General features: G+C 31.4%; 7 protein-coding genes across 15 annotated transcripts; 3 read left to right on the top strand and 4 right to left on the bottom strand.

The window, feature by feature from the left end:
* Positions 1-15,949: 15,949 nt before the first annotated feature.
* On the bottom strand, positions 15,950-17,240 carry LOC101207946 (chitinase 2). Its single transcript, XM_031886594.1, has 2 exons — positions 16,932-17,240; positions 15,950-16,698 (listed from the first exon to the last, which is right to left on the bottom strand). The coding sequence occupies exons 1-2, from the start codon at positions 17,238-17,240 to the stop codon at positions 16,057-16,059; spliced, it is 951 nt and encodes a 316-aa protein (XP_031742454.1). The 3' UTR covers positions 15,950-16,056.
* Positions 17,241-22,672: 5,432 nt separating this feature from the next.
* On the bottom strand, positions 22,673-28,533 carry LOC101206486 (iron-sulfur assembly protein IscA-like 2, mitochondrial). Of its 4 annotated transcripts, none has more exons than XR_004214220.1 (6): positions 28,291-28,533; positions 26,602-26,813; positions 26,178-26,299; positions 25,956-26,064; positions 24,333-24,468; positions 22,673-23,170 (listed from the first exon to the last, which is right to left on the bottom strand). XR_004214220.1 is itself a non-coding variant. In XM_004152849.3 (5 exons), the coding sequence occupies exons 2-5, from the start codon at positions 26,776-26,778 to the stop codon at positions 24,403-24,405; spliced, it is 474 nt and encodes a 157-aa protein (XP_004152897.1). In that variant the 5' UTR covers positions 26,779-26,813; positions 28,291-28,533; the 3' UTR covers positions 24,123-24,402. The 4 variants fall into 4 exon arrangements, 1 of the variants encoding a protein (XP_004152897.1); XR_004214221.1 differs by having other exon boundaries at positions 22,673-23,163; XR_004214219.1 differs by lacking the exon at positions 22,673-23,170 and adding an exon at positions 23,790-24,078.
* Positions 28,534-39,542: 11,009 nt separating this feature from the next.
* Positions 39,543-46,067, top strand: LOC101206252 (kinesin-like protein KIN-5D). The gene is made up of 23 exons (XM_011659676.2): positions 39,543-39,878; positions 40,184-40,386; positions 40,479-40,608; positions 40,796-40,951; positions 41,043-41,519; positions 41,665-41,762; positions 41,870-42,026; positions 42,139-42,208; positions 42,331-42,407; positions 42,496-42,549; positions 42,642-42,722; positions 42,838-42,949; positions 43,164-43,250; positions 43,353-43,528; positions 43,605-43,766; positions 43,850-43,957; positions 44,041-44,199; positions 44,288-44,371; positions 44,495-44,700; positions 44,822-44,923; positions 45,022-45,131; positions 45,214-45,365; positions 45,462-46,067. Exons 2-23 carry the CDS (start codon positions 40,214-40,216, stop codon positions 45,684-45,686), a joined length of 3,156 nt encoding a protein of 1,051 aa, XP_011657978.2. The 5' UTR covers positions 39,543-39,878; positions 40,184-40,213; the 3' UTR covers positions 45,687-46,067.
* A 3,042-nt stretch (positions 46,068-49,109) lies between these two features.
* LOC101207699 (putative respiratory burst oxidase homolog protein H) lies at positions 49,110-57,384 on the top strand. Its single transcript, XM_011659671.2, has 14 exons — positions 49,110-49,621; positions 49,980-50,145; positions 50,257-50,305; positions 50,959-51,072; positions 51,367-52,179; positions 52,548-52,643; positions 52,756-52,871; positions 53,236-53,338; positions 54,965-55,056; positions 55,260-55,419; positions 55,787-55,924; positions 56,040-56,168; positions 56,394-56,472; positions 56,987-57,384. Exons 1-14 carry the CDS (start codon positions 49,276-49,278, stop codon positions 57,094-57,096), a joined length of 2,511 nt encoding a protein of 836 aa, XP_011657973.2. The 5' UTR covers positions 49,110-49,275; the 3' UTR covers positions 57,097-57,384.
* Positions 57,385-60,009: 2,625 nt separating this feature from the next.
* Positions 60,010-61,138, top strand: LOC101206005. 2 transcript variants are annotated; one of them, XM_004152847.3, is made up of 3 exons: positions 60,010-60,168; positions 60,291-60,407; positions 60,835-61,138. In XM_004152847.3, exons 1-3 carry the CDS (start codon positions 60,148-60,150, stop codon positions 60,949-60,951), a joined length of 255 nt encoding a protein of 84 aa, XP_004152895.1. In that variant the 5' UTR covers positions 60,010-60,147; the 3' UTR covers positions 60,952-61,138. The 2 variants fall into 2 exon arrangements, with proteins under 2 accessions (XP_004152895.1, XP_011657967.1); XM_011659665.2 differs by having other exon boundaries at positions 60,291-60,413.
* A 2,773-nt stretch (positions 61,139-63,911) lies between these two features.
* Positions 63,912-64,971, bottom strand: LOC105435923 (hypothetical protein). Its single transcript, XM_011659660.2, has one exon. The coding sequence runs from the start codon at positions 64,628-64,630 to the stop codon at positions 64,214-64,216; it is 417 nt and encodes a 138-aa protein (XP_011657962.2). The 5' UTR covers positions 64,631-64,971; the 3' UTR covers positions 63,912-64,213.
* Positions 64,972-67,293: 2,322 nt separating this feature from the next.
* Positions 67,294-70,502, bottom strand: LOC105435920. Of its 5 annotated transcripts, none has more exons than XM_031881223.1 (6): positions 70,335-70,502; positions 69,621-69,706; positions 69,099-69,265; positions 68,607-68,699; positions 68,176-68,444; positions 67,294-67,962 (listed from the first exon to the last, which is right to left on the bottom strand). In XM_031881223.1, the coding sequence occupies exons 1-6, from the start codon at positions 70,356-70,358 to the stop codon at positions 67,477-67,479; spliced, it is 1,125 nt and encodes a 374-aa protein (XP_031737083.1). In that variant the 5' UTR covers positions 70,359-70,502; the 3' UTR covers positions 67,294-67,476. The 5 variants fall into 5 exon arrangements, with proteins under 5 accessions (XP_031737083.1, XP_031737075.1, XP_031737080.1 ...); XM_031881215.1 differs by having other exon boundaries at positions 68,607-68,741; positions 70,335-70,498; XM_031881220.1 differs by having other exon boundaries at positions 68,607-68,741; positions 69,099-69,262; positions 70,335-70,497.
* Positions 70,503-70,775: the final 273 nt, after the last annotated feature.

Below are 70,775 nucleotides of genomic sequence, written 5' to 3'. Positions count from 1 at the left end.
TCAGTGGAACGTCTATGCTTAATTTGAGGAAGCGGAGTATGTGATGTTTTTGAAGTTGGAGTTTTAGAAGAAAGTTTGTATCTTAAAAGAAATTTCAATCTTTAGGATTGGTCGATCGATTTCAGAAGTTAGGGAATCTTCTAGTTCTTGGGAAAATTCTCTCTAGAACTTCTGGAGTAAAAATTTATGTCTCCCTCAAATGAAGAGAACTCCTCTCCATTTATAAAGTCATCAGGTGAGCATGAACTTGGGCTTTTTTTGGCCCATGAATCAAATCCATGGGCGACAGCTCAATACGACATGAATTTAGGTCATATTTAAGTTCATTCTTTTTTGTTCAATTGAACTTTAGTTAAATAGATAATATTTAATTTGACCAAAATAATTAACTTGATCCAACGGTCATGATGAAAACGTGTGACATCATTAGAAATTTGTCACATGTCAATTTTTAATTAGTTTCCAATTCAATTATTTATATTTTTGTTGTTAATTTAGTAAATGACGTGACAATTTATGATTGATTCAACTATAAAAACATGTGTTTATTTGTTTTTTTCTTCCTTTCTATCTCTTCTTTGGTTTGTTTTCATTTCTCTCTCAACAACTTTCGAACCTTTTGGATTCCATATGGTATTTGGAGCCACTATTTTTGTCCAACATCTTTTTGATTAATTTGGATTTTAATATGTGTATTTGCACATCTTTTAACGTTATTTGTTAACTAAAACTATATATATAATATATATATATATGCTTAATTGGGAGAATTTTATGCTTTTTTTATTTGGTTAAAGTGACTAATCAAATTAAAAAAAAAAAAAAATCAATATGTCAAGATTTTAAATTCTAATTTGGTTTGTCAAAGTCTCTAATCTATGTAAATTTGATTTTTTTTGTAGCACAATATATTTGTTTTTTTTTCTTTTATTTTTAGGCATATTTATTTTTTTATTCTTTTTATGGTCAACTTAATATATCCTTGAGAATAGGTTATTTGAATTTTTTTTATAATGGTTCATATTCATCCTTGTTAAAAATAAATTATCTAACTATAAAATATTTGGAAGTTCGATTTTTTAAAATGAGGAAATCAATTATTTAGATTCTAAAATTAAAGTTTAAGGATCCGTTTGATAACGTTCTTGTTTCCTGTTTTTTGTTTTTGTTTTCATTTTTTAAGAAACCGGAGTGTTTGGTAACATTTACTGTTTCTTGTTCTAAAAAAAATAGAAACGTTTCTCATTTTATACGAAATTATTATAAAAAAAAAGTAGTTTCTCCCGTTCCCGTTCCCGTTTCTCAATTATTTCTATTGATTTCTTTTTTCTTTTTCTCAATTGTTTCTACTGGTTTCTTTTTTCTTTTTCTCAAATGTTTCCATTAGCTTTCTTTTCTTTTTTCTCAATTCTTTTTATTGGTAATTTCTTTTTCCTTCTTTTCAATTCTTTTTCTATTTCATTTTTCTTTTCCATTTTTCTCTTGTTTTTTCCTTTTTCTTCCTCTTATTTCCATATTCTTCCCCAAATAACCACTCTCTACATGGTTTTCTTCATCTTTCTCCTATTTCCGTTGTCTTTTCCAAATATTCATGTCATCGTTTTTGTTGTCTTTCTCTGTGACTCTCATCGTCTTCCTCTACACGATGTCTTTCTCTTCGCTAAATCTGAGTTTTTCTCTTCCTCTTTGCGTGAATTGTGTTTTCGTTGTGGGTTTTTCGCCGTATATGTGGGTTTTTGTCAAATATATGTTTTAGCCGTGAGTTTTTGTCTTCCTCTTTGCCGTGGGTTTCAGTCCTCCTTTTTGTTGTGAGTTTTCTTCTTCCTCTCGTTGGTTCTGTTCTTCAGATCTCAATATTCATCTCGTTCTTCATAAGATTACGAGAAGATCTTCCTATCTAGATTTGATAATTTTATTTTTTTATGTATAATGGAGGACATATATTTTTGTTTGATGTTTAATTGATTTAAATGTGAATAAAATAAAAAATAAATTTCAAAGAAAATCAGGAAACAAGAAACAGTTATCAAACACATTTTCTGTTTTTGTTTTTTTTTTTTTTTCAGAAAGCAAGAAACAGAAATAGTTATCAAACACGTTCCTGTTTCTTGTTCTAAAAAAAGAAGGAACAGAAAACCGTGAACAGGAAACAAGAAACATTGAACGAGAACGTTACCAAACGGGCCCTAAGATGTTTCATTAAGTTTATATTAATAATATTCTTGTAAATAATATTGTTGGTCCATTTGTTGTTTTAAATATATTATAAAATTGTATATTTCTGCTACATAATTATACATATTAAATTGATGTTATGTTTGTAATAATTTTTTTCAGTTTATTTTTAATCCTTAAAATTGATTCCTTTCAAGTTTTGTTTTAAAAAAGAGTTTAATTATTTTCATTAAAATTTTATTTTCAAAAGTTTTTTTTCTCAAAATTTTATACCACGAAATCTCCAAATATTTGAAGCCTCATTCTCTAGATTGTTGAGATGAGAATTCATAATGTTTGGTAGTTCGAAATTTTGAACCCAAGATGAATTTTGTCCACACAAGAGGTTCTCGAATAAATATATTTCGTAAAGTTGAACTTATATTTATGTTGATTTGATGTGATGCAATTAGATCTGAACTCTTCTTGTTGTTAGGAGAATATTCTTTCTAAACTCTTTTGGTAAAATTTTATCAAATGAAAATAACTCTTTTATTATAGAGTTCTCTCTCGAGGCTTTGTGGACTTAGATTTAGTTGATCCATGAACCTAGCCTTTGAGCCCAACTATATAAGATTTGGATCTTATTTATTAGGGTCTTTAACTCATATAACCTAATTTACCATATGATTTACAACAAAAACACAAATTGATCAAATTTTACACAAATGTACTAAATGGGCCACAATATTACACAAAAATAAGCCCAATTTACATATATGCCCATTAGGTAGTTTTTTCACACAATATACATATTATATTAATATAGAAATGGGAGGAAATCGTGCAACATTAAAATAGGAAAGTTATTTGACAGTTTTCTCACTTTCCATATTCAACTAAATCATTGCCCTTTCGACAGTCAAGGAAGTGATTCAAGATTTTGGTTTTCGGCCGTGAAGTTGAAGCGTTTAAGCGATTTCGACGGTGAAGATTTTCTAAAACGGTCGACCAGTTCATCTGTTTTCCGACGGCCAAAAGATACAAGGTTAGGTTGTATATATTCTATACACAGTTTGCATTTGGTATCTTGCATAGATTAAAGATTTTAGTTTGAATAGGCAACAGAATCAAAAATGTGATTTTGCATGTGTTATATCCTAGGGTTTATTGAGGTATCAGATTGAAGAAGAAGTTTTTTAAGAACGTCGCATGAGGGTTTTTCATATGGATATTGGGTATATCTGAAATTTCCTTTGGGTATATGTTGAATGTTCTAGTTGTTGAACAAATGCAAAAAGGTAATTTTTTGTTAGACATACTCTCGTTATAGATTATAACTATAAAGTATAATTGTAAATAGTATATGATATATATCATATAAAACATCAACTAAAAGCATTATATCTCACGGGTATTATATAAAACTAATATAAATGTAAACAAGATGTGGTATATATATAATAAATCACATATACAAACTATATATAATGCGATAATATTATAAAACTAGTATAATCATAAATAATATGTGGTATATATTTATAAAATCTGATCAGAATAACATTAAAATGAGGGGTATATTGTTAATATATACGATATATACGCAGATGATATACTCAAAATGAACTAATAAGATAGTTTTGTTGTTTAATTATTTAATTTTAAATGGGTAAAAGAAGTAAAAGAACAAATGACTTACTGGACTTTATTGTAGCTTCAGATGATAGAACAAATGACTTACTGTGGACTTTACCGTAGCTTCAGATGATGGAGAATTGTATATGCAGACGACTTGTTAAGATTTTGCAGCTTACGGTTATGAGAAATTTGAATACAAATTGAGAAAACAATGTAATAAGAAGTTCGAATTTTATGATTGAATATCTAAAAGTTTCAAATGATGAAGAAAAATAGGTAAAAATAACCGCTGGCGATGAAGAAGAATAGGTATACAGTGGCTGCCGGAGAGGGAGAAGAATTAGGTAAAAATATAATTTTGGAATGAATATGTAAATAGTTTATTACAAATTAGAAAAAAATTACAAATATTATAATATATTTTGATTTATAATTAATTTAAAAAATACTTGAAATTTATTATTATATTAATTAATCAAATAAATTTAAGAAAGTGATGAAATTCATATTAAATTCAAATCATTTTAGATAAGATAATTTTTCAAATAAATCTTTCTATTTGTTATCTGGACTAAACTAAGTCTATTTTCTAAACTCTATTAGACTTTAGTGTAAATAATAATGGGCAGATAAGAAAATGACAAAATAAGAGATTCACTTTGCATAAGTGACAAATTTATTTTTAAATTAACTAAATAGCAAAACATAAAATATGAAAAATAAATTGTTCGAACAATGCCGTTAAAAAACTTGAATTATAAATACAATTATTCAATAAACTAAAATAAGATGTAATTAAATAAAATTTACCACACACAATTACAACCCAAAAAATAAAAAATATCACCAAAAGCTCCATGGTGAACAGTGGCAGCTTTGAATTGAGACGAAGAGGGAGACGGTGAACGAATAGTGGAGGCTTCAGATTGAGACGAAGACGAATTCAGACCAAACATATTCCTCCTATAACATCTCAAAATCATTAAAAATCTCAACTAGGTAATTAAGTTGGAAAATTGCAAAGAAAGCACAGAGCCAAAGGATACAACTTTTATCATGGAATGAAGGATGGAAGAAAATCTCCTCCATCATAAAACAACTATTTTAATACAACGAGACCCCTGAAGCCATGTTGTTCCAAAGTTAGATATCAAACCACACCAAATTGTACGTACTTCTCTCCTAGGGTAGCCTTAAACAAATTATAATTTTCTTGAATTAGATGAAAGCTGTTTTTTGGTTACCATTCTAAAACTAGCAAACATCCCCCTAAAGAAACCAGCAGAGGACAGAGAACTCAGGGTGAACAGTGATGGACGAAGACGAAGAGGCTGGATGAGAGGCTATGTGATGGAAGGAGATTGACGATAGCGGCGAGAAGAAGGTGTGCATAGTGGTCGGGCATCGACTGATGGAGGCAGCGCTACAAGGGTTTTCTTTTATTGCGAAGGAAGAAGATTGAGTGCACGCATAAGGAGGAGACTATTTAAAATAATAATATTTTTATTTTTATTTTTATCTTACTTTTCTTTTTCCTTTTTCTTTTCTAAAAATAAGTCAAATCTTCTCTCTTCATTTAATTTCTTAACAAATCTTTTTTTGATCTTCTCCAATATATATATATATATATATATATATATAAAACATATTTTCTTAATTTATTATATTATCTCCACAATATAATTATTATTACCCTTCCATGACTTAATTATATATACACATACGTATAATTATCCACAATTCTCTAAACTTCAACAATTTGATTAACCAATATCATTCAACTTAAATGAAAATGTTCACAACAGCAAACAATTTTAATAATTAATTAAATATTCTTCCAATTACATGTAATTCTCACGGTGTGAAATAGATCATCTTGTCATCAATAAGATGTATATATTTTTGTTAGGAATAAATTGGATTCATTTCTTATCATCAATGACTTGTAACTTTTAAGAACTGTGAATTAGATTTGTTTCTTATAATGATTGACTATTAGATTTTAAGAATTGTAGATTACAATTACATGATATTTGTAAATCTGAATGCGTGGAATAGGTTATGCCATCAATGATATGTCAACCAAAATAAGTTGATAATCGTAATTAGCACGGTTAAAAATATGGATTATGTCTTATTTAATAATTTTTTTATAAATATTTTGGAATATAAGTTGTTAAATTTTAAATTATTAAAATTTAAATTCTAAATTTTAAGTTCAAATTGTTATTAAGAATTTATCTTTGCCATTACTTTAAGGATATTATGTAAGATTTGAATTCAAATTGACGATTAGGGATGATAAAAAATCTAAGAGGAAATAGAATCATTTTATGGAAGTTTTAATTTCAATTTATTTTTATGTTAAATAAACAATGTTATGAAATGATCGTTAAATGAATAATTATAGGGGAATAACAGTATTAATATAACACAGTGCAACCACCATATTTACTACACTAGATTTTCTATTATCCCTAGATAGATTTTATGTGCAAAAACCCATCAAGATACGCTCATTCAACTCTCCTTTTTACTCCTCTCGTCTCAATATGGCTCACCTTCAACAACTCCCCCATTCATGGACCATAGAGAAGAAAGACTTTGTTATTTCTGTTGATAATCAGTCCAGAGAATTAAAGCTACTTATTACTGAAATGGGGCCCTACAAATCCTTCTCCATTGCCATCACTCTAGGATCTTTGGATTGGCTGAAGTTTACGTTCAACACTCTGCTTGATATGCCTAGAACGACTAGATTCTTCCTGGAAAAAAGGTATGAAGACTTTTGTCTATGGGTCCAAAAAACCCATAACAGGAAAGGATACCTAGCAGAAACATTTCGAGATGATAGAGGCGTAAATGTTGCATCTTAGCCCCTGAAGGTGCAGACAAATAAGGATGGGCCCAATTTACTGAAACGGTGTCTCTAAAAAAGGAAACATAACAAAAAAGAAGACTTCAAGCAACTCCAAACAACAGAGGCACCAAACTTCATCTCCAGTTCCTCAACTGACACATGGAAGCTCCTCCGATTCTGACTCTTCCAAATCCTACAAAGCATAATCAAAAGCTGAGCTAAAAGGAAAGCAAAATGAAGAAATAAAACTGGTTAAAGTTGAATCTTCTGACTGGAGCAAAACAGTGGTGATAACCAAGAGACTTTTCCATGATGACTGGAAGAAAATTATGGAAAAAGCTTAAAGAACAACTAGACTTGTCCTTCACTTATAAAACTTTCCATGCAGAACAAGCGGTAGCTTTCTTTAAAGAGAAAAACCTGGTTAATCTTCTTTGCAAGAATAGAGGCTGAACTACTATCAACAAGTTCTATGTCAAATTTGAGGCCTAGAACAAGTCTTTACACGTACACCAAAACTATTGTCGAGCTATTAGAGACTGGACAAAATTCAAAGGTATCCTCATTCATGCTTGGAATTATTCTTCTTTTTACCAAATAGGGGAGGCACGTGGGGGTTTCATCGAGGTTGTAAGGGATACTAGAGAAAAAATTGATATGATAGAAGCTGATATAAAAATAAAGTGTAACTATATGGGGTTTATTCCAACTATAATCAATACTGTGGATGAAGAGGGAAATCATTTTACGATACAGACAATAGCTCAAGCTGATGGAAGATGGATGAAAGAAAGAAATGCAAGAATCCATAAAACCTTCACTAGCGAAGCAACAAGAAATTTTGATGAATTTAAATCGAAAAGCGAACAATACTTTTTCTTTGGAAATGTGGTAGTGTCACCAAGCTGTACATCACCAAAAAATAACCAAGCTGAAGACAAGCATCCAAAGTCTCCCTAGAATAGTGCTACACTAAAAAAGAATAAAAAAAATGGGTGTAATGATAAAAATTTTGAATTATGACGGCAACAACGACAATATTGGAAAAAGAAGACAACTCTGATGAAAAGACAAAATATTATATGAAAAAGAAAAAAGAGAAGAAAAATTTCAAAGGGAAAAGCTCTCAACAACGGTCATCTCTAAACTCCAAAAGGAAAGTTTCTTTTATATCCCAAAATAAAATATATACTTTTTTTTTCCAAGAAGTACCCCACTAAAGTCCATCAGAATCAAAAGCCTAGAAGAGAACACACAAAAAGACAACCCGACTAGCCCAAAAGAATTGAAGAAAAAAGGGAAATTAGTCTACAGGGTCAAAAACCCCATGAAAAATATTGAAGTGAAGAAAGACTTTCCTAGCAAAGATAGTGGAAAGACTATACAATCGAAGATCGAAGTTTTGGACATGGATGGGATTAATCTCATAATGGACTTAGGATCACTTTCTCCTATCATTGATGGTATTATATCGAGTCTAGCAATTTTCTCCTCTATTCACTCTCCTCCTTCTCCAACACAATCCGACATAATCAAAGACAGTGTTGGTCCCATGTTGATTAGTGACAAATAGGAACAGGAGATGGAGATCACTGATCAATCCGAACAGGAAACAGAAGAAGAGATCTTCAAGAAGAAACTTGCGACATGGCTCAAAGATAACAATCTGAAACTTACTTCTAACACAAATGTTGATTGCGATAACAATGATAGAGATGTATATGATGTTATGAACATAGTTGATGTGGGTATGTATCAATCGGGGCATCATAGTTCCCCATGAAAGTTGTCTTCTGGAACACTAGAGGGTTAAACTCTCCCTTCAAAAGAACCCAAATAAAAAGTTTTTTTTTTTCTGTTATATGCCTGATTTTGTGATTCTTGTTGAAACCAAATTGCAAAATGTTACAAAAAAAAAAATTCATAATATCTCTTTAGAGCTCCATCAATATAAAATGGCGTAGTATAGAGGCAGTTGCCAACTCGAGGGATATTAATCATGTGGGATGATCTTAGATACACGGTCATCGATCATGTTGAGAAATTATACTATGTCTCTATTAAACTATCCTTCCCTCATGCTAATAACAATTGGTGGTTAACTATGATTTATGGGTTGACCAGTAGAAGAAATAAAAATGATTTTGGGTCGAACTTGATGAGATAAAAGCTATTTGTTATCCTAATTGGCTCATGGAAAGTGATTTTAATATTGTTAGATGGGCCTCCCCCCTCCCCCCTCCCCTCAACCATGCAAAATATACTTGGTCAAATCTTAGAACTCAACCCATCCTATCAAGATTTGACAGATTCTTATATACTTCGGAATGAGAAACTCTCTTTGCCCCTCTTTTCTGAAGAACTCTCTCTAGAATCACATATGACCATTTTTCTATTGTTCTTGAAACCCATAGCTTAAAATGGGGCCCTTCACCCTTCAGATTCACTAACTCCTTCATCAAGGGGGGCTCTATCAAATTGAATATAGAAAATTGGTGGAATGACACCTACCAAGAAGGTCACTGGGATACTCTTTCATGAGGAGACTTAAACAACTCTCTGCCACCATCAAGAGGTGGAATAAGGAACACAAAAAGACAGGTGAAGAAGAACACAAGGCTTGGATTACAGAGATTGACTCCATTGACAAATTGGAGGAAGAAAATAATATCACTAATCTTCATGTCTTGAGAAGAATTGCAATCAGATCCGACCTAAATCAGAAGGCTCTTAGGGAAGCCCAAAATTGGGCTCAAAAGTGTAAAGGGATGTGCAATATGGAAGGGGATGAAAATACTACATTTTTTCATAAATATATGTTCAACTATACAAAGAAGAAGCTTTATAACTAGCATCACAAAAGCCTGTGGGGCTATTTGCACAACTGATAAGGAGATTAGAAAACAGTTTTATTGAACATTATAAAAGCATTTATATTGATAATGGTAGAGATTTATGGCTTATTGAAAATTTAAATTAGAATCCAATCTCCAAAAAGTCACAAGAAGACGTATGCTCACCATTAACTTAAGAGGAGATATACACAACCCTTAAGTCTTTCTTCAACAATAAAGCCCCGAGCTCTGATGGATTCACCATAGAATTCATGAAAGCCACTTGGAAATTTACTAAAGGCAATATCATGAAGATTTTTAATGACTTTCACTCCAGTGACATTGCTAATAAAGCTATGAACAATACATACATTGCTCTCATTGTAGAGAAGGGGAAATGCTCTTTAGCATCTGATTATAAACCAATCAGTCTAACCACAGCCTATACAAGATTATTGCTAAAGTTTTAGCGGAAAGACTCAAAATAACCTTACCAAACACCATGTCAGAAAATCAAATGGCCTTTGTTAAAGAAAGACAAATTACATATGCTATTATAATAGCTAATGAAGCTGTTGATTTCTGAAAAATAAAGAAATCAAAAGGTTTTGTTATTAAGCTTGACATTGAGAAAGCCTTTGACAAGATCAATTGGACTTTCATTGACTTTATCCTACAGAAAAAAGGTTCCTCACACAAATGGAGAAAATTGATCAAATCTTGCATTTCAAGCATACATTACTCTATCATGATTAATAGCAAATCTAGGAAGAAAATTCAGCCAACAAGAGGGATTCGACAGGGGAACCCCATCTCCCCCTTTCATCTTTGTTATTGTCATGGATTACCTTAGTTGTCTCCTTAATTTTTTGGATGCTCAGGAAAAAATTAAGCGTGTTAGATTTGATGAGAAACAAAATCTTACCCATTTGCTGTTGGCAGACGACATACTCCTCTTTATTGAAGATAATGATGAATCGATTGAGAATATGAAAAATGTTGTCCATCTTTTTGAATTAGCTTCAGGTCTTAATGTCAACCTTAGAAAATTTTTCATTTTCCCTATTAATGTAGATGCCCAAAGAACAAACTTTGTGGCGAATAAATTGGGCATAACTACTCAGTACCTACCTATCCAATACTTGTGTGTTAGGGGGGAAAGCCACTCTCAAGAAATTTCTGGGCTGATGTTACTGAAAAATGCACAAGAAAGTAAATAAACTGGAAGTACTTCTACCGCTCTAAAGGAGGCAAATTGACTCTCATCAACTCTACTCTAGCCAGCATCCCAAACTACCATCCATTGGTCTTTAAAGCATCTATATCGATTTGTAAAGATATGAAGAAAATATGGAGAAATTTTTATGGAGGAACTCTAAAGAGAAAAATAAGATTCACCTCATCAGATGGAAGATAATCACATTACATAAAGATAAGGGAAGCCTCGGCATCAACAATGTCAAAGACACAAATTATGCGTTCTTCTGTAAATGGCTTTGGAGATTCCTATATGAAACTAATCCACTTTGGAAACGCATAATTCTAGCTAAATATGACCAATCATTCATTGGAGATGTTCCCACCAATGAAAAATTTAGCAGCCTAAAAGCCCCATGGAGATCTATCATCAAATGTATTGACTGGTTCATTCCTTATATTAAATGAAAGATCAAGAACAAGGGATTCACTTTTTCATTTTGGCATGGGAATTGACATGAACACAGTCCAATATCCCTTCAAAGTCCCAGACTATATGCACTAGCAACCAAAAAATAGAATGCTATAAAAGATTTGTGGAATGAAGACACAATGAATTGGGATTTATACCCAAGAAGGCCTCTGAGAAGTGTGGAAATTCAAACATGGGAAGAGTTTAAAAGCTCTCTAAATCCTTACATTCCTACTCAAGGCAAAGATTATCCTATATGGAACCTAAATACAAATAGAAGCTTCTCCATTGTCTCAGTTCAGACAGTCATATCCGACAGGGTTCAAGTGGGATCAACAAACATTGACACTAAGATATACCAGGATCTTTGGAAATCTACAGTTCCAGAAAAATGCAAATTCTTCGTATGCTCCCTTCTCCATGAATGTATCAACACGATTGAAAATCTGCAAAGAAGACTTTCGATGTATAATTTGAACCCTTCTTGGTGTGTGCTATGCAAATCTGATAAAGAAGACATGAATCACATCTTCAATACTTGTTCTTATACTTTGATAATACTGTTTCTTTATGCAAATATATATGCAGAACTAGACCCAAAATAAAGAAACAAGTTATTTTTTTAAATATTGTTGTTATTTTCCTTTAGACTATATGGATTAAAAGAAATAAGAGGATCTTCAATAATGAAGAAAGATCCCTAATAGGGTTATGGAAAGATATCCAAGCTCTCACAGGTCTATGAGCCAGTCGTTCTTTTCATTTCAGAAACTACTCTGTCAGTAGCATAGCTTTAAATCTCAATGCTTTTTAATGCTCTGTTGAGGTTCGGGTCTCATTGGCTTCTCTCTAGCCTCTTATGTATTCTTGCTTCTTATACTGAACTCATATTATTAATGAAACGGAGATGATGAGGATGCTAAGGGGTATCCACCCAGTGGAGATATTCTGGTGCGTCTACTGACCCAATGTATATTTTATATATAAAAAAAACAATATTAATATTAAGTTTTTATATCAAATGCACGATTTTAGGGAAATATGCAACTCTAAATTCAAATTTTGGATATCTTTCAACCCACCTTTCAAATTCAAATAATAAAATAAATATTTATAAACATTGAACTTTAAATATCCAAATTGTGTATTATATATGATATAATAGAATGTTACTAAATATTAACCAAACCTTATGAAACGTTCAATGAAGAAATTATATTATCAATCATTTTATTGACAGAAAAAAGAATATGAATTAAATAGCTATTAGTATATATATATATTATGAATTATATAAATAAATTGTTAATTAGTTGATAAGTTGATTTGAAACCTACAAATACGAAAATCTAGTATGAATTGCAGGCATAAATCTAGGGGACATTGATTCAATTAGATCCATCCCGAAGATAAATATTTATTTAATATTTTTATAAAACTGATTGATTTGCAAATATATTGTATATGTGATTCTGGGTTATATTCTATCATTTTCATCTATACAAATACATTTTACTTGCGATAAAAGAAATTTTCCTCTATAGGGGTAAAATCGACTAAAAAAAATAAAAAAAAATAGCACATAAGGAGGTTTTGCTATAGATCAATTTTTTTTTTTTTTTTTTGGAATTTGCTATTTTTCAATTAGTTATCCATTATTTTTCCATTCTCACAATTTTCTCAATAATTATATCAAATTTTGATTAAATTATTTTAGGACCTTTTCTAGTGGTTCTCCTCCTTTGAGCCTACTAGTCATGACGAAAACACGGCATCATCGACATTAGCCAATTTACATCTTCAACTTCAATTTGGAACATTAATTAATTCCAAATTGATAAACTATACGAAGAAAACAATGATTGATGCATGGTTTAGTGTTCATAATTAATGTTGGTATATATAATTTGAACTTTTGTTGTTGAAGTTAATTGCATTTTTCTTCAAAACTAACATGAAGTTGCATATGTCAAATGTGTTAGAGAAGAAAGAAAAAATGACAAAGCAGCCACGTTATCAAGTCATGCCAAGCTGGAAGATGATTCAATGGATAAATAAAGTGACCATATGTCCTCTCACACAATTTCAATGCATTTACTTTATTTTTTTATTCATTATTTTATTTCCCAAATCAAGGGATCACAATTGTATATTTCCCATAATTCTGGAAAAATCAGAGGAATTATTTTACATAAACAAATTATCTCAAACCCTAATTTCTCTCTTTTCTTATTTTGGTATCAGAGCCTAAAATGGCCAACGTCACTCCAAATTTCTCTGTTCTTGACACACCTGTAACGAGTTTTTTCAAATCCACCGCTGAATCAAAATATTAAATCAACTTACAACAGTGAAGCTAGATAGAAGCAACTATTTATTGTGGAAGACGCTAGCTCTACCCATTCTGAAAGGATACAAGTTAGAAAGACATTTAACAGGTGAGAAACCTTGCCCTGAAAATTTCATCACTTCACTACCAGTGCATGTTCTAATACCTCGGTCATGGAAGGAGGAGATGACCATGAACAAAGGGCTCTTGAACAAATAGCTTCTTCCAGCACATCAACATATGCCATTATGAATCCCTTGTTTGAACAATGGATAACGATTGATTTGCTACTGCTTAGCTAGTTGTACAACTCAGTGACACCTGAAGTAGTTGTTCAACTAATAGGCTTCACAAATGCCAAAGATATGTGGGAAGCAACACATGATTTCTTTGGCGTTCGATCAAGAGCAGAGGAGGACTTCCTTCGACAAACCTTTCAAACAACAAGAAAAGGTAATTCTAACATGGAGGATTATCTAAGAATTATGAAAACTAATGCTGACAATCTTGGCCAAGCCGAAAGTCCTATTCCGAGACGTGCCCTTATTTCACAGGTTTTGTTGGGATTGGATGAAGTTTATAATCCTGTCATAGTAGTCATTCAAGGTAAGCCAGAGATATCATGGCTTGATATGCAGTCTAAACTTCTAATTTTTGAAAAGAGACTGAAACATCAAAATAGTCAGAAGAATATTGGTAACATTGTTCAAAATGCTACCATAAACATGGCGCAAAGTCGCAACAACAACGAACCTAGAGGTTCTGAAAATCATCAGTTTCATGGAAATAATAGAAATAATTTTCAAGGGCATCGAGGTGGTTCCAACAATAGCCGAGGATGTGGTAGGGGTCGTGGCAGTAAATCAACTTGTCAGGTAAGCGGAAAATATAGGCATTCTGCATTTATTTGTTACAATAGATTCAATAAAGAATTTGTAAGCCATATTGCTCAAGATCGTGAATTTCCATTTGCAACGCTTTTTTCTTCAGCCCAATCCGTGAACTAGTCCATTTCCTCATTTTTTTTTCTACAGAACCAGCCCTTCCTATCTCAATTTTTCCGCTTAACTCATCACCGTCGGCCCAATTGTAGCCATGTTATCAAGCCATGCCAAGGTGGAAGATGATTCAATGGATAAATAAAGAATTCAAGCATTTTTAAGATTTAGTTATAGAGAGGTTATTTACAACAACCTTGTGCCAATCAAAAGTGACCATGTGTCCTCTCACACAATTGCATGCATTTACTTTATTTCTTTATTCATTTATTTTATACCCCAAATCAAGGAATCACAAAAATGCATTTGGTTGGTCAGGAATTAGCTAGATATCTTAGAGACATGACTTGAAGAGTAATGAGAGAGATGGTGATGAAGAGAGCATCGGTGGAATTATGCGAATGGGATGGCCCTTTAATTTTGTTTTGATATTCGTTTGGATGGGAATATTCAGAAGAATAAAAATCTAAAGTTTACAGAACAATCAAACATGTTTTAATTTTATTTGTTAAGGTTAAGCATAGAATTATTAAAGGGGAAAAGATCAGAATACCATAGCTTTGAAGAACCTTTTCTAGTGATTCTCTTCCTGCATGTATATAATACAATTAATGTTGATCTGATCTTCTTCCAATGTGTCAACGAAGAACTGATCAGAATAGTGTTCTTAGTTTACTAATGAGTCTTGGTAACGTATATACCGAATAGGTGTGGAACTCTTTCTCTTGAAAAGAGTATGGGGAAAGAGCTAAGAAGAAAGTTTTAAACAAATAGTCACCCAATATATATAACCACATCTCTATTATATTATATCATATATATACATATATATATATATATATATATAAACTCATGAATTAAAAATGAACAAATAGTTATGATTCTTATGGATTTAATTGAATATTTTTTTCAGCTTTTCAAAAGATTCCATCGACTTCAATATATATTATCTTTTATTTTCATAAACTTCAAAAATCTTGGGAGAAAAACAATTGAGAAAGGCAAAAATTAGTTAACTATAGTTGAAAGCTAAGCAACGACCATCCAATTTTGTCTATATCTATAAATGAATATACTTTTTTCTTTTTGGGAAATATCAATTTAATTACACCCTATATTACCTCATCAAATTAAACTCTGAACTTACATAAATAGATAAACTCTCAACTTTGATGGATGTATCTAAATAAAATATGATTGAGAATTTAAATTGATACAATTATTAATTTAAGGTTTAAATTGATTCAATTTCCAAAGTCTAGAATTTAAGTTGATAAATTGTTAGTTTATAATCTAAATTAAAGGTTAGGGTGTAAATTCATATTTTTTTCTAATTTTTTTTTAAATATTTGAGAAGAAACACAAATTAAAACAAAAAATAAAACTAAGCCACTTAGAATAGTGTTAGATATTCTCTTGAAAAGTTTAAGTTGATAGATGAAAATAATTTTAATAGTATAACGTGAACATTAACAAAATCACACACACAATGTTAATATTAAACTTAAAAAAATAAAAAACTATAAATGCATAATAGGGCCAAGTACTAGTTGAGAAAGAGGTTGGATAGTCTAGTTGGGTTTTGCTAGAAGTGACTGAGCCGTCTTTTCATAGTCAAAACCTTTGGCTTGAGAATCATCTGCAGACCAAATAAAGATTCCATTGAGTAGTTTCTCCTTCTTCAGCCTCCGACACGCCTTAAAAAACCCGTTTTTGGGAACTAATCCGCCGCTATCGTCGCTAACCAAGCTTGCCAAAATCCTACCACCTTCATAATTTGACATTTGATCCTTGAAATGTTGAATAAACTGACCAATAGTTGTGCCTTTATCATAAGCATAGAACTGAAAATTAACATAGTCTATCAAATGCCCATAGCGTTTCCACAAGGCCAAATAATGGCTTTGAACTTCATCGTCGTCAAATGGGGCAATGGAAGCAAATGAGATGATTCCTTTCTTCTTTAGCCTTTTGATTAGTTGTCCGATGCACTCGGCGAACGTGTCTGGATCCGACTTGAAGTGCTCGTAATCAATGTCGATACCGTCGAGATTGTAGGTTTTAATGATTTTAGTGAGTGAATGTTCAGCATTGGAAACCCATGAATGTATTGAAGAAGGTTTGAAAAAAACAGAACCTCCATTGTCTACAGTGTCTCCTCCAAGACTTACACCCACTCTCACATTTGAATGATCCTGTTTTAGAGCCAAAAAGGAAAAAGAAAATATCAATTAACAACAGAAACAGATAGAATAATTTCTTTATGAATTTACATTTTAGTGAAATTCCTACTTAAGAAAACCTATTTTATATTGTGTTTTTCCCATAATTAATGTAAAAAATTATGATTTTATCGTAGACAAGCAGAACATGTATAGAACATTGAGTTAATCAATGATTTAATAGCATGGTAACATAAGAGGTGGTGTGTTCGAACTTTTTTTACCTTTTTTATGGAAGCAACTGCAGAAGGGTTAAGATTATCGGAGTCCCAGAAAACGTCGAAAGCTCCGTTAGTGAAGGAACGGCTGGAGGCATCAAAGTCGATGGCAAATGACAGAAGAAAGTGAAACTCTTCAACATTTGAGTGTATCGGAACGTCTGAAAATTTGACGTTGTTAAACTCGGCTCCGATGTATTCTCTAAACACATTCGCCGGACCTGCCGCCATGAGCGAAGGCGGGGCAACCAAAAGCTGTAGAAGGAAAAGCAGTGGCAAAATGGCTTCACTTTTCATTTTTCTACTCAACCCCATGACTTTATTTTTCTCGTTTAATGAAGCTATGAAGTTTGAGTTCTCAATGTTTTTTTGAGTGTTTAAATTGTAATGGAAAGTGAGGGTTTATATATAACTCTACTTTTTGTTCTTTTCTGTTCTTCTTTTTGTTTGGTTCTTGTTTATTTTGTTTAATTTATTTTAATTATATAAAAAAAAAAGAGAAATTTGAATGGGTCATTGCTGATTTTATTTTTATTGTTTATGATTCCGTTTTTAGTTTTTGTATGTTTCCCATTGATGATTGTTTACTCATTATTTTATTAGTGTTGTAATTATTTTCATTTTTTAACAAGTTTTTGAAAACTTATAAGGTGGCTAATAATTTCAACTATTTTTTACAATGGTAATATAAGAAATTTACAAGTTGATGGAATGTCTATAGGGCATACTGTGAAGAAAAAAAAAATCAAATAGTTATTAATAGGGTTTAAATGAATAACTTATATTATAACTTGTTTTATGGTTTTTCTTTTATTTGGCTTAAGAATCTAATGTTTTCCTAAACAAAGAGAAAATCTTTCTTTTTAAATGATTGAGAAAAAAATATACAATTTTCAAAAACCAAAAACAAATACTCCATTTCATAATTAATGTTTCATTTTAAATTTTATGTTTTGTTTCCTTCTAATTCTAAAATTAACAAGTTCTCAAAAAACTCTTTTTCCACTCTATTAATGCATAGCTTTTAACTTTTGAAAACATTACATTGACGTAAAAACTTACTCGTAGAAAGTAACGTTTATTAAGTTAATAAATTCTCAAAAACTAAAAAACGATTATCAAACAAAGGCATATGCATATATAAAATAATGTGAGAAAACGAATACAATATTCAAAAACCAACAAGGCCGGATGAGGATAACTAAGTATCTTTTTATATTAAAAAATTTGTGTATGAGAATTAAAGAGAGTATGAACAAATTGAATAAAATAGTGACACCCAATTGAAGAAGTTGTTGGGTTGAAAAATGTCTGAACTGTTGGATTGATAGGTTCATTTTAAAATATAGAACTTTACAGCAACTTGTTGCTTCTATGATCCCTTCTGTGCCCTCAAATATATATATATTTTCTTTCTGATACAACTATTATGTTTGTATATATATACTTGGTAAATTTAGTTTTTGAACTTTTGTTTTCTTTTGTTTTTTGTTTTTTTGGTTGAAATAGTAATATAAATTTGATGGGGTTTTGTTTAACTTTTTGTTGTAATATATAGTCTAAGATGAGACCAAAATTTTGGTGGATTTTGGAGATGAGAACAAGAAAGTTTAATTATATCAGTGTTTCAAATGGTAAAGTTGTTAAATTTGTATTTTAAAATTTGGTTTAACTTATCCATCCTTGAAATTAGTTTAATAGTGGACAGTTAATTTGATATGAAACTTAATTAGATCATTAATTACGAAGGATTACGAGTGTGTTTAGAAGTGATGGGTAGTGATTTTAAGAAAATAGATAGAATGGATTGTTAAAAGGTCAAATTTATGCTTTGGTACTTAACTCTTTAAAGATGATTTTCAATCATTAAATAGTTCCTAAAGTTAAACCAATTAGTAATTATATTTTATTTGAGAAATAATTGTTTAACTAAATAATAATAAAGATTTATTTCTACTTATTTTATTGTTTAATTGTTATTTGGGTGGGGGTTGAACTTTTGTTTCGATATTTAGAGTTTTTAAAAAAATCACAAATAGTTAACTAACAATATTTTACGCAAAAACTTAAGTAGATAATCATTTTGTTGGAATTTTGTCCTAAAACTCGTAGTTTGTAAATCATATTCTGTTCAATAAAGTTGTTATTGAGAAATTAAATATTATAATCTTAAATCCAATAAATCAAGTTCCAAGGCTATTTTTTGAATAAACTTGAACTTTATGTGTAAACATAAACGTGGATCAAGTTCGAGTATATAGCCTAAATAGTCTATAGTATATGAAATAAAGGTTGGGCGCCTTATTTAGAGAAACTATGGATGCGGCCCACTTTGTAGTACAAACGATGTGATCCTAATCGTTCATGTAGAGACATGAAAGTGGGGGCATCCTATGTAAAATGTTTACATAAGACTGAACCATGAATTAGTCATTTTTACGTTATAACACCGTTTACTGTTTAAAACTGACTATCTCAATTATTGATGACCTAGGTAACTTAGTCTTAATCCTGAGTTAACTATGAACTCCTGTTCATACGAGATTATCCTTAGATCTGCATAGGTGAGGGCAGCTCATCAGCGTTGGCCCAATAAGCCTCCCATTTCAGGGGTAAGATCGGGTGGATAGCTGGGAACATAGGGTACAAGATGGAATTCACTCCTACCCGCTTTAGGGTTAGTAGATAGGTTGCTCTCTTAAGCACTGAATCCAAGTCTTGAACAAGGGGCCCCACCCTCTCATTGGCCCGAGAGGGATTAAGTTTATAGGTTGAACCTTAAACCAATTGTTCAATAGTGGATTAGTGGGACTTAAGGAGCAAGATGTAATCTTGGGGGTAAAACGGTATTTTGACCCAGCCAAGGTTACGAGCAACCTGTGAAGGATTAACTTACTGATTATGGTTTTATCAAATGGACACAAATATATCTATAGTGAGGGGAGTGCAACTACGGGACTTTAGTGGAATGACCCGTTAGTTAACGAATGTTGATTAACTCGGTTTAAAAGAGTTTAGCTAGTTAATCTTGAATCGTTGGAGCCCATGATCTATAGGTCCATTAGGTTCCTCTGCTAGCTCATATGGATTAAACTTAGAACAGTGTGATGAAATAAGTCGAATTGTTCGAATAGGGAGAAGAAAGGAAAACCGACATATACAGTGATATAATCGTCGGTCTTCTAATTAGAAATAGAGCTTTATGTTTTACATACTATAAGTATGAATGCGGATTCATACTAAGAAGCTCGGAATTGGTCAAAAATAGTAAAAAGTCAAAATGTTGACTTTTGACTTTGAAAAGTCAAACTTTGACCGGCCTTATATTCAAATGTGATTTGAATTTTGGAAAAATGAATGCGGATTCATGCTCGGGAGGTTGGAATTAGTCAAGACGGACAAAATGGTAAAAAGTCAAAATATTGACTTTTGACTTAGAAAAGTCAAAGTTTGACTTTTGACTAGAAAAATCTAATGACCATTTTACCCTTGGACTAAGTTAGTGGGAAAATCCAACATTTTGTTGGATAATCCCACTAACTCTTAGTGGGATATGTGGCTATATGAGATATAGACACCTAGCCCACTAAGTTCCACTAATTGTTAGTGGAATATTAGGTGTTGAGATTTGGCAATTGAATTGCATGCATTTTTGCATGTAATTAGGCTATAAATAGAGATGTTTTCAAATGTTGAAGGACTTTTGCCTCTTTTATCATTTTCATAATCTCAACAAAAGAAAAAAGAAAGCTTCCAATCTCATTTTATCTCCATTACTTTCTACACCAAAATTGGGTCCCACAACCCGGTTCTTTGTCTAGAGGATAGCAGTTGAGTACTAGTGGTGGTCTCGGGTAGAATTGGTAAGAAGACATCAAACCTTTTGAAAGCTTCAAAGGTAATACTTCTTAAAACCCTAATTTGATTAGTTTATGGTTAGATGTTAATTGTGGCAATTATGGTAGAAATTCGATTCTTTTTCCGCTGTGCATGACTTAGTTCTATCACATTTTAGGAGCGATTTTCCATCAATCACTTAATTCATCGCAAATCAATTTAAAATGATTTTATATTTTTCTAAAATCAATTTTTGTCAATGTAAAACCCAATCATTTGAATGAAAAGTGATTTTGGTAAAGGAAAAAGTAATTTTGAGATTTACACACCCTATGTGTTGACATTCTTAAAAAATAAACGTTTAAATACTACTTTGGTACATGTAATTTCATAAATTGTTCAAAGTACATAGACCAAAATAAATCGTTCGTAAAAATATAAAAATTAAACCAAAGAAGTATGTAACTTAGGTTGTGATCTCCCAATAGGCTATGTAGGTTGAGTGTTTTGATTACTCATTTGATGATAGTGAGGATTGTCATATTTGGTTTGGGTTGCATATGATTAAGTAATACCACACATTATCTCAATTTCTTCACGGTTATGATCAATATTCTATTTATGGTATTTGGTACTTTTTCTTATAAAAATGACTATGAGATGTTTGGGATCATTGACGAAGGTTTAGTTGAGTCGAAAACTCAACTTAGTGTTCAATATATCAACTTTACAAGTTTGTTTAAATAACTCAATCTCACCAACCTCAATACTGCTTTTATTCTTAGTTGAAGTTCAAGTTTGCACATTTATCGAGAAACTTTATCTTCTTATCTTACACTTTTTTCTTCCTCTCTCTTCTCAAAATGTTTCTACAACTTCACCTATCAACTTTCGCCGACGACAAACTCCATCAACAAGCATTATCGTTGGTGACATGCATGCTTTGACAACAACCACAGTCAACTACTACTGTCTCACTCAAGCAACATGTTTTGACAATCACCTCTATCGATCGTCTCTAACGTTCAACTTCGCGTAGCTACCATCTCTAGAGGTGAACTTTGACCAATTACATCAATCATTTTCAACATCTAACTCTAGCGATCATATACAAAAACACAAAAACAAAGAACTTGAAATTAAAAATTGGTAAGTCAAAATGTTTCTAAATACAAATTTGAAATTAAAAAGTTCAAAAGTATTTAACATATTCTTATTAATATAAAAGGAAAAAAAAAAGGATCATTCCACTTCATGGAATTTTAGTAAAATCAAATTGGCATTGAAATCTTGACATTGTGTTTGCAAATCTACTTGTGAAAGCCAAATAATGATGGTTGGTTATAGCAATATGCCTTTTCAAGCTTCATACCTCATTCTTTATATAACATATTGGACTTCCTTCCTATTATCTCATCATAATATCTTCCAAATAATATATATGAGTTATTATATTTCAATATTCAAAATTAATTTATCTCCACTATTTTTCAAGTAAACAAATTGATTGAAATTAAATTATAAAACTTAAAACAATTGTTTTGCTGCAAACTAATATCATAAAATAACATACAACAATTTCAAAAAAAAAAAAATCTGATAAGCATAATTTAACTAACATAGACATATGTTAACGATCAATAGGTCCACTGTTCAAACTTTTCTACTCTTATTATGTTAAAAAAAAAATGTCTTAGAAATCATATGAAGTGACAATATTGATTGCATACTAGTAATATATTCTTTAACGTGTTTATAAAAGAAGAGGGCAGGAAAAAAATAAACATGAAGGAATCTTCCATTTAAACTTAGTGAATTTGATTCTTCTTTTTAATGAAAAAGAAGACTTTAATTATTATCATTGTTGAAAATAATGGGAAAAAAAAACTCAACTAAAAGTACATTGGGGCTTCACAAAAGGTTGACCTTATTTTGTGAGTCTTACGAAAAGTGAGACTCCAAAGTCCAAACCTTGAAAGGTAAACATTTTAATTATAACTATTTTAAAAAACGATAAAGCCTCAGAACCAAAAGTTTAGAGGGTTGGAGCTTCACAAAAGGTCTGCCTCCAAATGCGTCTATGGTGAAGAGAGCTTTTTAAAACACTGCTTGGAAAAGAAAAGTTTATAATCCATCGTAAAAGATAAGAATGGAGAAAGAAGAAAGATGGCGTGATCATTTCAAAACCAAAAATCACCAAAATTCCAAACTCATAATGTCATTGGTTTACCATAAGTTTCCATTTTATAACCAAATATGAAATGAAAAGGTGTAAGCTTCATAATGTGATACTATTTTGTTTGTGCAGTAAGCATGTGCTTTGCCATCATGGCTTCCACCTTTATTGTCCACAAACTCATACCTTAGGACATGTTTTCAAGTAAGGGGACCCTACACATTTCTTTGTCCTTGCAAAACAAATAATTGTTAAAATCAAATAATATACCGATCTATATTTGCTTTAACAATTCTAATACGCATTGACAAACCTTATATTAGATATAAAAGGTATGAAATTAATTTAGATTCTTAATAATGACGACCTTGACAAACTCACATACGTGCATGCTTAGAAATTAATGATCTTAAAATTGAACATAATTTAGGTAACATAACTTTTATACTATTAACTTTAAAGTTAGAGGTTCTATCCCCCTAACTCCATGTATCAAATAAAAAAAGTATTAAAATGTGATTTTGAAAATTTTAAAATCACTTTTGTTAGGTTTAAAATCACTCCACAAAATAATTCTAATCATTCATAATCATTTTGAGGTTTAATTTTTCACTTTTAAATGTATTTTTCATATATCAAAATTGATTTTAAAGAATTAAAAGCATGATTTTAACTATATCAAAATCACATTCATATACCTAAACATATGGTGTTACCTCAATAATGAGCTTCTAAGAAACAATAGGTTTAATTAGGATTCTAAAAACAAGAATATCGTGGCATCTTCTCAACAGTAATTTATCCTCTAAATCTAGTGATGTTGATACTGATAGTCATATCCGAAAGAATTATACGCGATTACAACTAGTGGCAGATCCAGAAATTTTATTAACGAAAATTTCATATACCAATAAAAATAATATGAAAACAAATGTAAAGAGTCTAGAGGGGCTGGAAGCCAGATTTACCGTCAGGCTAGCTAATTGTATCGATACAATGTCAAATTTAGATATATATACATATATCATATAGTTGAGGGGGGCTCGAGCACCTTTAGGTCCATAGTAAATCCACTAGTGATTGCGATTACAATATTGCAAGTGATTTACTCAGTAGATGAATCCAGTGTCGTGGAAATTTCTATGTACAAAGTGTAATTAATTATTGCAAACTCAACATCAGAATAACAGGGAAGTCTTAAGTTCAAGTTTGATTATGATGAATCAGTTTATATTTTGCTTATTTGGATTTCAATGCAACAAAGAATGCAGTTCCCAGATGATACAGAAGTGGTACATAAATATGAATGTATAAAATGATACATAAAATGGGATTAAATAAAACATAGGTTTATAATCAGTAGTGTAACTGAGTGATAAACATACTCATCATACCTTCAGGTCAGCGTTGATAATTGTGTACGCCTTGTAGGAAAGGGTCCAACTGAAGGAAGCTTTGAGATGATTATTGTTTGACCATGAAAGAACTTTTACAACTACACCCACCAACGGCACTTGGATTTGTACTCACCTGCACGTAACAAGAATTCAACTTCTGCAGTGCAAATAATCCCACGTGGGTTCGTTTTCACTTTCCAATCACTTAATTTGCAGTTATTTGGAGAAAAACCAAAGAGTTTACCAACTACTCAAAATAGCTTTTGAAACACTTTTAAAGTTTATTTTAAATATTTTTATCAAAAGAGTTTAAATAAAAACTAAGAAGCATCGACGCTCCTAAGATGGCCAAGTATCAGTGTCGAACACGTTTCCAACACTGACACACCAGCTGGCATGTCGATTTTTTTAAAATTTTGAACACGGTCCTAACATGGCTGGAAAAAAAACCCATAGAAACGGCACATTAGTCCGGCCCAATGGCAATAATTTTTAGGGTTTTTTTTCTTATTCTCTTAAAACGAAAAGCTTCACGCACTCCACCTTCTCTTCTCCGATTCTCCCCAGGAGACCACCAACCCTCTCTGCCCTAACCCTCTTCCAGTTGCCAACGCCAGCCATCTCTCTCGCCAGTTGCCGCCAACGGCCAACCTAGGATAAAAATGACTTTTTGAAAAAACATTTTTTCTCTAGTCAATCTAAACAGATCCTAAGATGGGTTAGATAGGATTCCATAGGGAAGTTTTGGATAAAATACGACTTGTAGATCGTACTGCTCAAGGGTACATCACTTTCTTTTTGCTTTTTCTTTTCTTTCTTTTCCTTTCAAACATAATACTTTTATCTTTCTTAGTTACTAATTGGCAGTCTCTTTTGTAAACACCTTTCTTTGTCTCTTTTCTTTGGTGTTTTGGAGTTCTTTGATTTCATCTATCAATAAAATGTTTCTTTAGCCAAGCTGTAGCTTCGAGGAGAAATTCTTAAGAATTCTTTAGTATCACCATCTACTTATTGTTCACACTAAAAATTTTCTGAACTAAACATTTTAGATTGTTGCTATACCCACATCATTCTAAAACGAAACTGGAGCAGTTACAAAGAATTAGAGAAGTATCCATACTGACGAGGCAATGAAAACTTTTCCTAAGTTATATTCTACAGTTCACATATATTCAAGGAAGAGCAAAATGGAGAACGCCACCTCTTACAGTTAGAAGTCGAGTGCATACATAAAAATGAGGAAGGTAGACGAGAGTGGTCATCGAGTGTAAATATCAGGTAAGAATCTACAGTGTGAAGAGTTTACCAGCTAAGGGCTGGAGGATTTACATCTCAGTATATTTCTCAACGTAAATAATACTCTAAATAAGATACCGAAACAGTCCTTATGAAGGGAGAGAGATTCCATAAAAGGCATGGTGTAATAGTCAAAGGATAAATATTCTAAGGATGGCGTTAGTGGAAGTTTGTTTTCAGTATTTCAACTTTCTTTATCATTACTCCATTACTTGAATAGATGTCATAGAACTATAATTTGCTATGGTCCACACATTGGTATGAAATAAACATATCTAAGCAAAAGCAATGAGGCAGCAACAATGAGAGATAAGTTTCACTTACAACAAAAGCAGAACGAATCAGCTCTTCAACATAATCAATTGTTGCTCCTTTTACAAAATCGTATGAGATGTTATCAACTACCAATTTAACTCCCTCTTTCTCATATATCCTGCAAACATGAAAAATAGAGGAAACTTTTTTTTACGTAAAATCAAACATCAGAGACAAACTTTACGTGAAAAACCAAGTAAGCAGTAATCACTGAGTTAATATTTGTCAAACCTATCATCAGGATTGGTTTTTCCATCCAAATTGAAAACATATTGAAATCCAGAACACCCCCCAGTTTCTACACTCAAGCGAAGCATCTTTTCTTCCTTGGGATCTTGCAATTCTTTCATTCTCTGCAAGGCATGTCAAAACTAAGCAAAAATGTAAATCGTGACTGCTCTATGAACACCAATATAGGTTGAACTGCTAAGGTAACAAGAGAAATGCTCAAAATTCATTTAATTAATTGAATTTGAAGAACCTAAAAGGCACAACAATTTATTAGGATCCTGAAACCCAAAAACTATAGCCCTGGATGGCGCACCATAAGAGAATAATCCAGAAAATCAAGAACTAAACCAGAGGACAACAGTGAAATGGATGAAGAATTCATCTACCAAATGTATGTGCAAAAAAGGATATATATATAGAATACCCGAATGCAACTATCAGTCATGTGAATGGTATCAACAGGGGCAGATGGGGATGGAGATGGAGACAAAGGCAATGCTTCTTGATAGGCTGAAGCAGAAGAGCTAAGAAGCCTTTGATTCTCCTTGATACGTGCCACCAAGTATGGTGTTACCCTCTGAATTAGTGATCTAGGGCCCATCCCTTCGTGCTCTCCACTTCAGTTTAGATTGTTATCTGCTCAAAAATCCATGTGTTAATGGTATTAACATGATTAATGAGGAAAATGCTCCTTCAAGTGTATCATAGTCAGTTAAAATGTTAATGGAAAACAAGATTTTGAATTAACCCACTCCAAATGTGCTCATTCTCCTTCCAAAACAAAATATAAAATCATGGAAAACACATGATCCAACCCCTTCCACTCCGCTCATAGACTTTTTCTTCAAACCAAACTTTATCATACTTTAATTAATATAACATGGACGTAAGATTCGATGTGATAACTGATAAGGACATAAAATAGAAACATATAGACTTCAGGACTTGTATAGAATTAATATATATATGTATATAATTTTTTTAAAAAAAAAAAAGAAAGAAACAACAATAACAACAAACACTCTTTCGATTGAAACTTCCCATAATCTTCAGCTCATGAGATGATTCCGCAATTAAGATTATAAAAATCTGGGGAAACCAAACTCAATACTCAATAGGAGGCTAAAAGATAAAAGAGAAACCTACCTATAACACACAAATTATTACAATTAGTCATTCAAAATGTGAATAACTATAGATGGTAAAAATATGAGCAAATGTTTAAACTTTTTATATTTCAAAATATGAACAAAAACTAAACTTTCTAGCTTTTAGTTTCATTGGTTATTTATCATGATTCAGAGTAGCAAGTCATATATTCAAACTCCTATAACATCATTTCTTCCCCCAATCAAAAATGATAAGTATTCTTTGGTCCCTAGAAGAGGACTAAATCTTGTGCACCCAAGCTTATCAATGTCATTAGAAAAGACAATTCAATTGTTGAATATATGGTTAATCCTAAGTTTGAGGAACGAACTACTGCAGAACAAGCTTTAGTAAGACCAAATTTTGGCTCAATGGAGGCAAAAGTATGAAGTCGTGTAACATTATAACAAACTGTATCTTGAAGCATTTGAGAATTCACATACACGATTTGGTCGAGCAAATGAACCAAGAATCAAATTAACTATATATTTCAGGCTATAAGAAAATATACTCCGAAATGGTGCACTAACTTAGTACAAGGAAACAATCGGCTGACTCACACCAGTTGAAGCAGAGTGAAAAGTTACTAATTGTATTTCCAAAATATTATAATTGCAACTTATTTTGAAATTACCAGAAAATCAGATACTTCTTTCTTCTCAAATCCATATTTACATCCTCTCCTCAATTTTAATTAATGAGTCAACTTAGTTTGAAATTACCAGTGAGTTTCAGTTCGGACCCAAAATCAAGCTTATGAATAGTTTTCTCCAAAAACGTGAATTCAGAATTGCGAAATTTATAGCTTTCCCTGTACATATCTAAATTAACCTATTTCTTATTTCAACAATCTTGTTTCTAAGAACTGAAGTAAAAGTAGCCAATTAACTCAACACGTAACAAAGTAATAATTGATGTAGCGAAAAAAATCATCTAAAAATCTGTAATATACAAAATTTATTACCTGAGACCTGAGACGAAAGGGTGTAGCAGCCGACGACAATCAGAGATGAAGAACAGAGCTGCGACGCGGCATGGAGAGAAAGAAGGAGAAGCGACGGCGGCAGGGACCGAGCAGGAGGAGTCGGGGCGGCGCGTGAAGGCTGATGGAGACTTGCGGGGGCCTCGGAGGGGACGATTGAGAATTGGGATGTGGGATTATTGTGTTTGATTTTTATTTTGCTTTTTTTTTCTTTTTTCTTTTTTCTTTTTTCGAGAGTTTAAATGAAAAAAAATGAGTTAAAAAGATTAATCTCCATTCTTCGTGTGTTTGGGAATTTTCCGCCTCGTTCGAAGCAAGTCTTCGAGGGTCCACGCCCCGCAAGTTAACTTAGAGTTAAAACGCAGAAACTAATAATTAAAGGATTTAGCATATGATATATTTTTGTTTGTAAATGTTGTAGCCAACAAAAACTTAGCTTCAAGTGTTATCTTTGTGTACTAAGGAGTAAAGACCAAGAGATTCCAAGTTAACTTTCCCTCACCCCCAATTTTTACTTTAAAAAAATGTACGAGTTGTAGAGAGATTAAATACCCTAAGGTGACATGTGACACATGACATAACCGGACTTAGCTAACTTTTAAGTCTAACCAATTGTAGTGGATAATTAGTTTATCAATAGATTTTTTTAATTCATCTTTGCTCCTCACTCTATAAATTTTATTTATGTCTTTTTGAATTCTATATTATGCAAGAAGCATTTTTTTATTTTTTTTGTCATGAACTTCAACTAATTTGATGTTTATTGTGTTGTGTGATCTCATCAATCAACACTACATCTTAGGTTCTTGCTTCTACTTAGGTGATTCTCTCAATTATTGGGGAAGCAAGAAACAAACTGTTGTTTCTCGCTTCAGTACAAAATATAAAAATCATGCACTTGTTGATGCTACCTCTTAGTTACCATGACTTTGATGGCTTCTTATTGACACGTGAGTGTTTTACAACAATCTGCTGCTACAATTTATTATGATAATCATAACATCATTCAAATTGCTTACAAATGATGTTTTTCATAAACGTATCAAGCACATTGAAAATAACTCGTTTTGTTCGTCATCATCTCAAGAGCAAATTCAAATTGGTCACCACCTTGACTTTGAGAAAGGGTGACACCATGTATACAAAATTATCAAATTGAGCTCTAATTTTGAGCTTCCTTGTCTACTTTTATAGATCATACATTATGAGTTCTCGTGTGGAAATTCCTCTACGTACTTTTAAAAAATAATGTTTCTTTTAGGTTCACTAACTTTATATCTAAAATCATAGCCTTTTTTAAAATTGAATACGTACCCATTTGTGGGCTTCACCACCTTTGATACCATATTATATACTTATATGTCCAATCTCAAAACAAAGTTCTTAAATAAAAAATAAAGTGAACTTGAAACTTTGTGAAAGACCAAAAAAAAATATGTTTTAAGTCTAATAAATTTATGAGAGTCGAAAATAGATAAAATAATAAGTTTATCCTTCCAATAAATTGAAAAGAAAAAAAAAAGGGAACAATAAAAGGAGTAGAGTAGGAAGTAAAATAGTTGAAAAAGTAGTTAAAAGTAGGGAAGGAAAGAAGGTGGTGGGTTAATTAAACTAAAGCTTTGATATGATACGAAGTTAAAGCTGCAACCCCATGTGTGTGAAATATTCTCAATTCAAACACTCTTTTTCTTACCCTAACTTGGGGAAGTTGAGAAGAAGAATAAACCGTTTTTCAACCTTGTTAAGTTAAAAAAAAACACTTTCTTTTATTTAGTTAGTGTTTTAAGATATTCATTTCATTACTTTTTTGTCATGATAATTTTTTTATATTACTGGTTTTGATTATCATTTGATTGCTATCATATATTAATTGTTAATGATACTGATTTTTTATCTTATTGTTAATTCATTTAATACCGGATGTTATTTAATTGCAAACGAAATCGATTGCTATATCTAATGACCTTGCTTTTTTTGTATATATAATTATTAAGAATTTGAGTATTATGTCATTGTTACTCATATGATTACTATATGATAATTAGTCAATAATACTACTTGTTACCTAATTAATTACTATATGATACCGATTCTTAATGTTATTGAATACAACTTGATAATGATTGATAATCATCTAACTACTATTTGATATTAGTAGTTTTTTATTGATAATATTACTACCAAATTATGTTAAATAATTATTTGGTTGTTAATTGATTAAATTTCTAAAGAGAAAAAAATTGGTTTAAGTTAAATAGAACTAAAGAAAAAGAATGAAAGAAATGCAAATCTAGGTTTAAGTTATTATTACGTATCAAATGGAGAAGTTAATGCAGTTTGTTTGCAATTTTTATATCATCAAAATGGATTAATTTTGAACCATTAAAAATATGTTATTTTGAAATCGACAAAATTTGATCCTAACAATTTTAAAATGACACAAACAAGTAGTGAAGTAATAATTAAAGAAAATAGAATCGAAAGGCCAAAAGCTCCTCTTAGAATGATATTCTAAATTTTCAGTTTGGAGTATATATGGATGAAAGAGCCCAAGAGGTGAAGTAAAGCAAAAGTTGGATGTGAATTAAGTATGTCTCAAGCAATGTTATTCTCATTATATATATATATATATGAAATTAAATAAACCAAAATTAGAATATTTAAGAGTATAAGGGACTAAAATAAAATAAGATGTAAAATATTGAAATGCCAAGGTACGTATAAAATGTAATTGATAATTAACGTTCAACTCCGAATATTATTAATTAATAATGTATGAAACTTGTATAATGTTAAGACATTTTTCAATATTATATCATTTATAATGTATTATGTTAAAAGAAAAACCAATATGAGTTTCTTCTTACATGAAATGGAATATTTATATATCTAAGTTTTTATCTCTCTCTCTTTTTAGTGAAATTGCACTTTTTATTATTTTTCTTTATTATTATTTTGATCCAAGAATCCAAATAAGCACGATTCTAGAAAATAACACATATTTATTTAAATATATCTTTTAAAAAATATAACAAAACGATAAATAGTTGCGTTCAGTAGAACATTTTTTAAAATGGAAAAAGTCCACGTACCCACGATGTGAAATACCAAAATGGTCCATATGAAATACCAAAAAGATTTGTTATTAATTAACACCCAATGCGCATAATAATATTTGGTAAATGATTGTGGTTATTATTTTTTTAGTCTATGGTTTAAATTTGGATAGTCAAATTTAAACGATTCTTAAGATTTATTTTTGGTAAATTTAGGTAACGAGATCTAAACAAATTAAAAAAAAGTTGATACATGTTTATGATTGGTATATGATGGTTTAAATTTGACAATCTTTTTAAGATTCTTTCCTACTACCATAGTTTACATTTGTCTATTTTTATACTAATGGTTTAGATTTGGTTACCCAATGTCCGAACTATTTTTTTTCACGAAACAACCAAACAACAGATGAAAAAAATTGCAGAAATGAGATCTTTTATGTTTGGTACACAATTCTTAAATCAAATAACAATTTGAAAAAGAATTGCAAAAAGAAGAAAAGATGATGGAAAGAAAAAAAATAGTAGAAGAAGAGGAAGAGAAGAAAGAGATGAAAAGGAAAAACAAACTTGAAATATTTAAAAAAAAATAGCTAGCTAAGATTCATAAATTTTTTCATTTTGTTACATGAACGGTAAATAGGTCAGTTTGTTATATTTATGAAAACTAACGTTTATTAAATATATGCTTTAGTTTTTTAAATTTGAAAAATAATGTTTCACTTAAAAATATAGAGTAACATGATCAAAACAATTATTATATAGAGTTTTGGTGTGAAGTCTTTGTCTAATAACTAAAGAGATTGTTTTTCTTTTAAAAAAAATCCTTCAAAATTCTTTGAGCATTGTTTTTATTTTGTCCTCACATGTCCAACAAAAAGTAAAAGTAGCTATCAAAATTTGTTGGTGACAATGCAACAATGTGTCCCTAACAAACCCCATTCACAATAATATACATTTCTTTTTGTGTGTTCATAAAAACTTTGAAAAAACTTTCTACTTTTTGGATAGATTAACAAAACTTAAGCCTAAACATCAGATTCCACCTAAGTTCACATACATTACATCTTATAACATTCGAGCTTAAAATGTACGTATGAAAGGTCATATTGATTTGTATCAAATTTAGTTTTTGAAGTTAAAAAGTAATTAGAAATTTAGGGTTCTTTTCAAATATAGTAAAATGGGACCGAAATAATTATAAAATATAGCAAAATATCAAAGTATATCAACGATGGACAACGATAGACTAGCTACTATATGTGTTTATCACTTTCATTATTGACAGAGATAATAGATTATATATCTTGATCTATTATAGTCTATCACTGATAGATTGTGATGTTTTGCTATAATTTTAAATATTTTTTAAATTTTGTGCTATTTAAAATTATTTTTCTAGAAATCTTATTTTGGATGCAATATTATTAAATTAGTGGTTCAAATCTTGTTATCGTATTAGTTATTTTAGAATTTAAGAGACCAAATACATATTGAAAGTTTCTTGCTCATCTAAAGTCTTGTCATTGGGATGTTTTGACAGAGATTACATTGAATAATTGATTTGGGCGTTTTAATTTTTTTTTCATGTTTAGTCCAAAAGAGACTGTTTCTTCCTAAATATTATAGTTAGGGGTGAGCATGGTAGATCGAAAAACAAAAACGACCGATCGAATCGAATTTGGTTGGTCGGAGGAAAGACAGTGTCGTTCGACCGACTTGTGTTTATCTGTTTCAATAAAAAATGGTATAAAAAGAAATAAGAAAAATATGTTTATCTGTTTCAATAAAAAATACAAGTCAACAAGAAGTCTAGTGAAGATTTTTTTAGTTATATCATATCATATAATATACTTCTACATTGGCGAATTCTATTTGGGCTTCATTTTAGAAACCAATTTTAAATTCAAATATAAACTATAATACAATTTTCAAATCTCAAACAACATATATTACATATTCTATTCAATTTTCTTAAATAAACACTTTAATCCCTTTTCTAGTATAAGCCAACAAATTTATACACAAATAATAATACTTAAACAATACTAGGTATAAGCAAACAATTGTTTTTGTACTAAAGAGTGTTGCATACTTTTTGGGAAAAAGTTAAAAAAAAATGATCTGTTATCACTCATATTTTTCAGTTGATTTCTAGTAATTTAAATTATATTCTTAAGTTTTATTTTACTGTTCTATATATACAACATTGTAAAATTGTGAAAACAAATCTCAAAATTATAATGGATAGAATTGTAGATTTAGAAAAGAAAAGAAAATTTAGAATAGAATAGAGGAGGGTGAAGGGAAGGGCGTGAGGCATGTGGCTAAGCTAACTCACTATCACTCACTCTCTGTCACGAGGGGTTAGTTTGCCACCACACACTCACACATCCATAACCCACACTTTCAACTTCTTCTTTTTTTAATTATTATTATTACTTTTTTTTTTCTCTCTCAAATATGTTTTAGTTTAGTTAAAAGGTTACATTTTTTAAATTTTAAGTCAGGAATTTAATTTAATCTTAAGATTTTGAAAATGTTACAATTTAATTACTATTTATTCTATTTTCTATTGTTTGATTGTCTTTGTTTAGTTTGGTATAACCTTTGGTTTTACCAGGGGACACTATTATTCTACAACAATTCAATATGTCACTATTTTCATGCCTAAGATAGGTGATTTCCTATGTTCAAACATACTTGGTATTGGTCCATTAATTCTATTGATCAATTGGTTGACCTCTTCTACATAGGTTCATTTGATTGGAAAGATATAAAGTCTTACTTGACTTCCTTGACGTCCTAGGTGTGTTTTTTTATGACCACTGCCTATGATACTTTTTACGTCCTAGGCCAATTTGTAATCTCATGGCTCTAGTTGGCTCTACTGCTCCTCTTCTCTTTCGGTTTGGAGATAATATAACTAATCTTTCCTTTATTCTTTGAACGTTCTTTTCGTAAAACACTATTTGACAAATCTTACTTTTGTGGGAAAGACTTTTCCATAGGAATTCACATTGGAATACAAACCTTACAAGGGATTTATTTGTTTAGCTTAGAAAAGCGTTGAAGATGTAAGTTTTGAAGTGTTATTGCTTGGCGTATAATTATATATATCTATCATATTTGGTGTTTGCGTAATATGTGTATATTCATGGTCGTTATTACTTTGCATCCTCTCCAGATGATTAATTTAGATGTTCAATTTGAAATTCTTACTTATGGTTCCAAGTATGTATGAAAATTATATTAATTTTTTGTATTCTAATTCTAGCCCAAAAAAAAAAAAAAAAAACCAATATAAACTTGACTAAGAAAGCACTTCACTTTCTTTGAACTTGGAAGCTTTCGAACAAAGATGTATTAATTCATTTGAGAGCTAGTTAAATTAAATTATGAATATCATTTTATCTTTTCATTTTTTATCCATTAAAAAATATTAATTTTGATCCATATACTTTCAAAATAACATTTAGTTTTATGTATTGTTAAGTTGAACTCATTTTAATATCGATATATAGTTTTTCTAAAATGAGATCACTTTCATCCCTTGAAAATGAAATAAAAATTGAAAAAAAGTTACCAAAAATAATAAATGATTTAGAATCAACAACCAAAATAAAACAATAGGAACCAAAATAAATTTAAAAAAAAATGTATACAAACCACCTGGATTTCACCTAAATTAAAACAAATGAAAAGGTTTCGTTATTATAAAATTTAAAGATGAGTGGATGATCAGAAATTAAAATATAGTATTTGAATGAATTGAAATAGAGGAGGTTCAAACCCTTCCATTTGTACTATATATTAAAAATAAATGTAAGCAACTAGTTGAATATAAATACAAACAGCAAAATATATATAATGTCAAACGTACATGCATATCCATCCTAATTAATTAAACCATTCAACAAAGAATTCTTTGGAGTTGACAATAATAAATACATAAACAATAAACCATTTGAGTATTACAATAATACTATTTTATACTATTATTATTATTTATAAACATGGAGAGTACATGAATAAAATTTTTATTTCACATTTGTACCAAAGATCTCTACAAAAAAATGTAAAATGTCAAAATAAAAATAGTTCAACTGATATTAAGTATGGTATGATAACGTTAAGGTTCACTCCTCCATTCCATATTGTCAAAATTAAATAAATAATGAATAGCTACTCTTTACCACCAACAAGGTACAACTTACCAATAAGACGCACTTTACACTTAACTTTGTTTAGCTTAGAACAATTTTATGTTAAGTGATCAAAAAAACCTATACAAAATAGTTCAAAACAAGTAAGAATGTTGAGACTATTAAAAAATACGAATATCTTCTTTATATGTACATTTGTGTGGGTGTGCATATATCTGTGTGTGTACATATTGATTTTATTTTTAAAATTTTGAATTAGGTATTAAAATTAGTTTGTTGCCCATATCTTATTTATTATTAGAAAGATAGTAGAAGAAAAATATTTACGAGATATAACAAAATTTCATATTTAATCATTTTCTATTAATGTTAGTTGAATGAGAAATTTGGACAAATCATAAATTGTCACTACATTTACCAAATTAATGACTAAAAGTACAAATAATTGAATTTGGGATTAATTAAAAGTTGACAATGTCTCAAATTGAAATTGAGGATATAAATTGGTCAATTCTGATGATGTCATGTGTTTTCATCATGATCGTTATATCATATTAATTATTTTGGTCAAATTAAATATTATTTGTTTGGGTTAAAGTTCAATCGAGTCCAAAAATAAACTTAATTTAGTCCAAATGTTAAATATGACTCAAGTCCATGTAGTTGAACTCATAGATCTGATCCATTGACTAACATAACAATGCTCAAGACCATAAATCATCCCAGAGGACTCTATACATAGAGAAGTTCTTTTCATTTGAAGGAGTTTCGAGAACCAAAAGACTCTCTAGCTTTTGAAGTCGATCATCCTTGAAGATTGAAATTCATTTAAAGATACAGACTTTCTTTCAAAACTCTAACTTCAAGAATATCAGATACTTAACTTTCTAAAATCAAATGATCAAATACTAGAGAATGAACCACATTACATCATAATTAACATCAAAACAAGTTTAACTACACAAACCACGTTTCTTAAAAAATTTTGTGCAAATAGACACTACCAAGATGTATATTAGTCTAAAACTTGAAATTTTTATAAATATTTTGATGTAATAAAAAATATCCCTAGTTATTATTAAACTTATTATTATTTAAGATTTGAAATTATGTTTGAAATTATTATTTATTATAATAACAAACAATGGCGCTTATAGTAATGGTAGGGAATAGAAATGTTTTCTCTCTCTTAGAAAAAAAAATTGTCTTTTCCTACATGATTCAAAATTAGTTTTATATATATTAAGAAAAATTGGTGACCCATAATCTTGAAATTAGTAATTAATTTGAAATTTTCAAACCAAGGGAATTTGAAAATCTCTCTCTCTCTCTCTCTCTCTTATTTTAAAAAATAATTATCAATTGTCACCATCATGATTACTTTAAGGAAATTACAAAAATCTTGTACCCAAATGTCAAAAATTATGCAATGTCCTAATAGAGCTGCTGGGTATTTCTTTTTAATTCAAAGCAAAGAAGAAGAAAATATATATATTCTTCCTCTTATGCTTCTAAATTTAAAATCAAATTTGTATCATTATTATTTATTTTAAAGGTTGAAAACAAGATAAAAATTCATATGATATTATAAATAATAGCCAATATTTTATATGTTTGTTTTATATATTTTACACCGTAGATGTCCTCTACTTTATGTAACATATTGGGATATCGAGTGATATGAGACTCTCGTGGACTTCTTGTCTGCATAGTTTTTTTATACACATTAAAGCTTTGATATGTGAGTAATCAATTCAGAGTTTCTTTCTCTTATTTGGTTGTTTGAGTCAATCCCATGTTATTGAATCTGATTTGGTGTATGCTAGTCGTATACTCAATAAGTCGTCCTTTTTTTTTTTTTATCTTTATGAAGTTAGGAATGTGATTGATGCTACTGTAGATTCTTCCTCATCGTGTGAACATTTTTTTTTTGTTAAGTGAAATTGTTTATGTGATTTTGTTGCTCAGTCTAGCTTATTCTATTGTTTTGATCTCCCATCTTCTTTTCTAATTCAAGAGATGCATGAGACCTTATTCAATTTTTCTGATTGGGTGTCCTCTATTTTCTATGAAAACTTTATGTGTATAATTAATTAGCTTGTTAGTTTTATGAAATTTTGCTAAAAAAAACTCAAAACACTTGGATATGAGACTATATATCGTTCATTATTGAAAATTATATATGCTCATCGTGAAAGTACCTCAATTCAAACCATAGACTATATATATATATATATATGCAACTCCGTTGGTTAAGTGAGGAACATTACAAATTCTAAATCCCTCCCCCATACCTCCATTTGTTGGGTCAATAACTAGTTGTTGCTCGTTATGTATGTAATAAATCGACAAATAATCATTCACTATGTGTTGGTTATGTCTACTGATAGCGAGAGTGAATAATTTATTATTAGAGACAATAATTTATATTATAAATGTGAAGTGTCGTCTCTAGAATTAGAGAGTTTATATACTTAGAGTTTTGCCATTCAAGTCACATTAGAGGCTCAAACATTATATTCACTAACTTTTTTTAAAAAATTAAATCATAATACTATTGAACAATCTCATTTTTTGTGATCCCAATTTGCTCACTTTTTACTATTTTTAGTACGAATGACTGTGAGTACGAGAATCAAAATCTAACTATATCATTGAACTAAGCTCTTTTTCATGTTCAACTACAATCATTTTTACGGTTAATGAAAATTCAAAATCTTTGTAAACTTATTAAAAGTAAGAAATAAAAATTTACCGTCCTACTGATTCGAAACTTCAAATTTATATCTATTAGATCCATTAATTTTTAAATTTATCAAAAGGATCTTTTACATGCAAAATTACAATTTTGAGAGAAAATTTGAATTTACATTCATGGCGCTTAAATATTTAGCTAATTTCAATATTGGTATATTAAATTTTAAATTGTTATGTCTTTAGTAATAAATTTTGAATTTAATTTAATTTAATCATGAAATTTCAAAATATTATAATTTTAAAATTAATTTTAGTAGTGATGAAAAGATGTCAATTCCTATCCTTTTATTTTTTTAAATTTGGTTCTAAAATTATAAGATTTACACCTTTAAAATTTGATTATTATTATTATTATCTTTTTTTTGCTAAATGTTCCCTTTAATTCTTTAGTGTTAATATCTTTTAATTAATTTAAAACCTTTAAAAACTATAATTAATTAAGTTTCACTATTAATTTTTAAATTTCGATTTTTTTAATATAAATAAAGTGAAAGAATTTAAACAACCCATTTCTTAGTTCTCAACATATACTAATACAAATTAAGTTGAATTATTGTTGGTTTTAAATTATATAACTTTATCATACAATTGAAAATATGATATTCCATTTCCATTGCTGGTAGAAACATGTGTTTTGAGAAGGTCAATTTTCTTTGTAATTAAGTTAAGTTATGGTTTGTTTTGTTATTTATTAGGAAAAAAAATTGTTACATTTCAAAATTTGAAAACTAGATGAAAAAAACATTTAAAAATTCAAAATTTTAAAACAGATTTTTAAATTTATTATAGAACTGAACATAATAATATTTGAATAAATTGAAAATGGGGGGAGGGGGCATTTTGTAATATCATTAAAGTCGAAGGGGGTATTATTACCGGCGGGGATCTCGCTTTAAATAAGCTCATTTTATTTCTAAATGACAACAGAAAAAACTAAAAAAAAGGATTAAATTCAATTTAAACAAACAAATAAATAAAATAAGTTTAGCATTTTTTATGAATTTCTCCATTTATAACGGTCGAAACCAAAGAATGAAAGCCATTAAGATAACGGAACCTTTTTTCCTTCACTTTTCTTTTTAACGCCGTTAACCTCCTCCGTCTATTGCCGTCCCCCGATTTTCAAACTCCTCGCGTAACGTCTTTAAAAAAAAAGAAAAAAGAAAATTCATTTTCCAATTTTCTAATTTTCCAGTTTTAATTTTTAAAAAAATATCTTAATATTTTTTAATTTTCATATCCATACTCCATCTTCTTCTTCTTCTTCTTCTTCCTCACACCTCCCTCATTTCTCTCTCTCTCTCTTCGACCTTTGAACAAATCCTTCAAATCCAATCAAGTTTCTTCATCCTTAGTCACTGTTCTTCGCTTTCTCTCACTAAAATCATCGCTATTCATACAGTGTCTTCTTCTTTTGACCGTTCGGATTCGGACCAACTCTTCCTTTGGCCGGCGATTGATTCACGGTCTTGTTTTTTTTTTTTTTTCTCTCTTCTGTTTCATCTTTCTTTTACACTACTTCTTCGCCACTTTTTGATTCAATCACAGGATTTCCGTCATTTTCGATCCAACTCAGATTCAACTCCATTTTGTATGTCTGACTCTGTTTGAGTAATCATTTCTACTGTGGACTTCCTTTTTACACCGTACTTATTTACATTGTTTTGTAAATGTAAATGTATGTGAGGTTGAGTTCGGGGTTGGGGTTGTTTAGTTTAACTGATGGAAATGGAGCTTCATTAGTTAGTGGAGGTTCTGATTCTGCTTAAATTTTGGTTTCTAGACTTGTAATTAGCTGCATTGGTATGAAGAATGAGTTTATTCTTCATAATTATGTTATGTTTGGTAAAGTTGGTACGATTTTTTGCTGACTTTGGTTTTACTGGTTTCTGAAAGGTTTGAGATCCAAACGACGGTTGTTTTGCGATGGAATCAGCGCAATCGCAGCAGAGAAAAGGTGGATTAGTGCCGATATCGCCGTCTCAAACTCCTCGTTCGAACGACAAGGCGACTAGAGATCTACGATCTGGGGATTCGAATTCGAGTAATAAACATGATAAAGAAAAAGGTGTTAATGTGCAGGTTATTGTGCGTTGCAGGTAATTAAATGGAGGGAATCTATTGATTTATTGTCATAAATTTCTTCTGTTTCTTCTTGAATTTTGATTTCGGGATTTGTTTCCTTTTTTAGGCCATTGAGTGATGATGAAACGCGATTGCATACTCCGGTGGTGATATCCTGCCATGAAAGTAGAAGAGAAGTCTCTGCAATTCAGACTATAGCCAACAAGCAGATTGATAGAACATTTGCATTTGATAAGGTTCTATTCATTCTGTTGAATAACTTAAGATAACAGATCAGCTTTGTATTTCAGTGATTAAACTCGAGCTAATCTTTGGTTGTGTTCTTAAACAAAAGCTCAATTCTCATGGGTGGGAAGCTGATAATGGAAATTCTATAATGTTCATTATTTTCCTTTCTTTTAATTTTTTTATTGTATGGGATAGGTTTTTGGCCCTGCATCTCAACAAAGGGAATTGTATGAATTGGCCGTGTCTCCTATTGTATATGAAGTTCTTGAGGGTTATAACTGTACTATCTTCGCATATGGTCAAACTGGAACTGGAAAAACATACACCATGGAGGGTGGAGCAAGAAAAAAGGTTGATAGCCCCCCCGAAATCTTTTCAAACGGACTAATTTTTGTGTATTTTTTCATTTTCATCATCAACTTGAATTTCCTGTTAATTTCAGAATGGAGAATTTCCAAGCGATGCTGGTGTAATTCCTAGAGCTGTCAAACAAATTTTTGACATTTTGGAAGCCCAAAATGCAGAGTATAACATGAAAGTTACGTTTTTGGAGTTATACAATGAAGAGATCACAGATCTTTTGGCCCCTGAAGAGACTTCAAAATTTATTGATGACAAGTCCAAGAAACCAATTGCTCTCATGGAAGATGGGAAAGGGGGTGTTTTCGTTAGAGGGTTGGAAGAAGAGATAGTCTGTTCTGCTAATGAAATATATAAAATCTTGGAGCGTGGATCGGCAAAAAGGCGTACGGCAGAAACTCTTCTGAATAAACAAAGTAGTCGGTCCCATTCTATATTTTCCATCACAATTCACATCAAAGAGTGCACTCCAGAGGGAGAGGAGATGATAAAATGTGGAAAGCTCAATCTTGTTGATCTTGCTGGCTCTGAGAATATTTCACGTTCTGGTGCACGAGAGGTATAGTATATACTAAACACTTTTGTTTTATATATAATCAGATCATAAATGATTCTGCATGTTCAATTGCAGCTCTTTCGAGAACTCATAATACACAAAAAATTCACTTAAAATTACTTAGACTGATGATCAACTACATTTGCAGGGGAGAGCAAGAGAAGCTGGGGAGATAAACAAAAGTTTACTTACACTTGGGCGTGTTATCAATGCCCTGGTAGAGCACTCGGGTCATGTTCCATATAGGTAAGAATAATTTTCTATTGTAGTATACTGAAACTGGAATTTCATTACCTTTGATAAAAGGATGGATGATGAAGTTAATTGTGTTGATGGAATGATTGAAATTTCAGGGATAGTAAATTAACAAGATTACTGAGGGATTCTTTGGGAGGTAAAACAAAGACTTGCATCATTGCTACGATATCGCCCTCTATCCACTGTCTTGAAGAAACACTCAGTACACTTGATTATGCACACCGTGCTAAAAACATAAAGAACAAACCAGAGGTTTACTACTTGTTGCTTTACTTGCTCATTATCAGTTGAATGTTCAACTTTTTGTTTGATCCATCATACTGGTTTTTCTCATTTCTTGTGCGTATGGCTCTTGATCATTCAGATTAACCAGAAGATGATGAAATCTGCTCTGATCAAGGATTTATATTCTGAAATTGATCGGCTTAAACAAGGTATTTACTGTGCATCTCTCTCTCTGTCTCTCAGTGTTGAAACAAGTCATTGATGTTATCTTTCCCTTTGTGGGCAAGGCATTTGGTTTCTGAAAATAATCTATACTTTTCTCTATTTCTAGAGGTATATGCTGCGAGGGAGAAGAATGGAATCTATATACCACGTGATCGTTACCTTAATGAGGAAGCTGAGAAGAAGGTTAGTTTTGAACTTTTTGGATTTTGGGAAAGCTTTTGACTGTGCTATTTTTATTAATTATATCATGTTCATAAAATTTTAACCCCAGGCAATGGCTGAAAAAATAGAACGAATGGAACTTGATTCAGAATCCAAGGACAAGGTGCGTTGGCAGTCGGGTAGATTTTATTTTTGAAGGCCCCATTCATATTTGCTTATTTGGAACTCTAAAAGTTGTCTTCTACTCGTGAACAGCAATTAATGGAGCTTCAGGAGCTTTATGATTCCCAGCAACTTTTGACAGAGGAATTAAGCGATAAATTAGATAGAACAGAGGTATATCCATGAGTAGGACTATCATATCATTGTTCAATAGAACAATATCCCTCATTTTTTTGTTCTTGTTTTTGGAAAAAAAGATACTTATAGCTACTGTTGTATGGAACTCCAGAAAAAGCTTGAGGAAACTGAACATGCTTTCTTCGATCTTGAGGAGAAACACCGCCAAGCAAATGCAACAATAAAAGAAAAGGAGTTTCTGATAATAAATCTTCTTAAGTCTGGTAAGAAAAATTTCATCTGTCCTTCAGCAGTTTGTTTAATTTTGGATTTTTTAAGTTTCTATTTCTCAGACTTTCTACTCTCTATTCTAAGATTTGCTTTGTAGATTTTGGACTGCTTGGCGTCTCAGTTCTTGACTTTATGTATTCCGTATATGCTTTATGTATTTTGCTTTAGTACAGCTTTCTGACAATTGTGCTTTGTCAACTCCTACAGAGAAAGCTCTCATTGAGCATGCATTTGAATTGCGAGCAGAGCTGGAAAATGCTGCATCAGATGTGTCGGGTTTATTTGACAAAATTGGTTGGTTATAGACTATAATGTCTTTTATACTTATTTTTCTTTCACCATATAGTTTCGTCAGAAGTATTGATTATACTAAGCAGCATCATATTATCTATCCAGAGCGCAAGGACAAAATTGAAGATAGAAACAAATCACTTGTCCAGAAATTTCAATTTCAGTTAACTCAGCAGCTTGAATTATTGCATAAAACTGTAGCTGCTTCAGTTACCCAACAGGAGCAGCAACTGAGGGATATGGAGGAAGACATGCAATCTTTTGTTTCAACAAAAGCGAAGGTAATGCTTGATAAAAGACCATTTTTCCATTAGGAATTTCTCATCCTCACGCATAACTTTTATTCTACTTGTGAAGGCCACTGAAGAACTTAGAGAACGGATTGGGAATTTGAAAGTAACGTATGGATCTCGAGTTAAAGCTCTGAATGATATAACTGGAGAGCTTGAAGGAAACTTTCAATCAACCTTTGGTGATATAAATTCTGAAGTTTCAAAGCATTCATCAGCTCTTGAAAACGTAAGCATTTTTATTCCTTCTATTTTGGTCCATGAACTTTCTCCTTTATCGTGTTCTGACTGGATCGATCTTGGTCGATTCAGCTTTTTAATGGAATTGCTTCAGAGGCCGAGGCATTGCTCAGTGATCTCCAAAATAGCCTTCACAAACAGGAAGAGAAGCTGACTGCATATGCTCAAAAGCAGCATCAGGTTTTTTTATTAATAACACTTCTTTATGTCCACAATTTGAACAATATTTCACGAATTGCTCAACTTATTAAGGATTAATATAGGCACATGCTAGAGCAGTAGAAACCACACGCTCAGTTTCTAAAGTTACCTCAAACTTCATAAGGACAATGGATATGCATGCGTCAAAGCTCACCCACATTGTGGAAGATGGGCAGTCTGTCAATGAGCAGAAACTGTCCGAACTTGAAAAGAAATTCGAGGTAGTTGCAAATTGCGAAGACTTTGTAATAGATTTTACTGTTACCTAAGTCTTTTGTATTGATCTTCAGATTTATTTGGTATCTACAGGAGTGTGCAGCCAATGAAGAAAAACAACTGTTGGCAAAAGTAGCTGAGTTGCTTGCAAGTTCAAATGCAAGAAAGAAACAATTGGTATTTTCTTAACTTTATACTGTAACTAAATTGCCTGTTGGAACTTGGAATGTAACTTGTTACTGAGGAGATTTGATACAACTTTTTTTAGGATCTCTAAAGGTTAATGGTTCATTTTGATAGGTTCAATCAGCAATCAATGACCTGCGGGAGAGTGCTACAAGTAGAACCAACATGCTGCAGCAGGAAATGTCCACCATGCAAGACTGTACTTCTTCAGTGAAAACTGAATGGGCAATGCACCTGGAAAAAGCAGAGTCACACTACCACGAAGACACTTCTGCTGTCGAACATGGGAAGAAAGACATGGAAGAGGTTCTTCAAAATTGGTACGATCTAGTTCTTCTAACTTATTTCGCTTTCAAATACTTCGGATCTTCTAACTTATTTCGCTTTCAAATACTTCGTTATTACCCTCTCGAGTTAACGGTTGTCATACAAACTGTTTAGCTTGAACAAGGCAAAAATGGGTGCTCAACAATGGAGGACTGCTCAAGAATCCTTACTCAGTTTGGAAAACAACAGTGTTGCTTCCGTGGATTCCATTTTTCGGTACACAATTTTATCCTTGAAAGAAAAGAACTATACATGAAGAAATAATTGTTGTATTATGTCGACATCAATCATCATTACTTTCTTAAATACATTAGGGATGGGACAGAATCCAATCAAGCGCTATGTGCTCGGTTTTCTTCTGCTGCATCTGCTGCTCTTGAAGATGTCGATAGTGCAAACAAGAATCTCCTCTCATCTGTTGATCGTCAGTGTCCTATATTTTAACTGTATACTTCCATCGTTTCAATCTATAAAATTCAACTTATGAATTGTGGTGGCCATTGCAGATTCGTTAGAACTCGACAATGAAGCGTGTGGAAATCTCAATTCAATGATTACTCCTTGTTGCGAGGAGCTAAGGGATTTGAAAGGTGGCCATTACCACAAGATAGTAGAAATCACTGAACATGCAGGAACATGTCTGCTTACAGAATACACGGTAGATACAGTTAAACATCGACTGTTTTTGACAGTTAAGTTAGTTGCTCTTCAACATTTGATTTAATCTCTCTCCCTTTTTCATTAAACTCAACAGGTTGATGAACCATCTTGTTCAACACCAAGAAAGCGATCATTCAACTTGCCAAGCGTTGCATCAATCGAAGAACTTCGAACACCAGCTTTTGATGAGCTTCTCAAGTCATTCTGGGATTTGAAATATTCAAAACAATCCAATGGAGATATAAAGCATTTAGCTGGAACACATGAAGCCACACAATCAGTAAGAGATTCTAGACTTCCTCTAACTGCTATAAATTAATTAAGAAGACTTGAAAAAAAAAAACATATATAGAGAAAAGACTTGGATCTTTATGTAAATATAAAGGCTTATATATATATTATGTCTTTGAGTGCAATTTTACATTCGTTAATTTTTTTTTCTTTACCCCTTTTTTGGCAAAAAAAAGAAAAGAAATATACATTATGGAGGCAGGAAATCAGGTTTTTCCCCCAATTTAGTCATTAGTTTTGTGTTATCTAGGCATTGATGATAGTGTTTTTCTTTAAAAAAAACACTATATGTAATTTTCACATCCTCGATGGATCCATTATTATTTCCACTTGTTGACTTTTCCAGAAGCTGTTTATTAGTGGATTCTTGGCCTAAGGATATATAGTAGATTACATTGTGATTTTGCTATTTAATTGTGTTTGATTTCAATTTGGTACCTATGATATTAAAATTTTGATTTCTTAATGTATATTATGTTTAACGTTTTTAATTTGGACATCGAAATAAGAAACAATAGCTAAAATGAGCACGGTTCAATTGATGTAAAACTAGTATTAATAACAACCAACTTGTGGAGGAGGAAGAAATGAGTTTGAAAGAAGGGTTGAATTTGATACTTAACATAATATTTGGGTGAACATTGAATTAATTAACATAGTTTTTCTTATCACAGTTTTCATTTTTCTTATATTATCTATTTTTTTTCAAAAGCTACTTTATTAAGTTTTGAAATTTTGGTCAATAATTTTAAAACGCTACTATAACATAAATAATAAAACAAAAAAATCACAAATGAAAGTAATGTTTTAGGTTTATAGTGTTAGTTAGTCTAATTTTTAAAAACAAATGGTCATCAAACAAACACATTGCCTTTGTTATGTGCACTTCATTATCCATTGTCTCAACAGTTCAGGTTCAAATAAAGTCAAGCTTACCATTTTTTTACCATGTGAAAAAGTAGTCGATGAATTACAGTAAAATCTAATATTGTATTAATATTTTAACACTTTTTCTCATTTGTACGAAAAAACATCTTTAATTGATCTTGTCACGTTTAAAAGTTAAATATTTGCATATCACTTAAAGCACAAAACAGAAGCTAAAATGAGTAAAAGAAGATATAATAAGCTTTTTGTTTTTGTTTGTGGGAGGTTAGTTGAGTTTCAAAAGATGGCAACATTCAATCTATGGAAATTTCTTTGTTTACAAGTTTTCTTTTGAGGCCAACTTCTTCGATCTCATATATATATATATGTTTGAAAACTTACTCTAAATTGTTCTACTTTACTAATCAATCATTCTTTCTCCACCTTCTATGATCCAAATTTAAAGATATATATAACAGTGTGAAAATATATAATAAAATTTTGATTAAATTGTCTGTAAGTTTATTAGTTATAGACTACACGAGACATAAAAGTCAGTTAGGGCTAGAATATCATTAATAAATTTTTATGTTTGAAATTCTTAAAAATATTGTTAATTAATACACTTAATTTTTAGCTTTAAAAGTAATGTTCAAGTTCTACTTTGTTTGCAGTTTATGTATTCATATTTTTAAATTTGATCTATTTTATTTTATTTTCGTACTTTCCAAATATTTATTGTTCATGTACTTTCTAAAAAGTGATCATTTTAGTCTCTTGATTTAGGTTAATATATTTAGTTTTCATTTGATGTCTTTTTAAGTATATCCTTTGAGAAGAATGATGAAATTAGTTAAATGAAAATAAATAGAAGAAAAGGGGATGTAGTTAACTTTTGTAATAATGAAGCTTGGAAACATCACGTTATGTGTAAGAAGAAGAGAAAAATAAGTTGTAAAGAAAAGAAAAGAAGAGAAGGTATGAGAAGACTCTAATTCTTTTAAATTACTAAAATCTTTCTATTATAGAATTTACATTTTGCATAAGTAAAAAAGGTTAAAATCTTACTTTTTTTTATTCAAAATCACTTTTAGTTTAAACATTGGTTTCTTTTTTAATAATTCAAAAGTAATTTCTATGGTGTGAAAGTGACGTTTAAAATTGCAAAATCGTATATTTCTAATAATTTATACCTATTTTCAACTTTGATTTGCAATAAAAAATTTAGAAAATTTTCCTTGAACTTTTCGTAACAATTTAGTGTTCTGGTTTAATGAAATTTTTTTCAAAATAATAAATCGATAAACTAATTAAATACTTAATATTTTTACAAAATACATAATAAACAGTATAAAAAAAAGATTGACATCTAAATTGATACACAATTAAAATATATGAATTATTACTAAATTATTATATATATTTCATGGAAACCTCTTAACCTTTTGAATTATTTATGACATATTTAAAAGTGATTTTCATATGAAAAATAATTTTAACAATTTAAAAATCACTCTAAAAAATTAAACTCAATAACATATAAAAGGGAAAAAGAGAATATATTAACAAGAGAGAGAAATAACTATACAAAATTATTCAAAAAGTTATTATAGAGAAAAAGGAAAAGAAATGAAAAAATTACTTTATCATTAAAAAAGAGAGATTGTAAAAGAATGTGAATTTTATGTTAATTATGCCTTAATGATTATAAATACGAAAATATAACATCAAAAAAGAAAGAAAAAAGTATTGATTTATGTTATATTTTTCTTGAGTTCTTTAAGTCGTAACCCAACATGATATATATTTTTGATGTTAATGATGATAAAGTTCATCACCAACAACACTTCAAAGAAAAGACTATGGTACGTGTTACACATATTAGTTCTTTTCAAATCTGTGATCATATTTTTCTTTTACTTTCTACATAACTTTATTACCATTTTAATACTCACTTTTCTAAAAGTAATTTTGCAAATGATGTATCTCTATATTTTTTAAAAAATTGATTGTTGTATGGTTGGTCACATTGACTAAGTCGGTCATTATGCCATAACAGGAGTCTTTTATTTTAATATCATTAAAATTTGAACTTTATTTTCATTCATATATATACAAATAGTCTATTGGAAAACCTATATATCATTGATTGACATATTAATAACTAATTCTTAATATGCATAAAAACTATTCATCAACCATGTAAAATTTATTTGATAGGTGATAGGAAGTAGAATTGATGACCCATCATTAATAGACTACTAAAATATTCTCTCAATAATTAAGAAAAATGAATTATTCTAGATGACAAATCCGTTTCAAAATCACTTAACACATGGATTTAAAAATTTTCTATATTTGAAAATGAAAAAAAAAAAAAAATTCATAAAAGCAACTATAATTTTTGAAAATTATTTATTTGTGTGATATCAAACAATTTTGTCACATCCATTACAATTATAATATTATATATAGATGTAAAATATATTGTTAATTAAAAGAAACTAAATACAAACTTAAAATGAATATATAATAAGTTCACCAACTCTACGAAAAGATTGTACTTCCACATAAAATTGTATGCTTTCTATAAATGGAATCAACCAAAATATGAACCAATCTTCAATCTTCAATCTCCACTTCCCTTTATCTTTCACCCTCAATTCATCAAAACAAACAAACATACAAAGATCCAAATCACACCAAGATAACCTTTTGATCGTCAATCAAACATCACCAACTTGGACAACATGAACGACGACAATAATAATAATCATGAAGACACACAGAAATGGATTCTAGATTCCGATGTGATAGATGTCATGGTTGATGTACCGATAATCGACGGTGGCGGCGGCAACAAAAAAGGGAGCTTTAAAACAAGGGATGATCAACGACGACATGGGGTTTCAAGGCCTGCAGGGATGAGGCTTGGAAGAAGACAGTCCAAAGCTGAAAGAGGTTTTAAGAGCTTGAAATTTCTGGATCGTTCCGTTACCGGCAAAGAAGTTGATGCTTGGAGAGCAATCGAGAATCGATTCCAACGATATGCTATTGATCATAGGCTTCCTAGAGATAAATTTGGAGTTTGCATTGGTATGTCTTTTAACTTTTTGTGTTTGTTTCGTATCGATAATGTTTTTAAAAAGGTCTTAGGTTGTGTTATATCTTAGTACATGTATAGATAAACATCTAAGAACTTGCAGTTCAAAATCAAACCATTGATCATTAAAGGTTATATTGATATGCAGGTTTAACTTTCTCTTGGACAACAAATTAAAAATTATTCAAAACTCTAAAAGTAAACCGTAACTAAATACACACATAGCTTGATAAGTACATAGAACAGGAGACATGTATATTCAGAAGCTGTTTAGGAATCAAAATTATGAATTAACGTGAAGCCTCGTTACATACAATAATTAGAACTCGGAAGTTAAATTTGATTGAACAGGAATGGGAGGAGATTCAAAGGATTTTGCTGGTGAATTATTTGATACATTGATGAGAAGAAGGAGGCTATGTTTAGGAGGTGGTATTACATTGGAAGAATTACAGGGTTTTTGGGAAGACGTAACTAGCCAAGACATGGACTTTCGTTTACAAATATTCTTTGAAATGTAAGACCAAACTATATACTATATAATTTCTAAATTCTATAACTAGTATTTTTTACCTTTCTTTTGTTACCAAAAGTCTTTGAAAATCATTAAATTTTGATAGTCCTTCAGGTGCGACAAAAATGGTGATGGCAAGCTTTCAGAGTCAGAAGTAAAGGAGGTTAGAAAATTAGAATTCAAACGTTGATATCGATTTGGTTTTTCAAAATTAAGTTTAGGGTAAATTTCTATGTTTCGTAATTATCAACTCTCTACAAATGTTTTTAAGAACAAACACAAATTTTGAGAATATCTAAAAAATTAAGGATGTTTTTATTAGATCGCGTGCTCTCCATTTACTTTTAGAATTTGACTAAGAGTTCAAGGATTTTGGTTTTCTTTAACAAATGTGAAAGGTTGGGACAAAGATCCTTCAACTATCTCTACAATAATATGAACTATTATCTACGTGTAGGGTAGGAGATTGACTTTGGTACCACTTTGTTGAGGATAACCACCCTCCAAGTATCTTTACAATGACACGATGTTGTTCACTTTGAACATAAGCTTCAATTGCTGGATTTTGGTTTTACCGAAAAGACATCATAATTGTCCTTTATATATTTCTTCTTATATCTAGCCAACCTGAAAAGTTGACAATATTCACCAAAATAGAAGAAAGACATAAAAGATACTAAACATTTTATCAAATGGGACCTACATATATCTAGTTGATATTATCCCTGGGTTGAGTGAGTCGAATAGGAATTTAATTCAAAGTTTATAAACACATTACAAATTTACAATTGTTTAATTATGTGTATTGAAATAAAGGTGATAATCTTGAGTGCATCTGCAAACAAGTTAGGAAATCTCAAAAGCCAAGCAGGTTATTATGCATCAATGATCATGGAAGAGCTTGATCCAGACCATCTTGGATATATAGAGGTAATAATATTGCCTTCTCGTAGTCTTTTCTTTTTGACAAAACTATGAAAGTAGGAGTAGTACTTGCAATTATACATTGAAGCTTTGAATTGTAACTCCATTCAGGGTTTCAATTGTAAAAATATGGGTTCTACATCAAACTTATACAAGCGTTACTCAATGTTTACACTTGAAAATTTGAGGTTGTAATTACAGCCACCACCATATACTTCATAAATAAATAAATAATTTTTGCAATTTGCTCTAATTTTTTTTATACATTATTATCATTTGTTTCTCTTCGATTTAAAGCAGCTGTCACAACTTGAAACTCTACTGAGGGAAGTTATGGTATTTGATCAAGATAACAGCAAGATTATGGGTAAAAAGACATGTAGTCTTACAAGAGCCATGATTCCAAAAAGATACCGAACTCCAGTGAGCCGAGTCATATCAAGAACCGTCGAGCTCATCCACGACAATTGGAAGAGGATATGGGTGATCGTAGCGTGGTTAGCAATAAACGTTTTGTTATTCTTTTGGAAGTTTAATGAATACAAGAAACACAAGGGATTCAAAATAATGGGAAATTGTCTCTGTGTTGCAAAAGGTGGAGCTGAGACAACCAAATTCAACATGGCTCTAATTTTAGTGCCAGTTTGTAGAAGTACTCTCACAAGTCTTAGGTCAACATTCCTAAGTAGAATAATCCCATTTGATGATAATATAAACTTCCACAAAGTAATTGCAATAGGGATAGTAATTGGGACATTTCTTCATGTGTTTATGCACATAACTTGTGATTTTCCAAGGATAATTGGTTGCCCTAGAGAGAAATTTATGCTACTTCTTGGCCCTAATTTCAATTACCATCAACCAAGTTATCAAGAGTTGGCGAGAAGTATAGCTGGGGTTTCTGGGGTTTTCATGTTGATCATTATGGGAATTTCATATGTTTTAGCCTCACATCAATTTAGAAGAAATGTTATTAAGTTGCCTTCACCTTTACACCATTTGGCTGGCTTCAATGCATTTTGGTATTCTCATCATTTGCTTATTGTGGCTTATGTTCTCTTCATAATACATGGATACTACCTCTTCTTAGTCACTCAATGGTACCTCAAATCGGTACGTATTGCCTCTCCCTTCCTCTTTAATTTAACTATCTGTTTCAAATAATCTTTTATGTACTTAAAAACAAAACGTAACCTAATTCGTTAAACGCTTAAAAAGTCTGTCATACATCTTATTTTAATTAATATTTTGTTGTTACAGTTTAACACATAACCAAAATCAACCCATGACACAACATTTAAAATATAATACAATCTACAATGCAGTGTCATATTAAGGTCTTATCAACAAACATTCATTAGACACAAAGTTAAAAACAGAAACGATTTTTTTTTAACTAACCACACATCGACACAAACTTAAAAGTTAAAAGAAACCAACTGTATGGATTATTTTTTTTATTTGAATGTTAATGATTGTAGACATGGATGTATTTAGCAATCCCAATGTCTTTATATGCTAGTGAGAGGCTTCTTGCATCAGTGAATGAGCTGAAGCATAGTGTTGACATTATTAAGGTAATTATTACATATATTCTTTCTAATTAATTTCTTTTAACTAAAATTTTCAAACTTTAATGGGGTTTTAATTTAATTTGTTTGAATAATGTTTCGTAAATTTGTTGTTCAGGCAGTGATATATACGGGGAATGTTCTTGCACTATATTTGACAAGACCTCAAGTTTTTAGATATAAAAGTGGAATGTATCTTTTCATCAAGTGTCCAGATATATCGAATTTTGAATGGTAATGTATATATTTTATATACGACCATTTTGTAAGGATGACTTAAAGTACAAGTTTGGTCCTAAAGTTTTAAGGTTGTATCAATAAAAGTATTTACGTTAGGTTCGTTGTTTCTATTAATTTAAAAAGTTTTTGTGAAACTTGTGAACTTTTTAGCTTAATGGTCCAATTTGTTAACCATTTATTTATGTCCATTTGGTTGTTTTTGTTTTTATTTTTTCTATTTTAAAATTATTGGATATTAAAATATAAAAAAACCACGAATGTTTTGTAACTTATTTTGTTTTCTGTTTTTGGAAACAAAATGTATTTACTTTTTAAGTTTTCATTTTCAATTTGGGTTCATAATTTTGATTTGTTTTAGGCATCCGTTCACTATAACTTCTGCCCCAGGAGATGACTACTTGAGTTGTCATATTAGAACATTGGGAGATTGGACTGCAGAGCTTCATAACAGGTTTGCAAAGGTGTGTGATGTTTCTTTTCATTCAACTAAATAGCCTTATGATCATTTATTATTAAATTCATGAATGATGCATGAAAAGTTAATTAGTTTAATTTAAAACTATATCATCCTATTCATAGTAGAACCTCAACAACATGTATTAGTGGTAAAGTTAAGACCAAGCACCCTCTAAAGCCAGATAAATTAAAACATGAAGGGAGCTACTTGTATAGTCTAAAATAATAACCAGTAGTACGTATACGTAGTCCAATCTTCAATAGAAATCAAACCAAGGGCGGCTTCAAATTATTCCAGAGGATAGCTTGCCAACATGATCGAATACCTAGATTTAGATAGGGCTAAGGGTAGTTAGTTATATAAACCCTTAGATGTTTATAAATAGAAAGTTGGGAAGAGAAGAAATGCATGCAAATTTTGGTGAAGATAATGGACGGCAACATTCATTGAAAGAAAGGAAGGACAGAGAGTTAGAGTTTCATTTTAAGTGTTCTTGAATTTACTTTTATTTGTTTGTTCTTTTATATTGCAATTTTTGTATGAAATATCAATAAAACAGAAACACTATATCAGTGTTCTAACAAATTGGTATCAGAGCACTTATTTTCTGGAAAATCGAAGGAAAATGACAATCACATAAACTTTGGAATCCATAACAAAGAATATTGCGCAGTTGGAGATTCAAATCGAGGAAAACAATCAACGAATGTTAAAGTGGATTGAAATGATAGAGATGGAAGAAACGAAAAGGAGATAAATCAAAGTAATAAAATATATTGAAGACTGATTCGTGAGAGAGAAACAGAAGATCCATTCAGTCGAATAAAGATGAGTACAAGGAAGAGCAAGATGAAACATTGATACTTGAAATAAATTGAGGAATAAAAAACTAGCAACACCATTATTGAGTCCTTAAAAGATCAAGCTGAGAAAATAAACAAAAGTGTAAACCAAAATAACAATGATAAGTATCAGATGATAAGCAACTCAAGGAACAACTTGAAGAACACAAAGTAGTAATCAGTCATAACACGAAACGTTGTTAACCCAGTTCAATGACTCAACATCTACATCTAGGGGGTCCTTAACCCATGATATCATATATTTTATTGCTTTGGTAACGGTTAATCATACTCAACTTAATATGATTCTAGTACAGAGATTTTACATCAACTTAAACACTCTATACTTGACATGTGATACAACACAAGTATCACAAGATTGACAAAGCAAGATTCTGTCGAAACAAAATCAACAATCTTAATATGTACACAATAGTATGCTAAGATCCACTTTAGTTTCTAATAACCCTCGTAATTTTGTTTTCGATTTCCTCGAAATGTCTAATAACGATAGATATCATAGTTGTCATATCTTATATACCATGAATCTTCCTTATCTAGCAAATCTACCCTTTATCCTAGCAAATGTGGAACTTGGTCACCTCCCAACAAAATTGTATTTTCGTTCATCTCCTCACATTATTGACTTTTCTTTTCTTTTCAGAAAATACTTTAGTCATATGAAATCATTACACAAAATTATCCATACCCAAATAAACTTTAAAAATAGTCCAAAATATTTTGAAACTTGCTTATTTATAAGCATATACTGAAAAAGAAAGTGACAGGTATGTGAAATGGAGAGGGCACAAGCAAGAAAGGGAAGTCTGGTTAGAATGGAAACTACAGCATATGCTGGTGATAGCTATTCTCAGCTAAGGTGAGCACAATTTTTTTAGGCTTAGGATAAAATAATACAACTACATTTATTTAAACAAAAACTACACTAAATATTTTTAAATTTAACAAAATATTACACAGTTTATTAGTGTCTATTAGCGATAGATCATGATAGACATCGTATATATATAGTTATCCAATCAAATCGTGACATTCTATTATTTCTTCTTATTTAATTTTCAGATATCCAAGAATTGTCATCAAAGGGCCATACGGTGCTCCAGCACAAGATTACAAAAAGTATGATATTCTTTTTCTTATAGGGCTTGGAATTGGGGCAACTCCAATGATCAGCATTATAAAAGATGTTTTGAACACCATCAAGCCAATTGATCATTATAGTGTGAGTCTTCACCTAAAAAGCTAGTTTTAAACTATATTTTTCAAATTCATAGTCTACATTATATAACTAACAACAAATTTAATGTACTTATTTTTCATAAAGGTTTCAATCCTTATTTGTATATATATAAACTCTATGGTTTGATAACACTATTACAAATAGTTAGATTATATATATAAAAAAAAAAAAAAATCATAGAAAAGAACTAAATTCTAGTTTTCTCCTAATCATAAAGAATAGCTTTCTAATACCCTACAACGTCGCCATAATTGAAACTCATCCTAAAGTTTAGGGATATTTGGTATAGTTTAACCTAAGTATATGAAAATTACATATAAAGTGGAAAATTTTATTATTTTCTTTGTAGGATTCAATACACAAACATTCGCTAGATTCCAGTAGACGTGGCCCCGAAAGAACATACTTTTATTGGATTACAAGAGAACAAGGCTCATTTGAATGGTTCAAAGGTGTTATGAATGATATCTCTGAATATGATCATGATGTAAGTTCAAAGTCGTTAATTTTCACATTTGTAAGCACCTGAGAAGTCGTTATTTTGGAATAATCTTAATTATACTTTGTTAAATTAAATGACATTTTTTTTAATGAATTTGCAGCATGTAATAGAAATGCATAATTACTTGACTAGTGTTTATGAGGAAGGAGACGTAAGATCTGCTCTTATAACCCTGGTGCAAAAGCTCCAACATGCTAGAAATGGAGTCGATGTTCTTTCCGAAAGTCGGGTATTACTTCGTACTAATTTTCGATATTCATGTTCTATTACTGTACTCATAGTTAAGTTTTCTTTACTTGTCTATGATTATTCCCGAGGCATAATTTAAAACAAATCGGTTAAACTATAAGTTTAATCGTTCTTGACCTTTGAACTTTCAATTTGATCTTCTATTTCAATAGCTTTCTAACCAATGTTCAATAAAGTATAAAATTTTCATGTGAACTATTCACAGATACGAACTCATTTTGCTAGACCAAATTGGAGGAAGGTGTTTGCAGAATTGGCAAGTAATCACATGGCTTCACGTATAGGTGAGTATATTTTTGAACGAGTTATATATATAAGTCGATGGCGAAATGGTTTAGAGTGAGCTTGAAATGATTTTTTTCTTTTAATATTTTCAAGTAGAAATATTTATTACAGGTTGGGATATCATTTTGAACTGTGTACTGTAAGATCCATTCCAATTGAGTGATCTTAATTACTTTATTCCTTAGATCTTAAAATTTGTGGCTTCTATTGCAATATTATTATTGACTTCTCACACAATTCAAAGCTTCGAAATCTCTTTAAAATTTCAAAAAAAGAAAAAATTAGGATTGATATGGGAGTGGTGGTGACCTAGAATAACAGTAATGCGTCAATCCAAATTTTCATTCCCAATCATCGGTCCACACCATTTCAAGTCTCACTTTCCATGATTCAAAATTATCATAAAGGATTTCCAGTTCAAGTGTAGTTTAGAAACGTTTACAAAAGGTAAAAGTGAATTAACATAGGTATAACTAGTTACAGGGACGAATTTGTTTTTGTTTGATTTTGCAGGTGTGTTTTATTGTGGAAGTGCTACACTTACCCAAACATTAAGGAAACTATGCCAAGAATTTAGCTCAAGCTCAACAACTCGTTTTCACTTTCACAAGGAGAATTTCTAGACATATTGAGATCATTTTTCATATATACAATATGAAGTGTGTAGTAGGCTTTAATGTGTAAGCTGTAAAAAAAAAAAGAATATCATTACTATATGTATAACTCAGAAGTTTTGTAGTGTTGTGAAAATTAAATGTCTCACTTTTTCTTTGTTTTTAAATATATTGTGTATATATAAAGAAAGAAGAACAGAATTGAAGCATTTCATTTGTGCTTAGTTGTTATTGATGGTGTATTTAAATATACCATGTTTGAATGTTTGTATACAAAGAAAGGATTCGATTCTTGAAGTCGTCATTGTTCTTTTTTCCAAGGGTTTGTAGAGACAATTGTTGCTCGGAAAATGTTTTGTTAAGCTGAATGTTGCATCAGTTCATTTAACTTCAAGAACTAGCTGCTAAAGAATGGGCAGAGAATTAGAACTGATTGTTGTAATTAAGGTGTACATATATATCCTTGGAACAATTTCTTAAACTTATGCAACCTCCAACTTAGCCTAGAAATTACACTTGTTTCTCTCTATGTTTTGGTTTTTTCTTTCCAAGGAGTATTTTTCTGTCCAGGGGTTCTGTAGAGGGCTTTCTCTCTTTTCTACTGATGTAAAGAGACATTATTGTGCTTATAATGACCAAAACAGTCCTTTTGTTTGCATATCTTTTCTGTGGTGAGCTTTTAAATTTGAAATCAACAAGTAAGGAACTCAACGAAAGATAAAAAGATCGACACACAAATATATATGATTTACTATAATAATATTTTGTTAGTGTTGAATGAAAAACTCTTTACGCAATAACACAACACAATATACTATAATATACGACAAGGACCACACTATGTGATAAGAGTCCTAAACAATAGAGTTATTGAATTTTGTAAAATTATGTGATATTGATCATGACTATGCAATAATACTAGTTATGAGAGACAACTATATGAGAGACGTTAAAATATCTCATCGCATAAGCAGACATTCTAGACAAGATGCTCAAGCAAGAAGATATAATAAATGAAATGACCTTTATTGCATAAATAGTCAAACGTTTTATTACCTTTTTAATTTACACTTAATTTCCATCGTACCCTTCCCCTTAATTACAAATGTTTCAAAAATTAATTTTCAACGTCTCTCTTTGTCTCCTCATACTATATAAACTCTTTACGCTCTTTCATTGTGTGTGCGAGAATTTCACAAGAAAATCTTTTCTCTCAAAACAATCTTTCTCTGAGTTTTTCGAGTAATAAGAAGTGTTTATTTAAGTGTTAAAATTTCAATTAGTTTCAGTGAAAAACTAATTGAAGAACAAAGTTGTTTTATCCTCGATCAAACTGTTTGCACAAAGAGAGCAGAGATGCGAAATATCTTAAAGAGAGTGAGATTTGCGACTCAGTCATTTACTAACCTGATTCTATTTTGCAGTTTGCATTTTGACCAAACAATTTAATTAGACGTTCTAACCACTTAGTGTTGTGATCATTTGGTGAGGTGATAATTACGTCATGATATTAGCTGGCGAACTGATCGACATGTGAGATTAATTGGCGAGGTGATTAGTAGGCGACTTGACCAGGTGAGATACTAGTACATTACACGAGATACAAGACAAAGAAGCATGTGTTATGTCTATTGTTAAAGCTTCACAACCAACAACTCTTTCTAGGTGAAGTGTAACAACAGTTGGTTATGTCAACTCGTAGAGGAAGAACAATATTGTTAGAGAGTATGTCTTTTAGAGTACAAGCAATGTCACTAGATTAATGAGGCTCCTATACTTGATTGATCGTAACGTTAAATAATAAGTTCAAGACATTCTAACAAAAATCTTTTTTTTCGTGACACAAAAAAACCAAAATAAGGATGATAAATCTTGAAAAACAAGACTTGATTTTCTACCATAGAGAAACTCTATGATCAAGGTTTGTATCCCCTTTCAAATATATATATTCTTTTTCCTTCCATTTCCTAAGAGATGACAAGGGAAAGAATAAAAAAGGAAAAAAAACTAATGAGACAGAAAAGATAGAGAAAGAGAGAAAAGGTAACCAACATAAATAATGCATAAGTAATTAAATAAACAATATTAAAGTGGACAATGTAAGGTGGCTACTAATACTATACAACATGTCCCCAACTTTGCACTATTGTACAAATTTTGGTCAAATAATTCTCTTCTTATGAATAATTTTGGATAAATAAATAACTTGGACCAAAATAAGTTCTCCTATAGTGTGGAAAGCTCATGCAGTTCAATTGGCCTACCTTGGCCTTCCAAGGGAAGACTGGGGATAGGTGAATTTCGAACGTCAGATCTATCTAAAGTATGACTTTTATTTGGAACCTTGTTATGACTTTGTTTAACGTTCATATGTCTTTTTCCTAAATGAATAAAGGAGATAGAGTCCTAACTCTTAAACAATGAAGAAGACCCTGGACACAACTTTGCATATTCTTGTAAGTTGAGGTTAGCATTTGTTTTTCAGTGAGTTTTTCTTTATTGGTTTGTAGATTCAAATTGATTTGTTACCTTTAGTTTTTAACATGCCTTTTGCATTTTTTTCATTTGTAACTAAATTACAAAAACATAATTCATACTATGGGACTTGAGCTGATGATAAATCTAAAAAGAAAAGGCTTGCAATGCATGTAGACCTAAATCAAATAGATAAAAACGGGTTATATATTTTATAATGTAGCGAAATAAATCAAAATATTTACAAAAATATAATAAAATATCACTCTATTTAGGATGGATTGCTTTAAAACAATATAGACTATTATTTGTGCTTCTAGTATTTTGTTATATTTAAAAATAATTTTATAAGTTTGTTTTTTAAAAGAAACACATAATAAAAAAGTAACGATTGACCACGTGGCGCCATTTAATTGTTCCACGTTGATGGCAGCAAAGGTTGGGTGCAGTCCCGCTACAACCGAAGGTTCTCTCTTTACTACGGCCCAATCGTGTCCGCCCAGCTCCCTTCACCATCTTTCCCCAGAAAAACCTTTCTTTATTTCTTTCTCCGACGGAAATCAAGCCGTGAAGCTTTATGTCACCATGATTTCCGTTCTTGCTCAGGTAACCTACCGTCTATGCTCGTATGAATTTCCGAGCTGATTCGATTTCCATGCCGTCTCTTTCAATACGATTTGATCTCACTGTCTTTTCCTTTTGGGTTGATATCCCAAATTGAACTGCAGGAACGACTGCTTGGTTTTGCATTGGGGAGCGTGTTCGCCGGGGTTGTTGTTTTTGAGCAACGGAAAAGCTTATACCAATCCATTTCCGAAAACTATCCACCAGCTACCCAATCTCCAGTAAGCGTAATTCCCCTTTCTTGTAACCCTAACGATAACCATTGTTTTGAGACAGTTAGGATGGCATTGCATTGAAAAATGTATGAAAATGTACGTCTTTGAATATTTGGATGTTTGGGTTTAAGGGGGAGAAGAGAATGGAATTATCAAAATTTTCGATAATGCAATTGTTAAACTAGTGTTATACATGTCTGAAAAGTGTATTAAACTATAAATTATGTGCTTTTTTTGTGTGCTTACTTTGTTATATCTATATAAATATTTTTTTGAAGATATATCAATATTAATTCATGCTAATTTTTTTTTCTATTTCAAAATTGAGAAATACATATCTTGTGAAAGATGTATAATTCCTTTTCTGAATTTTATACTTCCATCTAGCTACTAATCCGTTAATTTAATATCATTCTCTTTGAAACTACTTTAGATGAGAAAACCTGTGCTAGCAAAGAAGTATGGCCCAGAGTTTTCACACCTATGGAATAGAGCTGTAGACCAGACGTTTGGACCCGTGATTCAGGCACTCAGTTCACGGGGATGGTGATATGTTGAGAATGGTTTCTTTCATCAATGTGTCTAATATCAATTTGTGAAACATGTAAGGAAACAGAATTTTAAATTACTAGTTTTAACATTCTGGATTATCAAAGAATTTATGTTATGTCCGTGAATCAAACTCCAGAGCCATGAGCTTTAGGCCTTTAAAGCAATAAAACTGCTCTTTTTCTTAATTCCTTTTTCCCTATGTATTTCATTGAGAAGTCATGTGGTTAAATTGTTAACATACTATTGTGGGGAGTGAGTAGTCGAATATTTGGTTAGTAGTTCCTCATATGAGCACGAGTGAGAATGCAATCAGTTATACACTGCTAGTGCTCATGAATTGATGAACTGATGGCTAAATACTATTGTATAATAGTCGTATAAAAGAGACAATTATCTAGCACCTTGGTTTGTTGCTATGGAACACAGGAGTGCAAAAAAGTATCTAACCCTTAATTTCTTCCCTAAAAGAAATCAAATTTCTGAAAGTTCCATTTCCACACTGGAGATTTTGTATACGTTGCTTGCTATTGATTGTATGTTTTAGTTTAGTTTTGAATTTGAATATTAGTTTGTACTGTCTGTTACTAGCCAAAGAAAGGCAATTGTTTTGAGTCTTGACTTTAATCTTGTTCAGCTAGTTGTCTAATTAATTGGCTAGGCTACTGATTCACTGAAAATCATGAAAGATGTTATGTATTTATGAAGACTTTCTGTGCTAATGAAACAGCATGCATTCTTTGAAAAGGCTTCTGATTAGGTTGATAAGAATGTTAGCAAGAATTGGAAGGCTTCTTTGAAGACAGGCTTTGGAAAGGCTTACACCTTGTTCTAAGCCAATGGAGTTGACTGGGATTTTTGGATGTCTTCTAACTTCTTGGAAGTTCCAATATTATATAGTGGTGCTGTATTAGGGGGCTGCCTTCATTCTGCGAACCATTTCGTCTTCATAAGTGGCAGGTTGAGACTTATTTAAGGTGATGAATCCACTTTCCCCCTTCATCTTTACTCTCGTCTAGTAGCAGACCTCTTCAATCTTTTAATTTTTGTTGTAGAAAAGAGCATTATTGAGCGCTTTTGTAGTTGGGAAGAACTCTTAGAGTGAGGTTCTAAGTGGTCCTATTGGCTTCTCTAGAAAGAGAGTAAAGGTTTGGTTTGAGAGGGTGAAGGGCTGCCTTGTCAACCCTTGGGTCCTCCCAAAATGAAATGTGAAGGTCAGTGCCTACTTACTCCAATAAAGTAGGCTTGGGGTTGGCCATTCCCTTTCCGTTATTTTTTGAATCTATAGTTAATATGGTTGTATCTTGGTCTAAATCCCCCCCACATTACCTTGGCTTTTCCTCCACACTGGGGATATCCCTTGTTTGTAATTTCATACCATCAGTAAATTGTTTCTTAGACCAAGAAAAAAAGAGATTTTGGAAGTTGCAACGGGTGTAGCTTTCCAAATGTCTTTCCCTTGGCAGATTATTCATGAGCACCTTTCCAACTCCAATTAGCAACGGGATTGGCTTTCAAGAAAAATTGCCCAAATGGAGGCCTTGATGCAACTAAGTATATCTATCCAATGAAAGTCTTAAAGAATCTTCTTAAGGCATTTAGTAAGTGGTTTGGCTAGAAAAAGTAAGCATTTCCATCCTTGGAGCCTCTTTTGAATTTTACTGAAGATAACTTCCCAAAATGAGGGATTCTCAAAGTTGCCAAGGAGGGGTACTCGGAGGTTGGAGGTAGGAAAGTCTCTAAGTTAAATGTCATGAATTGTGCTCCTAAGAAGATAGAAGATTGTCTTTTTGAATAATTTTCATGTATATTAGTGGTTGAAAGACAAAGCTTGAGGGCAATGGACTAATGTTCAACTGGTCGTAGGGCCTTTCTTTTGTTACTTTTTGTGTCTGTACACTACAGTATTCAATTTCTAATGGAGTGCCTAACAAAATACTTGCCCTTGGAAGGTCTTGTGGGGCTATACCAGTTATCCCAAACTAAGTATGGAAAGATATTTCAACAGTCAACACTTTCCTTAAAACTATTTCAAATAAGAGAATCCTTGTTTCCAAATATCATTTATAGATTTTGTGCCAATAGAGCAAAGTCATATAGCTCATAGTTGCATCCTTGATTAAACTTTCATTCGCTTTAGATATGTGATTTCTTGCATTGTCATTCATATGTTTGGACAATGGACATCACATCACAATTTGTGAAATGTAGTGGTAAGACGTTTGTAAAATTTATGGACTTCTCATTCTTAGATATTAACTAATTGATTTTTGGCTGTAGGACAGCCATAAGCTTTACAAGGGTCTACACAACATTTAAGCCTGTTTCTCTGTAGTCTATATTGTTTTGATGTCTTTAGTACGTCTCATTGGTAACTCAGAAATCTGCAATTTTGAAGTTCTAGCTCCCCAGCCTTCCAGACATCTCTTTCTCGCTTTCCCTAACTATGCTGCTCTTTGAAATCTGTGTTTATAATTTATATGTTGAATTAAGATTCAAAGATTTCCCAAATTTTGAACTTATCTGTTATCCTACACCAACACTTTAATGTGAGATCATACATTTTTTTTTGTACAATGCTTACTGTTAACTGTTTCATTTGTCATTTTGATTCTCTTGGCATTGATCTGGCAATCTATGCATGTTCTGTCATTTGTATTTGTAGTCTTTTGTTCTATCTGACAACCATGAAGCATCTGCATGGTATGTGTTCTCAAGTTCAACCTTGGTTCTCAAAACCTTTTGTTGTAAAGTTCCCACCCTTTTTACAAACAATTCCATCTTTTGTTGGCCATAGTTTCCAGATTCACCATATTGTGTTGATAATCATACATTTCGATATCATCTTAAAATCACCTCTTCGTTATGAACATTTAATGCCGGGATGGTAAATATTTTGTTTCCTTCATTTGATTATTCTTTGGCAGTGTTGATTGAATGTGCTTTAATTTCTCAAAGCTCTCAATGCAAAGTTGTGGATTTTCTTTGACATTTGTTGCATGCTATATTAGTAGGAGCAAATCTAGAAACTCCAAGGGGGCAAAAATTTTACAAACTTGATTTTACACACTGAGGGAGAGGAGGGATGAAGATGAAAAGTTTAGGGAAATTTTGATGATAGCTTTAGATTAGCCTCCTACTTCTATAACAGAACAATAAATATGTAAAGCCATGGCAAGAAAGAGTGAAGAATTACACAAAGGAAGAGAAGTGAAGTGCCGAAGTGTTTGTCTAATCTGATAAACATGTTGGCTTTGCCCATGTCAAGCGCTAGGTTGTGCAGCAGACATAGCTCGGTTTGCATTGGCTTGGCGTGTACGTAGAACATAGTACACTCCCATTGTCAAAAACACAGCAAATGTGATGCCAAACACAATTCCCAGAATCCCCCCAGCCCCCACGCGGTGGTTACTGTTCTGGATCGTTGTGGAGTATTTGCTTTCTTTTGCAGGGGTGGATTGCACTTGTGCCGCAAGGGGAAGGGGGGAACATTTGGAATCACCACATGGGTCTTTCCCACTGGGATTCTGAGTGCTTGGATGGAAGAAATCATATGCCATTGGAGAAAAGGCCACCGGGCTCTCATATACCAAGCCATGAGGAGCTCTGCCGTCAGCTTGGGCAATGGAAAGAAATGTGAAGGAAGCGAGACAGAACAGGAAAGTAAGCATTCGAGTCATGTTTGTCGATTTGCCTCAACCAAGAGCCTTGAAATAGAAGCAGAAGCAGGAGAGGAAAGTTGTGATTATAGTTCCTTTTGTGATGCTTTTGGAATACATTTATAGTGTCTTGAGAAATGGCTGTTGCTTGGACTTGAATTTTGTTGATCAAGTAAAAACAAAAGAGGTTGTAAAAGGGAAGGACACAATCATAAGAATGCCATTTCTCTCCCTTTTATTCAAGTCAGTTTACCATTTTGCCCTCTCAAGGTCAGAAAAAATGACATGCTTGGTGGAGAAGGTATGTTTCTAATCCACCCTTAGACAAGTCCAAAATTGTAGGACACCAGCCTTCTCTCTCACTCTTAACACATACAATTATGTCTTATACTTGAGTGCAGGTCTATAGAATTATATTTCATCTATCCAGCTGAACACCTTGAATAAGATAATGTGTTGTTCCATCATATATATTTTTTGTTTTGATTATAAGTTAATCAATCTCATTTATTCAATTTCTCCTCTGTTGAAGGATAAGCTTTTCTATGAATCAAAGTGAAGTTAAAGCTACTCATCATTGACTCACATGCACAACACCAAATGCCTGGTTTATACACAACTTCCCCCCCTAATTTTTATTAACCAAATGATAGGAAGGACTTTAATGAAGTGTTGCTTAGCTTGGAGGATCAGCAAAAGTCCATTTTGCTGTAATAGTTTTTTTGTTTTTGTTTTTTTTTTCTCGGGTGTTCCATTATTGGTGAGGGCCAAACGCATGCAATTCATGAACTCAATATCCATAACCTTTCTAGTGCTTGAATGTCTGTTTCCACTTTCACGCTTTTCTTATCATCTCATTACTTCCATTTCTATCTACTTAGTATTCGAATCTCTCTCTCTCTCTCTATGAAAGGTCAAATTCAATATAAGCACATGATCCCTGCTTGAGCTAGTATCTCATTTGGGGCTTCACAGGCACATCCTTTATTAAATGTCAAGTTGCTTCGTGTCAACACCAAGTTCACAAGGCTTATCTTGGGACTAAATTCTTTTCTTTTTTTTTCCTCCCTCTAAATTAATGTGAAGCTGCTTTTATCTGCATATTCAGTATGTGTGAGGAAGTTGGGCTTTTAAGCCCATGTTGTTTTTTATATCTGGGCCAAACCCACTTTTTGAATGGTTGGTGTTCTGCATTTTGGGTTTTCCATTGAGCTGATACGACGGAAAACAATTCTTGTTACCTAATATTTCATATTTTATTGTATTGTTACCTTATTATGTAGTTTATTAGCCATGTTGATTGTTCTCATTTAGCTCTTAACCCAAGTATTGAAAGTGTATCATTTACTTTTTGCTGTTTGGCATTTGCTTCTTGAAAGATGGAATTGCAGTTAGTTTTATTTGTTTGTTTGTTTTGGTAGCATATGGTCATATTTGTTGTGCTTCTTGAAGATGGAATAATTATAGAAGTTTCTCTATGAGGGAATTATGAATCCATCCGATCCCTTTCTCGTCACCTTCAATACCTCCATCCTATATCCTTAACACTCGCACATCCATTAGGTGAGAGTGGTGAGATTGTGGGGGTTGTATATGGGGTGGCTCTGTTAGCCTGTCCATAAAATTAACGTAGTAACTCAACGAGTTGTAATATATACAATACATTACAATGATCGATAAATAAATAAATCCTAAAATATCAAATTAAAATTTTAAATTAATGTAATTGTACCAAATTCATAACTTAAAAAAATTGTGTTTTTTAAATAAAAAGATTAAAATTAAAAAAACTCGCAAGTATGAAAATTATAAATGAGAAGAAATGGATTAAATAACATTTAAACCTAAATTGATTAATTATACGTTAGAAAGGATTGAGATGAATCGTGGAAGAATAAGGAATGATTGATTAAGGAATAAGAAAGTATGAGTAAAGAATAAGGAAACATTGAGAAAAAAAGAAGGGTTATCATAATTCTTCCCCAAACAAGTAACATTTTCTCACTCCAAACCCACCCTAAGTAATGAAAAGAAATATTACATGCTAATTAAATGGCTCTATGGGATTCGACCATTTTTTTAGATGAATTCTCACTAAACACATGTCCTCTCGCGACTAAGGATGAATCAAAGGATTGAATCTGTTTAGAGAAACTATTGGTCTTCAACATTTGGATTGTTATTTCTTGAATTTATCCTTCCAAACGATTTTCGAGCTGATAAACGACTGAATACCACAAAACCAACAAAAGTTTAATGACTGGAATGCACTCTTACTTGGTCTAGGGCACAATGTGATTGGGTCGAACACGTTGATGTGAGTGCATTTCTAAAAAAAAAAATTGTTAAGATCATCAACTAATAGAGTTGACAATTAAAATAGAAAAGCGTAAAATGGTTAAGAATCGACATGTAGATTTATGTAATTCACTGAGTTACATCCACGAGTTAAAGAAAGAATAATTTTTCAGATAGAATAATTCAAATTAAAGAATAGATCAAGCACCTCTAAGGTTAGAGAGTTTAGTTTATATAGTGCATTTTTCTAATGTTAGTGTTAACAACGTAATTTAATGTTACGTTGAGGTGTCAAAATATCATACTAAATGACTCTTTTACGTAAGAAAAGTAACAAAATATATGGTAAAAACATGGATTTTATGACCTTCATCAAAGAGAGGGGATGGTATAAGAAGATAGCAAAATCTATAACAAATGAGGGATTTGAAATAGTAAGGGTATAGTTAATTGTAAGATATAAGAACCGGAAAGACACCAACTATTATGACTCGATTCCTCAAACTTTTTGATGTGTCCATAACAAGCTGAAGTCAAAATGCAAAAAAACGTATATCCAGAGTGAGAGTTCAACTGCTCATGTCAGAATCAACTCGATTCATTTCCAAAGAATCATGAAACTGTTCTTGATCTCCTTCTTTGGCTGGTGAACAAGGCTCTAATCTTGTGTCATCAAAGTTATTATCGCACGCAGCCTTAAAACGAATTGGGAGGAAACTGAAGTCGATTCCTGGATGCTCTATCGAAGCTTGTCGAACCGACCAATTTACGCCACACTCCATTATTTTGTTCTGCATAACCACAAACTCTTCTGTCTTGCTAAACTTCTCAGCCAAGCACTTAGCATCAGACAACTCAGATTTTGCTTCAGTTAGTTGAGCCTTGAGTTTGTCAATCTTGACTTGAGAGCTAGCTTGACATAATCCGAGTTCGACTTTAGCCTCTTCTAATCGTCGGTTGGCACGCATTAGCTCTTCTCGAGGAACGTAATTGAGGTAAAGGTGATTAAGCTCATCTCCCATTCTCCCAAAAGAGATGGAGAAACGTGTGAAAGCCTACTACATAAAAAATTGGTTACAGGGGAAGAAAGAAAAAGAAAGAAAAAAATCTTACATATACCAGTTTATACCAAAAAAATTTAAACACTAATCATTGTGCAAATCCAGCGCTGTTTCTTGTAGATCAAAGAGCTTAATTTGAAATGGATATGAGGACAAATTTAATATTATATCATCTAACAAAATGTAAGTTATAGATATCGAACTCACTCGTCGAAAGTCATGCAACCCCAAGATAAAACCTTGGCTTGGGTCTTGAAAACCTGACTCCCCTTCCGTGGGGAATTCTACTAACCCGCGCCAAATGTCAAATGTCCTTTTTAAATACTCAACCTCATCAACCTCGGAGGAATAAGACCCTTGATACACAAATGGGTTGATGTTGGGAAGTTGGTTCGATGAAGAGGAAGTTCGACGAGCAGCTCTAGCAACCCGCCTCTGCTCACGCTCGAATAAAGAGGTACGACGAGTAGCTATGTCTAAAGCAAGTCAAGAAAAAGTTGAAACTCAAAATGGCTAACCACATTAGGTTGAGACTATATATATATATACGCATGCGAATCATCTATTGCTCCAAAAATAATTATATTAACACTTTAACTAATGGAACCTGGGAGGCCAAATCGAAATGAGGCACTCACCAAGATCGTCTTGTTTATGGAGTAATGGAGCAAGTTCTTGGGCAACCAAATTTTGTTGTTGTATTAGGGTTGAACCAAGTTGAACCTTCTTAGCTGCATTGCATTTGCTAACTGTGTTGTTAATTGCCAAAAAAGCTGGAGGAGAGTACTACATCAGTGAAGGGATATGAATATTTTGAAACTAAAAAGTTACTTTCATAATATGACAACCATTGAAAAAGTGTTTTTGACTGTTTGCTTGAAATTCCTTCTAAATTTTCATCATATATGAAAATGGCAAAAGTACCTTCACACTCTCTCTGCTTTTAGCCGATCATAATGCTTTGAAATTTGGCTAAGACTATTCAATTCTTTTACTTAAGACAGTGCCTTTTTCAGTTCAATATTCTTAATGGGACGTTGAACTTTTTTTTCTAACACCAAACATCTGTTTGCCTTCATAGGCTCAAATGCCATATTAGATAGCATGAATACATTAGGGGGAAAAAGAACCTTGAGATTTAGTGGATGGTTGTTGAAGCTGAAGTTGTCCAACAATGGAAGCAACAACATTTGTTGAAGATTCATGAACAAGGTTTCTGATGTACTTGGCCTTACATGAATCACAAACCCAACTTTCTGGGAGTTTCTCGAAGTTATGAACACTCATACAATAACTGCTACAGAAAAATACACCAAAACATCACAAAAGTAAGCAATGGAAACAAAATTTAAGTAATAATCAAACTAAGACTAAAACTAACATCCCTTTCATTACCATTTGACTTTTGTTTTTATAGTTTTCTTTTAAAGAGTTGAGTAGAGTTTTTCTTAATTTTGTACACAATTTTTTAGTTTTTTAAAGTAAAAGAATGGAATATTTTAGCCAAATTTCAAAAACAAAAATTAAATTAAAAACCAAAAACGTGTTTTTACTTTGTAAATTTAACGTCAAATTCAAGTGTTACATATATATAGAAACAAAAAACAAAACAAAAGCGTTGATATATAGAAGAAAAGAAGATAAAAACTTACATGTGCTCACGAGCTATTTTGCAGTTAGAGCAAGTGAAAATTACTTCATTATACCCAATATCACCACACACATCACACTTTTCTTCCTACAAATGTGTATATATATATAATTATTCAATATGAACCTTGAAAGGACAATATCAAATAACGTTCCTCTACTCAATTACTTTTCAACTAACAGTACTTTTTTTTGTATGGATTATGGATTATCTAACTTTCATGTGTAAAAAATGTTGTTTGATCCAGATTTTGAAAATATGGAATGTATAGCCTTTTCTTTTCTTCAATACTCCTCCTTCACACTCTCCCTTCTTGCCTTCCACTTTGAAAACTTTGACCGCATTTGTAAAATGTTACTCTTTCTAGTTTTCAAAACTTGTGTCAATTAGTCAAATGACATTCTTTAGCATAAACTTTAGGTAATTTGTACAAAAATCTATGTAAATAACCATCAACCCTAAACCCCAAATCAAAACATCGGTCTCACATGGTTAAAAACATCAATTTTATATCTTCTTATACTATGAATTCAAAAGTTCACAACTCCTTAGGCCTCACTATTATATTTCACATCATATATAGGTGCCCTCAAGCACTCCTTAATGGTTACAATCATCCAATAGAAGACAAAAATTAACATAGAATTACAAAAGAAAAATGAAGTGTGGAGATATCTAGAGGGAAAGAGAGGGATGAGAAGCAGTATGTTTTTACCATATTTTCATTGTGGGCATCCATGGCTGATGATCAATAGGGTGTTGTGTGTTGTGTACTCTTTTTCTTGTTTGGATATAATTTTGAAAGAGTTTTTGAAGGTGAAGAGAGAAAGAGAGAGAGTGAAGAACAATGAGGTTTGATTCAAATGAAGTTTAGAAACATCAAAGAATGGGTGAGAGATAGCTCAAAATGGGAAAGAAGAAAGGAAAGCAAAGAAAAAGAAGTTGTTTCCCAATATTGCAAACTTTGTTAAAATTCTCATATAGACCCATATCATCAATTACACCCTCTGATCTAATTACCTAATCTGATGCAACATTGTTTTAATTTTTAGTAATTGCTTAAATTACAAAATTTTGGTCATTATAATTGTAAGAAAGTTATTATTACTATTATGGGAACATAAGATGGGAACATAAGAAGGTATCTGTCAATTTC

The sequence above is a fragment of the Cucumis sativus genome, chromosome 1 (assembly GCF_000004075.3).
Source record: "Cucumis sativus cultivar 9930 chromosome 1, Cucumber_9930_V3, whole genome shotgun sequence".
NCBI classification, from domain to species: domain Eukaryota; kingdom Viridiplantae; phylum Streptophyta; class Magnoliopsida; order Cucurbitales; family Cucurbitaceae; genus Cucumis; species Cucumis sativus.
The sequence above is the reverse complement of the archived record's forward strand: the minus strand, read 5'-3'. Positions and strand labels throughout refer to the sequence as shown.

What these genes read in the sequence shown, in the direction of transcription:
- LOC101206005 (XM_011659665.2), top strand. Translation starts at nt 60,148, where the DNA reads ATGATTTCCGTTCTTGCTCAG. An exon ending in TGATTTCCGTTCTTGCTCAG is followed by an intron (nt 60,169 to 60,290) that starts GTAACCTACCGT and finishes ATTGAACTGCAG; the next exon opens with GAACGACTGCTTGGTTTTGC. An exon ending in CTACCCAATCTCCAGTAAGC is followed by an intron (nt 60,414 to 60,834) that starts GTAATTCCCCTT and finishes AAACTACTTTAG; the next exon opens with ATGAGAAAACCTGTGCTAGC.
- LOC105435920 (XM_031881215.1), bottom strand. Translation starts at nt 70,358, where the DNA reads ATGGATGCCCACAATGAAAATATG. An exon ending in ACCATCCACTAAATCTCAAG is followed by an intron (nt 68,742 to 69,098) that starts GTTCTTTTTCCC and finishes ACTCTCCTCCAG; the next exon opens with CTTTTTTGGCAATTAACAAC. An exon ending in GGTTGCATGACTTTCGACGA is followed by an intron (nt 67,963 to 68,175) that starts GTGAGTTCGATA and finishes TTTATGTAGTAG; the next exon opens with GCTTTCACACGTTTCTCCAT.
- LOC101206252 (XM_011659676.2), top strand. Translation starts at nt 40,214, where the DNA reads ATGGAATCAGCGCAATCGCAGCAGAGAAAAGGTGGATTAGTGCCGATA. An exon ending in ATGAGGAAGCTGAGAAGAAG is followed by an intron (nt 42,408 to 42,495) that starts GTTAGTTTTGAA and finishes TTTTAACCCCAG; the next exon opens with GCAATGGCTGAAAAAATAGA. An exon ending in ATGCTCAAAAGCAGCATCAG is followed by an intron (nt 43,958 to 44,040) that starts GTTTTTTTATTA and finishes GGATTAATATAG; the next exon opens with GCACATGCTAGAGCAGTAGA.
- LOC105435923 (XM_011659660.2), bottom strand. Translation starts at nt 64,630, where the DNA reads ATGACTCGAATGCTTACTTTCCTGTTCTGTCTCGCTTCCTTCACATTT.
- LOC101207946 (XM_031886594.1), bottom strand. Translation starts at nt 17,240, where the DNA reads ATGGGGTTGAGTAGAAAAATGAAAAGTGAAGCCATTTTGCCACTGCTT. An exon ending in CAGTTGCTTCCATAAAAAAG is followed by an intron (nt 16,699 to 16,931) that starts GTAAAAAAAGTT and finishes TTTTCTTTTTCC; the next exon opens with TTTTTGGCTCTAAAACAGGA.
- LOC101207699 (XM_011659671.2), top strand. Translation starts at nt 49,276, where the DNA reads ATGAACGACGACAATAATAATAATCATGAAGACACACAGAAATGGATT. An exon ending in CAGAGTCAGAAGTAAAGGAG is followed by an intron (nt 50,306 to 50,958) that starts GTTAGAAAATTA and finishes ATTGAAATAAAG; the next exon opens with GTGATAATCTTGAGTGCATC. An exon ending in TCTCTGAATATGATCATGAT is followed by an intron (nt 55,925 to 56,039) that starts GTAAGTTCAAAG and finishes ATGAATTTGCAG; the next exon opens with CATGTAATAGAAATGCATAA.
- LOC101206486 (XM_004152849.3), bottom strand. Translation starts at nt 26,778, where the DNA reads ATGGGCCCTAGATCACTAATTCAGAGGGTAACACCATACTTGGTGGCA. An exon ending in TGACTGATAGTTGCATTCGG is followed by an intron (nt 26,300 to 26,601) that starts GTATTCTATATA and finishes CATGCCTTGCAG; the next exon opens with AGAATGAAAGAATTGCAAGA. An exon ending in TGATTCGTTCTGCTTTTGTT is followed by an intron (nt 24,469 to 25,955) that starts GTAAGTGAAACT and finishes TGTTACGTGCAG; the next exon opens with GTGAGTACAAATCCAAGTGC.